Source organism: Crinia signifera, chromosome 2 (assembly GCF_055691185.1).
Source record: "Crinia signifera chromosome 2, ASM5569118v1, whole genome shotgun sequence".
Lineage (NCBI taxonomy): Eukaryota > Metazoa > Chordata > Amphibia > Anura > Myobatrachidae > Crinia > Crinia signifera.
Genome location: NC_139218.1, coordinates 182,048,460 through 182,120,548, shown reverse-complemented (window position 1 = coordinate 182,120,548; position 72,089 = coordinate 182,048,460). Strand labels below are relative to the sequence as shown.

Below are 72,089 nucleotides of genomic sequence, written 5' to 3'. Positions count from 1 at the left end.
AGATTAACCCGGTGGCATTTAGGTTGCAGCTTCCCAGAGCGCTGCGAATCAATAATGTCTTTCACTGTTCTCTTCTCAAACCAGTCTCGATGACTTCTCAATCAGGGCCCACTCAGAAGCGTAAACCAGTCCTCGTTCAAGGGCATAAGGAATTCATAGTGGAACAGATTTTAGACTCCAAGGTCGTTCGGGGTCAACTCAAATTTTTGGTCCACTGGAAGGGTTTCGGAGAAGAGGAAAGGTCTTGGGTACCTGAGCGATTTTTACATGCACCCAGGCTCAAAGCAGAGTTTTTTAAAACTTTCCCGTTCAAACCCGGGTCTAAGGGTTCGGTGACCCCTCCTCAAGGGGGGGGTACTGTTAGGAGCTGCACGGGCAGCACCTGCGCTCGCCCGGCAGCCTCCTCTGTAGTCCCGGCGGTTGCTGCGTTGCCAGGACGCCGTCGCGTCATCAGCCGGATACTTCCGGCAGACGGAGACGGGCGCCCGGCAACTAGGAGACAACCCCTTCCTCCCCTGCCGCAGCGGTTGCCTAGGCGACGGGGGACGCCTGGCGGCCGCAGGGAGGAAGGGGTGTACGTGACGCCGCACGCTACGTCAGGTTAGCGCTCTGGCGCGCTATTTAAACTGCTGCACCAGTACACTCAGATGCCGGCTATAGCTTTGGAGTTCGTGTCTCTGAGTGTTTCCGGTTCCAGGTCCTTGCACAGCGTTATTCCTGTCCCCAGTGGACTTGTCCTAGCTGCCTCCTGGATCCTTGTTCCCTTCTGGTCGCAGATCCCTCCGTTCTCAGATAAGTTGGGAGTCTTTTCCACTCCCTGTCTCTCTTTGCTTTTCATTCCATTATTGTACCATCATTCTGTGTATTGTTACACCTGTCAGCGTTTATAGTATTGTGTCATCATTCTGTGTATTGTTACACCGGTCAGCATTTATAGTATTGTGTCAGCATTCTGTGTATTGTTACACCTGTCAGCGTTTATAGTACTGTGTCATCATACTGTGTATTGTTACACCTGTCAGTATTTCTTATTTGGTCCATCCTGTGTATTGTTACACCTGGCAGTTTGGGTTATTGAATCAGCTATTGTGTATTGTTACACCTCTAGGCTACAGCATTTGCCTAGGGAGTTCCAGCTTAGAGTGTTATCCACTGAAACCCTCCTCCATAGGGCAGGGGTAGTTCTCGCCTCTGGTTTTCTTAGATAGCGTTCCCCTTGTTTTCCTCTGGCCTTGGCGGCTGCGTTGTCACTAGTAAGACCAGGTGGCATCGGGGTGGGAGCCTGACTAACGGGCTCCCACGAACGCGGCTATTATTGGTGAAGGTTAGCTTAGCACGCACCCGCCAACTCCAATAGGTGACAACGGAGTTAGGGTTGGCGAGATCTCCCGTGTCCCTAACATTATGGCACAAAGGTAAGTCCTTTAGACAATACAGACTCTTCTATGGCTGATAGTGGTCTGTCCGAAAGGTTAAATATTAGTTCTAGGGGTGGTGAGGAGGTTGGAATCGGACCTTTGTTCCGCGATCTTTTGTTCTGCCCCCCGCGCCGTGTGTATGGCCTGGGTCTTTTGGGGGTAGAGCATTGGATGAAGCTCCTAAAGGGAGCTCACCTTGGTTGTTAGGTGCCACATCTAGATCGCTGGCAGAAGATCTGTCATCTCTTGATGAGTTGCTATCTAAACCTCTGCTATTAAACAGTGCAAATTTGCGTCTTGTTGTGTAGCGGGGTCCTGTATCACCACCTGTTAGCCACGGATAGATTGCATGTTTGGTGTAGTCATCATTAACCTTTTATATTTTGTTCTATTTATACTGGATTAACTCTTTTTTGTATTTATCCATTTGGATATTCAGCTTTTCCAGCCAGTTGGTAGTAGTATCCGAGGTTAAGGTTTGTTGGTGTTGGGTCTCGAATAATGTGAGCTTCTCACGAATGATTTTTAACTCAAGGCTCAATTCTTCTATGACTGCCACCATAAGGTCTAGTGAACATTTTTTCAGTATAGACGTCCACGTTTTACAGAAGGGGATATTATATCTCCCTATTGTGGGCACGTTCTTGACCCGAAATCCACGTGGTATTTTACGTTCTCGCACAAATTCGGACAGCGTGACGCCATGGTAGTAGTAGTCCGTTTCTTTGCGCTTAAGCTTGGCCCATTCTTGGTACAGTTGTGAATGGTCAGGTGTATCGTTAACTGATGGGAAGGGTTCGGTAAAAAGTACTTGTTCATAATCCGAATCAGAGTAGCTGAAGAGTGATCCATGTGTCAGCTCCACTCTGGTATTAGACTGCATAGTTGCAGCTTGTGAGGTTTGGTCATCTGCGGCTTGGCTCATGCTGCTGATAAAGTGCTGGATGCAGTAGTTCCACAGTGATCGATGTCTGTGCAATTGCTGGATGCAAAAGTGCTAAGTGCTGTGAAAAACAGGGATTGCCTAACGACAGGCAAGAGCTGTGAGGGTATAGGGATAATTAAAACAGGTAACCTGTTTGTGTAGATATAAGCTCCACAGGTAACAGGTATCCAAGGTTCACCATATAGATTCAGGTAGCTGTTAAAGCGAGTGACTCCGGGTGCCTTCCAGACTGGGTCTTTTAGGGGGACTCAGCCAAATACAGAAGATAGCTTGTGGTGGCACTCCGTGCTGTCAAATGCAGGTATTGCTGCTCAAAGATGTTCTGGTGCCCTCCAATTAAAACAGGTAACAAACAGGTCCCCAAGAGACCCAGGCCGTACACACGGCGCAGGGGGCAGAACAAAAGATCGTGGAACAAAGGTCCGATTCCAACCTCCTCACCACCCCAAGAACTAATATTTAACCTTTCGGACAGACCACTTTCAGCCATAGAAGAGTCTGTATTGTCTAAAGGACTTACCTTTGTGCCATATAACAAAATGGACCCCTTTACTATGAAGATAGAACAGGTTCAAATCCACAGATGTCTCAAATTGAGAGAATTTTTTTCAAAACAGCCCTACAGAGAGACACCAACACTGCCAACATCATCGCCCAAGTTTCCATCAAGCCTACAAAAAAAGTCTAAATTCGAACCTACGTCATACAACCCCTCAATTAAGACATATTGCCGAATGGTGGAGCAGGATATTGCAGCATCAAAGGACCGGTGCATACCAATTTTTCTAAAACAGAATGGACAGCACTGCGAAACCTCAGCAAGGATCCTGCCATCTCCATCAGACCGGCCGACAAAGGAGGGGCGGTAGTTGTTCTGAACACGTCCGACTATGTAGCAGAGGCAGAGCGACAGCTCGCCGATGGTAGCACATATCAGAGGCTAGACAAAGACCCCACCCAAATTTATAAAAAGGAATTGGATGATATCCTGGCCCTTGCGGTTGCAGCACACACCATCGACAAACAGACCATGGAGACCCTCACTACAGAATTCCCGATAACTCCATTGTTATATCTTACACCTAAAATTCACAAAACTCTAGTGAAACCCCCGGGTTGGCCCATCATCTCCGACCAGGGTTCCCTATATCAAAAAATTTCTATTTATCTAAACTTCTTCCTGCAGCCCTGTGTCCAGAATGAGGCATCCTATCTAAAGGACACAACTACACTCCTTAAGAAACTAGCACAGTTAGGTGCAATATCTAATGAGTGCATCATGGGGACAATAGATGTGGTTAACCTATACACATCCATACCACACATTGACGGAATCAAAGCAGTACAGAAATTACTTGAGAACAATCCTCTGTACACAGGACCTCCAGTGACATTTTTTCTCCAACTATTGGAGCTGACTCTTAAAAGGAACTTTTTCCTATTTAATGGCAGGTACTACCTGCAGTTACAAGGATGCGCGATGGGGTCCTCAGTGGCCCCATCGTTTGCAAACGTGTTTATGTTTGCCATTGAAGAGAGTCTGTTTACCGACAACCCCAGGATTGGCCCCCAGCTTAAATTCTATACTCGCTATATAGATGACCTTTTGGTCATCTGGTCAGGCAATCCAACCACTTTCACCAATCATATTCAGCAGCATAATTCATCACAATCCCCTATCAAATTCACGTACAGCATGCACCCTAAACTAATCCACTATCTGGATGTTAATATAGGCATTAAAGAGGGTAGAATAGTCACCTCGCTGTATGTTAAACCAACCGATAGGAATACTATGTTACTGGCCTACAGCCACCATCCAGTTCCTCTCATTAAAGCATTACCCCACTCACAGTTATTGTGAGTGCACAGAGTCACCAGTGAAGCTGAAGATCTACAACCAGCCCTTGATCAGATGGCCGCCAAATTTGTACAAAGAGGGTACCCAAAACAGGAGATAGCACTTATTTAAGATAAAGTAGCATCTTTGAGCCGCCAGGAAGTGTTGACAGCCAAACCTAAAAGGTCAACAGCAGACAAAGTCATCTGGGTCAACACATACCATACCAACAGTTCAAAAATTAACTCCATTGCCAAACAACATTGGCCGATAGTTAAAACAGACCCCACACTAACTGCTCTCCAGCCTAAAACAATTATGAGTGCGTACAAGAGAGGCAAAAACCTCAAAGATCTGCTTGTACATAATAACATCAAGTACCCCCCTACAACATCTACTTTCCTCAGTGTACCCAAACTAGGTTGCTATCGCTGCTGTGGTTGCGCCACATGCAGCCATCTGAGACCAGGGGATACCTTTTACCACCCCTTCACTGGGAAGAAATATAAAATCCGCCATCGACTTGGATGTACGTCCAAATTCGTAATATACCTGATCAGCTGTCCGTGTGGCCGACATTATGTCGGCAAAACGGACCGACAATTTAAAGAGCGAGCCGCTGCAAATAGATCGGCCATCAAAGCAGCAATTACCACAGGAAAAAGCGAGCAACCTGTGGCTCGACACTTCAGTGAAGCTAGGCACTCAATCGCTACATTGCGATATAAAATCATAGATCATGTGCCACCACTCCCCAGAGGTGGCGACAGATCCTTGGCACTATTACAAAAAGAGTGCAGATGGATCTTTACATTGGGTACCGTAGCCCCACGAGGGCTCAATGAGAACCTGGGTCTGAGTTGTTTCCTTTGAAACTGCATAACACATTAGCCCAAATGCACAGTGACGATGTAATATCGACAGTAAAAGGTCGACATAGATAGCCTTAACATTATCAACTTAGCTGGTACAAATGTCGGCCTAGCTTACGATCTGCTATAGATATTGGTTTACCAAATATGAGAACCTTATAATGATATATTGCACACATAGGTTAACTCAGTGATCTGTCTGTGCATTGTTTTTAATATTTCAATACTGTAATTTCATGTATGTTTATATGTCTTATCTCTCACAGGTTAACAACAGCAGTCATAGTTTCGTTTCACATATGTATCCTATAATATTTTGGATACTCTTACTGTTTGTATTTTTGCACGTGTATATTGTTTATTTACTGCTGTCTCTCTAATTGGTTCACAGTGGTTAGGCCCCCCTCCGTGCGTCCTGCACGTCCTACGTGTGTGGGTGACGTCATTTTCCAGCAATACATTATCAGAAAGCATGTTACAGCGTAATGAATACAAAATGTCATGCATATTTAAAGAAAGGAATGCAGATCCAAATGTTCATTTAGGCCGCCTGGCGCAATCGTGTTTAAAGGAAAAATCCATTTGGACTCAGTTTGCAGAAGTTTGCGTGATCGGTTCCCATCACGTATGCTGGCGGGTACATGATCAATAATCATGTAGCGCAATGTGGACAGATTATGTCCCGCCAGCATAAAGTGCCGGGCCACCGGCTGGTCACTGTTTTTTGTGGCAATGGCCTCACGTATCGCATGGCGATGTGCGGCCATGCGAATGCTTAGATTACAGTCGGTCTTGCCGACGTAACTGAGGCCACACGGACAAGTTATTAAATACACAATGTGTGAAGTGGTACAAGTGACACAGTGTCTGATCAAGAAACGCTTTCCACTGTATGGATGCCGAAAACTGTCACCCACAACAAGTGAGCGGCAGGTAATGCAATTCAGACAGCGGAAGCATCCCTTTTTCAGAGCCAAAAACGATGTAGAAGAATTAGCATCATTGCCACTCATAGTAAGATCAGCATGCACTACCCAGTCACGAATATTGCGACCACGGGTATAACATGGCATGATCCTAGTGGCATGCAAACCAAGGTCAGTGTCAGTCTGAGCTATAGGCCACAATTGTTTACACCCCCCCCCCCCCCCGATGTCAGAACTGGCTGTGCTGAAGTGGTTAACCCAAGGTAGTTTAAGGGTGCCTATTTCTTTGGCTTTCTTATTTAACAGCTGATGCCTGGGGATGGCCAAAGCCCTGCGCTTGGCTGAATCTAAGAGCTCAGCAGCATAACCTCGTACTGAAAATTTCTCTGCCATTTTGTCAATTTGTATGACAGCTTCTCGGTCAGAGCTACAATTACGACGGGCCCTTAGATACTGAGAATAAGGTAGCCCGTTTTTTAGGGGTCTGGGATGAAAACTAGCTGCGTGCAGAATAGTATTTCTATCAGTCATTTTTTGAAATAAGGTGGTGTGGAACCCAACATGATCGCGGGTTACTGCAACATTAAGATAATTAACAGAATATTCATCAATACAGTACATGAGTTTTATAGGACTGGTGGATTTATTGTGGGAGTAGATAAACATCTCAAATGAACTCCTGCCACCGGACCATAGCAGGAACACATCATCGATATATCGTCCGAATAATTTTACATGACCAGCTGCTAGAGGGTTGAGAAAAAATATCTCCTTTTCTGTATGCATCATATAGGCATTGGCGTACGATGGGGCCACATTGGACCCCATTGCACAGCCCGATGTCTGCAGAAAAAAACATTTATCGAAGATAAAGTAGTTACAAGTCAGAATCATGCGTAGTAAGTCACAGATCAATGTCGCATCTGGCCCGTTGTACTTGGGGTGATGTGTAATCAACTGAGACACCGCACCAATACCATCATCATTTGGAATTACAGTGTATAAACTACTAATATCAATGCTGCATAACAAACAATCGGCAGGAATATCGTTGATGACTGCCAATTTGTTAAGAAAGGAAGTAGTATCAATAAGATGGTACTGATAATCAGTGATATATGGTTGTAAAAGGGTATCTATATAGACTGCACAATTCTGAAACAGAGACCCACGAGCAGCGATAATTGGGCGCCCAGGAGGGTGCTCCAAAATTTTGTGGACTTTGGGTAAAGTATATATAAGAGGTACCACCGGGCAATCGGGGACCAAGGCATCCGCCAGGTCCTGTTGGATAAGTCCTTCGGCTACCGCTGCTGTGAGTCTCTGCTGCAAAGAATTTTTAAACATAGTAGTGGGATCATAATGCAATTTATGATATACAGCAGGGTCTGATAACTGTCTCAATATCTCATCCCTATAGTCACCCACATCCTGTATAACGATCGCCCCGCCCTTATCGGCGGGGCGTATTACAATATCTGAATAAGAGGATAAATTACGTAATGCAGACATTTCTTTATTGGGTAAATTAGAATATGATCTATTATATGAACCAGCAGTCACTTTTTTATGAACCTCAGAGTCCAGCATGCGAGAAAAAGTTCTAATAGACATATTATTAGACATAGGCTCAAAAGTAGAGCGTTGTTGCAACTTACGAAGTTGAGGAGGAATAGCACTCTCCTGTTGGATGGAGGGGGAACGATGGAAGTGTTCATGAAGCCGCAATTGGCGATTAAGACGATATTTCTCCACTTCCCAGTCAAATGGTTTAAAGTGACAGGTAGGAACGAAAGAGAGTCCACGACCAAGGACTTTGGTTTCATCAGTGGTAAGTGTCCTCGATGATAAATTAATCACCGGTTCCTGGGTAGGGGCGGTCTCCCCCGTTTGCCACGTCCGCACCCGCGTTCATTGACCACCTCTTTGCGTGTAGCTCCTGCGGTGATGCCCCGTCTGGTGCGGGGACGGGCCCCTAAAGGGACAGCCAAGGAAGCAGTGGCCTGTGAAGCTGGAGCATCGTGGAAATCAGAGTCGCTGGTAGAAGTGGCATAGTGGGCTTTGTAGTTGTCGCGGCCCTGGCGGAGGACACGGGTGCCGGCTCGTTGAGAACCTCTGGATGGTTCACTCTTGCCACCGCTGGTCCACATGTAGACCTGATTACGTTCATAGTCGACATGAACCTTGGCCAATTTCTGCTTCTTAAAAGCCAGTAGATCATGCCGGTATGCGGTGACTTGTGTGTTGAGGCGAGTAAGCCAATCCACGGTCTCATCTTGTATAAATGCTGTTTTGTGCTCGGACTCCAGGGCTGTCAATTTCTCACGAATGACGACCAATTCCCTGGTAGCCTCCTCAATCACGAGGAGCATTAGATCATAACTGCACTTGTTCAGCACAGAGATCCACTTTCTACAAAAGTTAGTGTTGAACCGGCCAATTGTCGGGCAGTTTCTTACCCGAAACCCACGGGGAATTAACTTCTGTTTGTAATAGTCACTCAAGGTAACAGCATGCAGGTGAAAATCCACCTCGCGCTGCTTCAGTCGCAGCCAGTCACGATAGATCAAATCAAGTGACTTAGGTTCATCACTCCATGCTTCCTCATATAGTATGCCCTCGGCGTCAGTGTCAGAAAACGATAGGGCAAGGCCTTGGGTAGCCCGAGCCAAATTAACACAGTCCACCGGGCAATCGTCAATGACGCTGGTACCTTCTGCCATGATGAAGAACAAACTTATAAGCCGTGCAGGGTGTAGTTATAAGAAAATCAACGGGTGCTGATGTCCCCAGGTGCAGCGTCCTTGCAGATCACGACACACCTCAATGCAGATTCGGATGGGGTAGCACTCCAGTACAAGTGAAAGAAAAGGCGGTGCCTTCCAAATGGAGATCCCCGTGCAGGAGCTCCATAGGTATACCAGGACTGGCGGCACTCGAATAGAAGTCACAGTACAGTACAAGCAAGTAGTGCAACGTTTCAATGTCTTTATTGTAGATAAGATAAGATAAGAATACTTTATTGTTATTAACAATACATCACAACAATGCACTGTCAACAAAACTTAACACAAGAACCTACACAAAAGAAAAACATTTAGGGCAATTCCCATGTCACTTTACAGCATTTAGCATACGAACAGCAGTGGGAAAGAAACTATTTGTCATACGCTTTGTACGTGCCGAAATACTGCGATATCGTTTTTGTGATGGCAAAACTTCAAAAGCCTTATATTTTGGATGGCTAGGATCTGCTAAAATACAATTTGCCTTCTTTAGCAATCTATTTTTGTATAGATCATGGGCGCATGGTAAAGACACCCCGATAATTTTGCCTGCAAGTTTTATCACACAATCTAACGCGGTCCTCTCCGCCACGGTGCAGCTCCCGAACCAAACTACGATTCCATAAGTTAAGACACTCTCCACAATGCCCCTATAGAATCTAGTTAGTGTGTTAATGTCGGAGCATACAGCTTTATGTTTTCTCAAAAAGAAAAGCCGTTGCTGAGCCTTCTTAACCACCGTGGTAGAGTTTAAAGACCACGTAAGATCATTTGAAATGAGTAGCCCCAAAAATTTAAAAACCTGCACCTCCTCAATAGGCTTATTCTCAATAAAAATGGGAAGTATTGGCCTACCACAACCTCGCCTGAAATCTATTTTCATCTCTTTGGTCTTATTTGTGTTTAGGTGCAGACAATTTTGCCTACTCCATTCAAACAGTCTGCAAACCTCAGACCTATACGCTACCTCATCGTCATTTGTTATCAGGCCAACCACAGCGGTGTCGTCCGCAAACTTCACCATCTGCACGGATTCTGAAGTTGACAATCATGCGTGAACAAAGAATACAACGGGCTCAGGACACAACCCTGTGGCACGCCTGTACTAACCATGACCTCGCCAGAGATATGATTTCCGAGCTTAACTACCTGTGGTCTATTCACTAAAAATTGTAGGATCCAATTACACAGATACCCATTTAATCCCAAATTAAAAAGTTTGGAAACCAACGATGTTGGAATAATGGTATTAAAAGCAGAACTAAAATCCACAAATAAAATTCTAACATAGGAGTCCCTCCTTTCAAGATGGCCCAGCGTTTGGTGCAGAACCAGCAAAATCGCATCATCCGTTGACCTATTTTCTCTATAGGCAAACTGGAATGGGTCAAAATTTGCAGTAAAATGAGACTTAATGTGTCCCAAAACCAAACGCTCAAAGCATTTCATCACCAATGATGTTAAGGCGATGGGACGATAATCATCCAGACCCTTCGGGGGATTTTTCTTTGGTATTGGGATAATCGTCATAGCTTTGAGACATTTCGGGACAACACAAGTCTGTAACGAACAATTAAACAGCAATGTAAAGATCCATGCCAACTGCTCACTACACCCTCTAAGGACCTTTCCTGGTATCCCATCCGGGCCAGCTGCCTTCCCCAGGGCAACACCCTGCAGGCACTTCCTGACTTCCAGCTCATCTAGTACAATTTGTACTTCATCTGGTCTGTTTATAATCATGCTTGCAGTGGACATGTTATTTTTTTTTAAATCTGGTATAAAAATCATTTAGATCGTCCACCAGGATTCTATTTGCGTCTAAGGGCTCTGTTTTTTTCGGCTTATAGTTAGTAATTTCCTGTAACCCCTGCCACATATCTTTAGAATCGTGGCATTCCCTGAATCTGGCTTCCATCCTACCTGAAAATTCTCTCTTGGCCTGCCTGATCCCTATACTTAAGTTGGTCCTAGCAGTTTTATAAGCCTCACTATCACCCATTTTAAAGGCGTTATCTCTAATTTTTATTAGTGAACGCATCGTAGAATTCCACCAGGGCTTGTTATTTGCAAAAGTTCTAATCCTGCGTTTAACAGTGACACTCTCTATGCTACAATTTATGTAGCCCAGAACCATAGTTGCTAGTAGATCCACATCAATGTCCTCGCCTATCGTGGACTCCCTGATGAACAACTCCCAATCAGTAAAGGTTAAAATATCCTGTAACCTTTCTATTGCATTTTCCGGCCATATAGTAACACTTTTCCTACTTGGCCTGACTCGTTTAACCAGTGGTTTATACTTAGGTAGCATAAATAGGGAAACATGATCTGATCTTCCAATATGCGGGCAGACAACGGCCTCATATGCATGCTCCACATTTGTATAAACTTGATCCAAAATATTCCCGCCCCTTGTTGGGACAAAGATATTTTTGGAAAATTCCCTAAGCACCGATTTTAAGTCACATTGGTTAAAGTCGCCAGCAACAATAAAAACAGCATCCACATATTTAGCCTGCATATCAGCCAGGGTCTCATTTGGGGGGCCAAGTGCACATGCTACACCTGCCTGTGGACATATATAAACGGCCATAACTATTACCACAGAAAATTCCCTAGGCAAATAATAAGGTCTACATTTGACCATTAAATATTCCACATCCACCGAACAATAGGATCCAATAACAACAGAGTCCGAGCACCATTTTTTGTTAACATAAATGCAAACACCCCCTCCCTTACTTTTCCCCGACTCGCGGGTTCGATCAGCCCTAAACAACGCTCTGTCCATAAAGTCCAGCGCCGTATCGGGAATATTATTATTTAACCATGTCTCGGTAAAAACTGTAATAGAGCAGTTCCTCAGGTGTGACTTGCTAGCCACCTCCATTTCAATGTCATCCAATTTATTTGGCAGTGATTGAACATTTGCCATAAACAGGCTAGGCAGGGGGGATCTTAGTGGGCACAACTGAAGTCTACATCTCACTCCAGACCTCTTTCCACGCTTCTGCCGCCTCTCTCTCCGTGGGCATCGCTTCCAGCAACCTGCAAGATTTACAACCCTGCAGAGTTCCCTATATTGCTGGTCAGCAGATTTCCCATGCCATTTATATCTGCTACCATGCCTCCATCCATTTCCCCAACCCTTTTGTGCCTGCTCCTGCCTTTGCTGTCCTCCACCTCTGCTGCACGATACAAATGGTGCAAATGCTGATACAGGTGCTTCCAGGGACTCTGAGGACACAGTGGTGGCAGAGGGCTCATGCACCCCACTCCCAGCAGCAGTGAGCGCATCACCCCGCTCACCAAGCCGCCCTCCAATCACCTGTTCTCTGGCACCTCCAACAGAATTCACAGGGGGAGTACGTCCAGCGGAGGGAGCACATCCACTTGCTCCACTCGCTCCAGCCTCCCCGGCTCGTCCCCGCTGCGCGGCTCCGACCTCCCAGACTCGTCCCCGCTGCACAGCACCGCCGCGCCTCAGCTCCAGCAGCGCCTCCCGCGGGTACACGATTCGGGCCGCCCCACAGCCAATCCATGACAGCAGAAGCAGCCGGACAACCAGGCTAGGTAGGCTGCACAAATTATGCAGTTTTTTGGGCTCAGGTTTGGGGTAAGGTTTAGGTATTGCCCTGAACGCTCCATGTGCACAGGAGCTTGTAGCTGCTGCGTGTGCACGCGCCACTATCTTCCTCCGCCTCCGGGATTTTCTAACTCATCCTCAGGCTATAACAAATGTACAGTCAGCGGAACTCACCTATATACCCCCACCGTGATGTAAGCGCGTTCAGGTGTGCAGGCTCCAAATAGTGACGTCATTCCCTCACCTGCCGGCGCCATAGCAACCAAGAACGCTACAATACAATTTAAAAACTTTATTTAAAAACAGATGGCAGAAGGAAAATGGAACAAAGCATAATATAGCATAGTAGCAAAAATACAAAAATGGATACAAATAGGCAATACATTATCAGAAAGCATGTTACAGCGTAATGAATACAAAATGTCATGCATATTTAAAGAAAGGAATGCAGACCCAAATGTTCATTTAGGCCGCCTGGCGCAATCGTGTTTAAACGAAAAATCCATTTGGACTCAGTTTGCAGAAGTTTGCGTGATCGGTTCCCACCACGTATGCTGGCGGGTACATGATCAATAATCATGTAGCGCAATGTGGACATTATGTCCCGCCAGCATAAAGTGCCGGGCCACCGGCTGGTCAGTGTTTTTAGTGGCAATGGCCTCACGTATCGCATGGCGATGTGCGGCAATGCGAATGCGTAGATTACAGTCGGTCTTGCCGACGTAACTGAGGCAACACGGACAAGTTATTAAATACACAATGTGTGAAGTGGTACAAGTGACACGGTGTCTGATCAAGAAACGCTTTCCACTGTATGGATGCCGAAAACTGTCACCCACAACAAGTGAGCGGCAGGTAATGCAATTCAGACAGCGGAAGCATCCCTTTTTCAGAGCCAAAAACGATGTAGAAGAATTAGCATCATTGCCACTCATAGTAAGGTCAGCATGCACTACCCAGTCACGAATATTGCGACCACGGGTATAACATGGCATGATCCTAGTGGCATGCAAACCAAGGTCAGTGTCAGTCTGAGCTATAGGCCACAATTGTTTACACCACCCCCCCCCCCCCCGATGTCAGAACTGGCTGTGCTAAAGTGGTTAACCCAAGGTAGTTTAAGGGTGCCTATTTCTTTGGCTTTCTTATTTAACAGCTGATGCCTGGGGATGGCCAAAGCCCTGCGCTTGGCTGAATCTAATAGCTCAGCAGCGTAACCTCGTACTGAAAATTTCTCTGCCATTTTGTCCATTTGTATGACAGCTTCTCGGTCAGAGCTACAAATACGACGGGCCCTTAGATACTGAGAATAAGGTAGCCCGTTTTTTAGGGGTCTGGGATGAAAACTAGCTGCGTGCAGAATAGTATTTCTATCAGTCATTTTTTTAAATAAGGTGGTGTGGAACCCAACATGATCGCAGATTACTGCAACATCAAGATAATGGTGGGGGTATATAGGTGAGTTCCGCTGACTGTACATTTGTTATAGCCTGAGGATGATGTGAACAATAAAGACATCGAAACGTTGCACTACTTGCTTGTACTGTGACTTCTATTCGAGTGCCGCCTGTCCTGGTATACCTGTGGAGCTCCTGCACGGGGATCTCCGTTTGGAAGGCACCGCCTTTTCTTTCACTTGTACTGGAGTGCTACCCCATCCGAATCTGCATTGAGGTGTGTCGTGATCTGCAAGGACGCTGCACCTGGGGACATCAGCACCCGTTGATTTTCTTATACCTACGCCCTGCACTGCTTATAAGTTTGTTCTTCATCATGGCAGAAGGTACCAGCGTCATTGACGATTGCCCGGTGGACTGTGGTAATTTGGCTCGGGCTACCCAAGGCCTTGCCCTATCGTTTTCTGACATTGACGCCGAGGGCATACTATCTAAGGAAGCATGGAGTGATGAACCTAAGTCACTTGATTTGATCTATCGTGACTGGCTGCGACTGAAGCAGCGCGAGGTGGATTTTCACCTGCATGTTGTTACCTTGAGAGACTATTACAAACAGAAGTTAATTCCCCGTGGGTTTCGGGTGAGGAACTGCCCGACAATTGGCCGGTTCAACACTAACTTTTGTAGAAAGTGGATCTCTGTGCTGAACAAGTGCAGTTACGATCTAATGCTCCTCGTGATTGAGGAGGCTACCAGGGAATTGGTCGTCATTCGTGAGAAATTGACAGCCCTGGAGTCCGAGCACAAAACAGCATTTATACAAGATGAGACCGTCTATTGGCTTACTCGCCTCAACACACAAGTCACCGCATACCGGCATGATCTACTGGCTTTTAAGAAGCAGAAATTGGCCAAGGTTTGTGTCGACTATGAACGTAATCAGGTCTACATGTGGACCAGCGGTGGCAAGAGTGAACCATCCAGAGGTTCTCAACGAGCCGGCACCCGTGTCCGCCGCCAGGGCCGTGACAACTACAAAGCCCACTATGCCACTTCTACCAGCGACTCTGATTTCAACGATGCTCCAGCTTCACAGGCCACTGCTTCCTCGGCTGTCCCTTTAGGGGCCCGTCCCCGCACCAGATGGGGCATCGCCGCAGGCGCTACACGCGAAGAGGTGGTCAACGAACGCGGGCGCGGACGTGGCAAACGGGGGAGATTGCCCCTACCCAGGAACCGGTGATTAATTTATCATCGAGGACACTTACCACTGATGAAACCAAAGTCCTTGGTCGTGGACTCTCTTTTGTTCCTACCTGTCACTTTAAACCATTTGACTGGGAAGTGGAGAAATATCGTCTTAATCACCAATTGCGGCTTCATGAACACTTCCATCGTTCCCCCTCCATCCAACAGGAGAGTGCTATTCCTCCTCAACTTCGTAAGTTGCAACAACGCTCTACTTTTGAGCCTATGTCTAATAATATGTCTATTAGAACTTTTTCTCGCATGCTGGACTCTGAGGTTCATAAAAAAGTGACTGCTGGTTCATCTAATAGATCATATTCTAATTTACCCAACAAAGAAATGTCTGCATTACGTAATTTATCCTCATATTCAGATATTGTAATACGCCCCGCCGATAAGGGCGGGGCGATCGTTATACAGGATGTGGGTGACTATAGGGATGAGATATTGAGACAGTTATCAGACCCTGCTGTATATCGTAAATTGCATTATGATCCCACTACTATGTTTAAAAATTCTTTGCAGCAGAGACTCACAGCAGCGGTAGCCGAAGGACTTATCCAACAGGACCTGGCGGATGCCTTGGTCCCCGATTGCCCAGTGGTACCTCTTATATATACTTTACCCAAAGTCCACAAAAATTTGGAGCACCCTACTGGGCGCCCAATTATCGCTGCTCGTGGGTCTCTGTTTCAGAATTGTGCAGTCTATATAGATACCCTTTTACAACCATGTATCACTGATTATCCGTACCATCTTATTGATACTACTTCCTTCCTTAACAAATTGGCAGCCATCAACGATATTCCTGCCGATTGTTTGTTATGCAGCATTGATATTAGTAGTTTATACACTGTAATTCCAAATGATGATGGTATTGGTGCGGTGTTTCAGTTGATTACACATCACCCCAAGTACAACGGGCCAGATGTGACATTGATCTGTGACTTACTACGCATGATTCTGACTTGTAACTACTTTATCTTCGATAAATGTTTTTTTCTGCAGACATCGGGCTGTGCAATGGGGTCCAATGTGGCCCTATCGTACGCCAATGCCTATATGATGCATACAGAACAGGAGATATTTTTTCTCAACCCTCTAGCAGCTGGTCATGTAAAATTCTTCGTACGATATATCGATGATGTGTTCCTGCTATGGTCCGGTGGCAGGAGTTCATTTGAGATGTTTATCGACTCCCACAATAAATCCACCAGTCCTATAAAACTCATGTACTGTATTGATGAATATTCTGTTAATTATCTTGATGTTGCAGTAACCCGCGATCATGTTGGGTTCCACACCACCTTATTTAAAAAAATTACTGATAGAAATACTATTCTGCACGCAGCTAGTTTTCATCCCAGACCCCTAAAAAACGGGCTACCTTATTCTCAGTATCTAAGGGCCCATCGTATTTGTAGCTCTGACCGAGAAGCTGTCAAACAAATTGACAAAATGGCAGAGAAATTTTCAGTACGAGGTTATGCTGCTGAGCTATTAGATTCAGCCAAGCGCAGGGCTTTGGCCATCCCCAGGCATCAGCTGTTAAATAAGAAAGCCAAAGAAATAGGCACCCTTAAACTACCTTGGGTTAACCACTTCAGCACAGCCAGTTCTGACATCGGGGGGGGGGGGGGGGGGTAAACAATTGTGGCCTATAGTTCACACTGACCCTGATCTTGGTTTGCATGCCACTAGGATCATGCCATGTTATACCCGTGGTCGCAATATTCGTGACTGGGTAGTGCATGCTGACCTTACTATGCTAATTCTTCTACATCATTTTTGGCTCTGAAAAAGGGATGCTTCCGCTGTCTGAATTGCATTACCTGCCGCTCACTTGTTGTGGGTGACAGTTTTCGGCATCCATACAGTGGAAAGCGTTTCTTGATCAGACACGTGTCACTTGTACCACTTCACACATTGTGTATTTAATAACTTGTTCGTGTGGCCTCAGTTACGTCGGCAAGACCGACTGTAATCTAAGCAATCGCATGGCCGCACATCGACATGCGATACGTGAGGCCATTGCCACAAAAAACAGTGACCAGCCGGTGGCCCGGCACTTTATGCTGGCGGGACATAATCTGTCCACATTGCGCTACATGATTATTGATCATGTACCCGCCAGCATACGTGGTGGGAACCGATCACGCAAACTTCTGCAAACTGAGTCCAAATGGATTTGTCTTTTAAACACGATTGCGCCAGGCGGCCTAAATGAACATTTGGGTCTGCATTCCTTTCTTTAAATATGCATGACATTTTGTATTCATTACGCTGTAACATGCTTTCTGATAATGTATTGCCTATTTGTATCCATTTTTGTATTTTTGCTACTATGCTATATTATGCTTTGTTCCATTTTCCTTCTGCAATCTGTTTTTAAATAAAGTTTTTAAATTGTATTGTAGCGTTCTTGGTTGCTATGGCGCCGGCAGGTGAGGGAATGACGTCACTATTTGGGCGTCCTCCTCCCGCCGTGGAGCCTGCACACCTGAACGCGCTTACATCACGGTGGGGGTATATAGGTGAGTTCCGCTGACTGTACATTTGTTATAGCCTGAGGATGATGTGAACAATAAAGACATCGAAACGTTGCACTACTTGCTTGTACTGTGACTTCTATTCGAGTGCCGCCTGTCCTGGTATATATATATATATATATATATATATATATACAGCGATGCGGTCCGGCACTCACTCCTCTAAATCAGCTGCCCCGGTGCCCATCAGATGGTTGTGATATTGGAAGAAAGAGACTGGCACTTGAGGGTCTTGTAAAAAACCAGTGTATTCACAGCAAGTGAAAAGACATCCAGGATGTCTTTTCACTTGCTGTGAATACACTGTTTAAAAAAATGTCTTTTCACTTGCTGTGAATACACTTTAAAAAAATTACTGATAGAAATACTATTCTGCACGCAGCTAGTTTTCATCCCAGACCCCTAAAAAACGGGCTACCTTATTCTCAGTATCTAAGGGCCCATCGTATTTGTAGCTCTGACCGAGAAGCTGTCAAACAAATTGACAAAATGGCAGAGAAATTTTCAGTACGAGGTTATGCTGCTGAGCTATTAGATTCAGCCAAGCGCAGGGCTTTGGCCATCCCCAGGCATCAGCTGTTAAATAAGAAAGCCAAAGAAATAGGCACCCTTAAACTACCTTGGGTTAACCACTTCAGCACAGCCAGTTCTGACATCGGGGGGGGGGGGGGGGGTAAACAATTGTGGCCTATAGTTCACACTGACCCTGATCTTGGTTTGCATGCCACTAGGATCATGCCATGTTATACCCGTGGTCGCAATATTCGTGACTGGGTAGTGCATGCTGACCTTACTATGCTAATTCTTCTACATCATTTTTGGCTCTGAAAAAGGGATGCTTCCGCTGTCTGAATTGCATTACCTGCCGCTCACTTGTTGTGGGTGACAGTTTTCGGCATCCATACAGTGGAAAGCGTTTCTTGATCAGACACGTGTCACTTGTACCACTTCACACATTGTGTATTTAATAACTTGTTCGTGTGGCCTCAGTTACGTCGGCAAGACCGACTGTAATCTAAGCAATCGCATGGCCGCACAGTGCCAGTCTCTTTCTTCCAATATATATATATATATATATATATACATATAGATATAGGTTTGTCCCAGTGAGTAGTCTGTAAATAGTTTAATTAGAACAGGAGAACAAGAACGGGAGAGAACATGCTTTTGAAGCTGAAGCATACAGATATATATATATATATATATATATATATTTTATAAAGAAATACACTGTTATAAAGAAATACATTTATTTAATGTCTTCTAAAATCTTCAAGGTAAAAATGTGTAAAGAATATGGAATGTCATTCCAACTCAAATCTAATATTGCAAAATAATTTCTTATATATTTTTTTAGTTTGTATTAACCTTTTCAAGTCCAACGTCTAGTCAGGCTTAACTGATCCAATGGTGAGCCACTTTAAAATAAGAACATTAACATTGTTCAAAATTCAATGTAGACTATTTTTGAATAATAATAAAAAAAAACAGTTTGAACTGTTTACAGTTTGAATTGGAAAAAAAATCGGACTGAGAAAGGTTAATGATAGCAATTACTAAAGATTTCCCTGTATGGAAGAAAGCTTGATCTACACCCGTGTATTTTAAAAACAATATATATATATATATATATATATATATATATATATATATATATATATATATATATATATATATAGTCCTCCAATGAAAAGGCACTCCAATTGCAGATAAAATCTTTTAGTAAATGGATGTCACCGAATACATTGTATTTTCGGGGTCAGCGCCCCTACTTCAAGGTACAATCCAAAACTGGAAACAGCAGAGTAACTGTTACTCTGCTGTTTCCAGTTTTGGATTGTACCTTGAAGAAGGGGCGCTGACCCCGAAAATACAATGTATTCGGTGACATCCATTTACTAAAAGATTTTATCTGCAATTGGAGTGCCTTTTCATTGGAGGACTGTTTGTATGTATTTAAAGTGCACCCAAGCCAGTTGACCCTCCAGGCACCATGGGTGTTTTCTTACCTGATCTCCGTTGATTGCTAGTCTCTTTCACTGAAAAGTAAGACTTTGTTTTTTCACCAATTGTTTTCATTTGAATGATTTTTGTTAATTAGTGCTGTTTTCAATTGTTCACTGAATGCAATGTTATAAATGTTATAGGCTCCTTGCGAAAGGTCCGTCTACCCAGGACCGAAACGTCGGGGCATATTCTTTTACTTCATGAGACAAATATGACTATACTGGATAGTTGAAATAAAACTGCACAATCTTTGGATTTTATCTGACCCTTGGAATTGATTATTATTAGGCGAGTGCCTGACATTCCACACCTCAACAGGTGTGGATACACCTCGGACTATTACTGGGATACTCGTTCATTACGTTTATCTCTTGTCTGGCACCCCGCAGTTACATACAAATAATTAAGTGTGAGTATATATATATATAATTTCATCGAGATAAAGCGGCACTCAGTGAAGTCAGACTGTAGACAGATATGTTTATTTACATCTTCATCAGGCAAGTACAATACAAACAAAAAACTCTCACCTTATATCACCCATGAGTACACAAAAGCCCGCCCACCGAAACAGAGGACGGCGTCCAGACGCACAGCCGTGACGTCATCAGACCCGTCCCTGTTACCATGACAGCAGGGAAAAACAATACATATAAAAACATTTAAAAGCAGGAGATCAACGCATAAGGATAATATACAGAAGCATGAAGACATATAATGTAACATTGTCGAACAACACTATCTTAAAGCAATGTGAAACTATGTTGCTCTTTATAAGCATACCAATACATGGAAAAAGAGACATGCAGTCTATCACTGGAAACAAAACTATAAGCAAACGATCCAAGATGATTATAAGAATAAACGTATGCCCCCCGGGAACCGGAGATATCGCCTGGCAAAGCTGTAACATTTTTCCCCATAGGATAATATGGGACCCGTCAATTCCGACTCCCACCCGGTTCCGACGGCTGGCAGTTACCTCCTGGCACCACAGAAGCTTTTGGTTGATCTCATTCAATTCCAAATCGCTGGGCCTTCAATATGATACCAGGATGGTCCATATCGGTCAATCGGTTCCAGAGATATTGCATGTAAACCGATTTTTTTATTTTTTAAATGTAATTTTATTGCTGTTCATGTTCTTTGAGGGCAGATCACTCTGGAACCAAACATTCCAGTCTCACTGGACCAAAAGCCCATTCAAAAGTTCTTCAATATGATACTTTTCTCATGTAAATGGGTCAGTTGGTTCCGAAGATATAGCCTGTTAAAGGAGATAACTGTTTAAAGGGGGTGAGGGGGTGGGGGGGTGGGGTTCTCTCCTCCTCACACCAGAAAATGCAGGGACTAGGCTGGTGTAAAAGGGGCCAACCTGGGAATGCATTTTCTGGTGTGAAAGGGGTATTATTTCAAATAACCGGGACCTGCAGTGCTCTGAATACAGCCAGGCTCTGCCACTTTCAGTGGCTATCACGTCTGCCTGGCGGCGTCTGTCCCTATTTACCGCGAGCATATATACCCCCTTGGCAATGAGAATGTAATCCCACATGGCAACAAGCATGGAACCTCTGGCAATGAGCATGGAACCCTTGGCAATGAGCATGTAGATAAGCAGCACTTATGTAGCATAATTTTTAATAGGCATTATGGTGTCTGGCATAATACATAATGGACATAATGGCGTGTAACTCAACGTGTAATGGACATTATGGTGTAAATGTTTAATGCGCGCCTTTGGTGGACAATGTCCCTGTTTATGAAGCGTATTGTAAATTTTGGCTTAATCTGTGTGGCATTATGTAAATTTTGGCTCAATCCGTGTGGCATTATGTGAATTTTGGCTCTATCCATGTGGCATTATGTGAATTTTGTCTCAATCCGTGTGGCATTATGTGAATTTTGTCTCAATCCGTGTGGCATTATGTGAATTTTGTCTCAATCCGTGTGGCATTAGGTGAATTTTGGCTCAATCCATGTGGCATTATGTGAATTTTGGCTCCATCCGTGTGGCATTATGTGAATTTTTACACAATCCATGTGGCATTATGTGAATTTTGGCTCAATCCATGTGGCATTATGTGAATTTTGGCTCAATCCATGTGGCATTATGTGAATTTTGGCTCATTCCATTTGGCATCATGTGTAAGGGGCAAGTATAATGGGGTCTAGTATTTTGCTGCATAATGTGTAGAAGTTGTATATGTTGTTGTACACTACACTCAAGGACACGCCCCCTGTTGAGTGGCCACACCCCTCTTCCGGAGCGCGCCTTCGGCGCGCACACAACTGCGTCCTTCACTTTTGTCGCCATGGTGGGCCTGCGTGCTTTAAATACAAGAGCCTATTTTTAATCCCATTCTCACCCTCTCTCTGCCGCTCTCTTAGCATGTACACTGGCACCACTAACACCGCCCCTCCCCCACCTAAATCCTCTTTTATCATGGTGCCCCCCCTGTCATTTTATCCTGGATCCGTCCCTGGTTGGCAGTGAGTTAAACTACATCTCTTTCTCTCTCACACATGTATATAGACAAGGTAGCATAAAGACTAGGAAGCATTTGCATCAAGTGGGCTTACTAGTTTGTAATAAGAGGAAATAAATATGTGGTTGCATCTAAGTTTGCTGAGCAAAATCTATTGTGTTGCTCAGTAGCACTAAGCCATGAAGGAATGTCATTTTTTTATTCATATTTCTATTTTTTATTCTACATTAATACCAGATTTGTTACTCATTGCATAAATTGCCTTATACTTTTATGATACAGTTATCCTGCCAAGATTTGACAAACCTATACAGCGCATCCTACCAAAACCATGGCTTAAAAGAGGATGCTTCTAAAACAGAAATGCATTCTACATATACTGTAATGTTAATATAGGTTGAGTATCCCTTATCCAAAATGCTCGGGACCAGGAGAATTTTGGATAACGGATTATTCCGTATTTCAGAATATTTTAATATTTCACTGATGTATTTTGAAGTATCTTGCATTTATGCTGTATAAACACATCAAACACATGCAATACACACAAATATATTTTATTTGTGCATCAAACAAGGTTTCAAAACATGAAACAAAATGTGTGTGCTATCTCTGGCACTGAATTTGATTACCAAACAATCATTTTCTTGCACATATTTAGTGCCAGTTATGTATTATCATGTCCTCAGTAGTGTTGTTACAGATGTCCCCAGTAAGTTATTAGCAAAAAAAAAAAATATATATATATTTTCACTTTCTGGAATAAATGGTTTTTGGAATAAATCGGATAACAGATATTTAGATAAGGGATACTTAACCTGTATATCTTTATATAATGAAAAATGTCTCTTAGGGTGTATTCATTAAAACTTGGAAGGAGATAATATTGTGACTGACAAAGTACCTGTCAATCAGCTCAGCCTCTAAAATGTAAGGAATAACCTGATTAGCCAGTACTTTATCATTCTCAATTTTATCTCCATGCTTCCATAAAAAGCCCCCTCTAGTTCTTTCTAAACTCATGGATTACAACAGAATACCTTTGTTACATCATAAAATAACCTTAATTTCAAAGTTGTTAGTTTGAATTTGTAAAGGAAAATTATTTTATGCTGTTAAAAGTCCACCTGTTGTAAAAACAGGTTGTGATCATTGGGTCAACCTAATGAGGGTCGAAAGTCATTAGGTTGACACCGTTGAGTCGACATGGCACAATTTCGACAGGTGTCTAGGTCGACATGGGACAAGGTTGACAGGTGTCTAGGTCGACACAAGCGTTAGGTCGACGTGGGTTAGGTCAACAGTGAAAAGGTCGACATGGGATTTGTTACTGTTTTCTGACCCAAATGTCGGCACAGTCGACATGGACACAGTTTTAAGTGCAGTGCATCCCCTTGCATGCTTCAGGCACTATTTTTTTTCTCCTGCCACACTCTAGTGGATGGTAGGGCATGAAATACTGCCTGTCAGCACATGTCACCTCAAAAAACAGTGAAAACCTTTTGACTGTCGACCTAACCCAGGTCGACCTAACTCTTGTGTTGACCTAGACACCTGTTTACATTGTTCCATGTTGACTTGGACACCTATCGACCTTGTGCCATGTCAAACTAGACACCTGTGGACCTTGCAGTATGTCGACCCAATGGTGTCGACCTAATGACTGTCGACCATCATTAGGTCAACCAACCGACCGTATCCGGTAAAAACAATAATCAAAGTTGAGTTAGAAATGAGAGCAACCTTTTGGAAATCCACCCAGGACCACAATTTCCTCAGTAGTGATGGTTGTTTTATCAAAAGCAAATGTAATGTTGGAGCAAATGTTTCCAACGTTGCCATAGGTCTCTGTTACTGTGTTGATCTCAGCTGGTTTACTGCAGTAATTCTCTGGATAAAACTTTTCTGTGTTTGGACCTGTGGTTTCAGTTGTTGCAATCAGAGTGCCTGTTTGGTTAATAATAGATTCCTCACCACCAACATGGACTAGGATTGTAGTAGGAGAAATGGAGTTTGTAGATTTAATATATATTTCATTAGCACTGATAGACTTTATCTCAGAAGTAATAGTGTAGGTTTTATTTATTTCTATGATTTTTAACTCTTTGTTGTTTATTAATTGTGATAAAATTCGAACACTTAATATACTTCTACTTCGTACTGCTATGATGTTTAAGTTCTCTTTTGTACTGTTGTGTCTTGGTATCATAACTATATTTGTAGTTGTGTTAGTAATAGGTGTACTTGTGTTATAAGAGGAAGAGGTTGTAATGCCTGTAGGAAATGTGGTTGTTACAGAAGCAGTGCTAATTAGTGGGACTGAGATTGTATTAGCTGATATCGTAGAGAGTTCAGGGGTTTGGGTAATGTCCATACTAGTTTTCTGAGCAGCACTAGATTCAATGCTAGACAGAGGAGTGGTAATCATGGCTGAAAAAATGGTACTGCTGGAGGTGGTGGCTAGAGAATCCTTGCTTGTGTTCATTGCAGTGTTTGTAGCAGTTGGAGAAGCTGTGGTAGTGGTGACAGCTAGTGCACCTGTGGTGGTGGATTGAGCAGTGGTGGTTGTAGGAGCAGAAGTGCTGGTGAATGGAGAAGAGGTTGTGATCCTTTTCAGAGTAGTAGTGGTTGGAGTAGTGATGGAGCTTGTAGTGGGATTAGCAGGGGTTGTAACAGCTGCAGCAGTAGAGCTGGTGGATTGAGCAGTGTTCATGTTTGTTGTGGTGTGTAGTGGAACAATAGTGGTTTGAACAGTGGTGGTGGTGGCAGGATTGGTGGTGGTTGTGGTGGTAACAGCTAGAGCAACTGTTGTGGTTGATTGAGCAGTGGTGGTGGTTGGAGCAGATGTTCTGGTGGATGGAGTGTTTGTGGAAGTTGTTATGGTTATTGGAACATTAGTGGTTTTAACAGTGGTAATGGTGGCAGGATTACTGGTGGTTGTGTAAACCGCTGGAGCAACTGCTGTGGTTGATTGAGCAGTGGTGGTGGTTGTTGGAGCAGTTGTGGTGGTGGATGGAGTGTTTGTGGAAGTTGTTGTTGTGGTTATTGGAACAGTAGAGGTTTGAACAGTGGTGGTGGTGGTGGTAGGATTACTGGTGGTTGTGTAGACAGATGGAGTGACTGTTGTGGTTGATTGAGCAGTGGTGGTGGTTGTTGGAGCAGTTGTGGTGGTGGATGGAGTGTTTGTGGAAGTTGTTGTTGTGGTTATTGGAACAGTAGTGGTTTGAACAGTGGTGGTGGTGGTGGTGGTAGGATTACTAGTGGTGGTGAAGCCAGCTGCAGTGACTGTTGTGGTTGATTGGACACTGTGGGTGGTTGTTGGAGCAGTTGTGGTGGTGGATGGAGTGTTTGTGGAAGTTGTTGTTGTGGTTATTGGACCAGTAGTGGTTTGAACAGTGGTGGTGGTGGCAGGATTGCTGGTGGTGGTGGAAACAGCTGGAGCAACTGTTGTGGTTGAATAAGCAGTGGAGGTGGTTGTTGGAGCAGTAGTGGTGGTGGATGGAGTATTTGTGGAAGTTGATGTTGTTGGTATTGGAACAGTAGTTGTTTGAACAGTGGTGGTGGTGGCAGGATTATTAGTGGTTGTGGAAACAGCTGGATCAACTGTTGTGGTTGAATGAGCAGTGGATGTTGTTGGTGGTGTAGTTGTGGTGGTGGATGGAGTGTTTGTGGAAGTTGTTGTTGTGGTTATTGGAACAGAAGTGGTTTCAACAGTGGTGGTGGCAGGATTGCTTGTGGTGGTGTTAATAGCTGGAGAAACTGTTGTGGTTGACTGAGCAGTGGATGTGGTTGTTGGTGCAGTTGTGGTGGTGGATGGAGTGTTTGAGTAAATTGTTGTGGTTATTGGAACAGTAGTGGATTGAACATTATTGGTGGTGGCAGAAATACTGGTGGTTGTGGAGACAACTGGAGCAACTGTTGTGGTTGATTGAGCAGTGGAGGTGGTTGTTGGTGCAGTTGTGGTGGTGGATGGAGTGTTTGTGTAAGTTGTTGTTGTGGTTATTGGAACAGAAGTGGTTTCAACAGTGGTGGTGGCAGGATTGCTTGTGGTGGTGTTAACAGCTGGAGCAACTGTTGTGGTTGACTGAGCAGTGGATGTGGTTGTTGGTGCAGTTGTGGTGGTGGATGGAGTGTTTGTGGTAATTGTTGTGGTTATTGGAACAGTAGTGGATTGAACATTATTGGTGGTGGCAGAAATACTGGTGGTTGTGGATACAACTGGAGCAACTGTTGTGGTTGATTGAGCAGTGGAGGTGGTTGTTGGTGCAGTTGTGGTGGTGGATGGAGTATTTGTGGAAGTTGTTGTTGTGGGTATTGGAACAGTAGTGGTTTGAACAGTGGTGGTGGTGGCAGGATTGCTGGTGGTTGTGGTGGTAACAGCTAGAGCAACTGTTGTGGTTGATTGAGCAGTGGTGGTGGTTGGAGCAGATGTTCTGGTGGATGGAGTGTTTGTGGAAGTTGTTATGGTTATTGGAACATTAGTGGTTTAAACAGTGGTAATGGTGGCAGGATTACTGGTGGTTGTGTAAACCGCTGGAGCAACTGCTGTGGTTGATTGAGCAGTGGTGGTGGTTGTTGGAGCAGTTGTGGTGGTGGATGGAGTGTTTGTGGAAGTTGTTGTTGTGGTTATTGGAACAGTAGAGGTTTGAACAGTGGTGGTGGTGGTGGTAGGATTACTGGTGGTTGTGTAGACAGATGGAGTGACTGTTGTGGTTGATTGAGCAGTGGTGGTGGTTGTTGGAGCAGTTGTGGTGGTGGATGGAGTGTTTGTGGAAGTTGTTGTTGTGGTTATTGGACCAGTAGTGGTTTGAACAGTGGTGGTGGTGGCAGGATTGCTGGTGGTGGTGGAAACAGCTGGAGCAACTGTTGTGGTTGAATAAGCAGTGGAGGTGGTTGTTGGAGCAGTAGTGGTGGTGGATGGAGTATTTGTGGAAGTTGATGTTGTTGGTATTGGAACAGTAGTTGTTTGAACAGTGGTGGTGGTGGCAGGATTATTAGTGGTTGTGGAAACAGCTGGATCAACTGTTGTGGTTGAATGAGCAGTGGATGTTGTTGGTGGTGTAGTTGTGGTGGTGGATGGAGTGTTTGTGGAAGTTGTTGTTGTGGTTATTGGAACAGAAGTGGTTTCAACAGTGGTGGTGGCAGGATTGCTTGTGGTGGTGTTAATAGCTGGAGAAACTGTTGTGGTTGACTGAGCAGTGGATGTGGTTGTTGGTGCAGTTGTGGTGGTGGATGGAGTGTTTGAGTAAATTGTTGTGGTTATTGGAACAGTAGTGGATTGAACATTATTGGTGGTGGCAGAAATACTGGTGGTTGTGGAGACAACTGGAGCAACTGTTGTGGTTGATTGAGCAGTGGAGGTGGTTGTTGGTGCAGTTGTGGTGGTGGATGGAGTGTTTGTGTAAGTTGTTGTTGTGGTTATTGGAACAGAAGTGGTTTGAACAGTGGTGGTGGCAGGATTGCTTGTGGTGGTGGTAACAGCTGGAGCAACTGTTGTGGTTGACTGAGCAGTGGATGTGGTTGTTGGTGCAGTTGTGGTGGTGGATGGAGTGTTTGTGGTAATTGTTGTGGTTATTGGAACAGTAGTGGATTGAACATTATTGGTGGTGGCAGAAATACTGGTGGTTGTGGATACAACTGGAGCAACTGTTGTGGTTGATTGAGCAGTGGAGGTGGTTGTTGGTGCAGTTGTGGTGGTGGATGGAGTATTTGTGGAAGTTGTTGTTGTGGGTATTGGAACAGTAGTGGTTTGAACAGTGGTGGTGGTGGCAGGATTGCTGGTGGTGGTTGTGGAGACAGCTGGAGCAACTGTTGTGGTTGATTGAGTAGTTGAGGTGGTTGATGGAGCAGTTGTGGTGGTGGATGGAGTGTTTGTGGTAGTTGTGGTTATTGGAACAGTAGTGGTTTGAACAGTGGAGGTGGAAGGATTACTGGTGGTGGTGGAGACAGCTGGAGCAACTGTTGTGGTTGATTGAGCAGTGGTGGTGGTTGTTGGAGCAGTTGTGGTGGTGGATGGAGGGTTTGTGGAAGTTGTTGTTGTGGTTATTGGACCAGTAGTGGTTTGAACAGTGGTGGTTGTTGTGGCAGGATTGCTAGTGGTGGTAACAGCTGGAGCAACTGTTGTGGTTGAATGAGCAGTGGGGCTGGTTGTGGGAGCAGTTGTGGTGGTGGATGGAGTGTTTGTGGACGTTGTTGTTGTGGGTATTGGAACAGTAGTTGTTTGAACAGTGGTGGTGGTGGCAGGACTATTAGTGGTTGTGGTAACAGCTGGAGCAACTGTTGTGGTTGAATGAGCAGTGGATGTTGTTGTTGGTGTAGTTGTGGTGTTGAATGGAGTGTTTGTGGAAGTTGTTGTTGTTGTTATTGGAACAGAAGTGGTTTCAACAGTGGTGGTGGCAGGATTGCTTGTGGTGGTGTTAACAGCTGGAGCAATTGTTGTGGTTGACTGAGCAGTGGAGGTGGTTGTTGGTGCAGTTGTGGTGGTGGATGGAGTGTTTGTGGAAATTGTTGTGGTTATTGGAACAGTAGTGGATTGAACATTATTCGTGGTGGCAGAAATACTGGTGGTTGTGGAGACAACTGAAGCAACTGTTGTGGTTGATTGAGCAGTGGAGGTGGTTGTTGGTGCAGTTGTGGTGGTGGATGGAGTGTTTGTGTAAGTTGTTGTTGTGGGTATTGGAACAGAAGTGGTTTCAACAGTGGTAGTGGCAGGATTGCTTGTGGTGGTGTTAACAGCTGGAGCAACTGTTGTGGTTGACTGAGCAGTGGATGTGGTTGTTGGTGCAGTTGTGGTGGTGGATGGAGTGTTTGTGGAAATTGTTGTGGTTATTGGAACAGTAGTGGATTGAATATTATTGGTGGTGGCAGAAATACTGGTGGTTGTGGAGACAACTGGAGCAACTGTTGTGGTTGATTGAGTAGTTAAGGCGGTTGTTGGAGCAGTTGTGGTGGTGGATGGAGTGTTTGTGGTAGTTGTGGTTATTGGAACAGTAGTGGTTTGAACAGTGGTGGTGGAAGGATTACTAATGGAGGTGGAGACAGCTGGAGCAACTGTTGTGGTTGATTGGGCAGTGGTGATGGTTGTTGGTGCAGTTGTGGTGGTGGATGGAGTGTTTGTGGAAGTTGTTGTGGGTATTGGAACAGTAGTGGTTTGAACAGTGGTGGTTGTGGCAGGATTGCTGGTGGTGGTTGTGGAGACAGCTATAGCAAATGTTGTGGTTGATTGAGTAGTTGAGGTGGTTGTTGGAGCAGTTGTGGTGGTGGATGGAGTGTTTGTGGTAGTTGTGGTTATTGGAACAGTAGTGGTTTGAACAGTGGTGGTGGAAGGATTACTGGTGGTGGTGGAGACAGCTGGAGCAACTGTTGTGGTTGATCGGGCAGGGGTGGTGGTTCTTGGAGCAGTTGTGGTGGTGGATGGAGTGTTTGTGGAAGTTGTTGTTGAGGGTATTGGAACAGTAGTTGTTTCAACCGTGGTGGATGTAGCAGGATTGCTGGTGGTGGTTGTGGAGACAGCTGGAGCAACTGTTGTGGTTGATTGAGCAGTGGTGGTGGTCGTTGGAGCTGTTGTGGTGGTGGAAGGAGTGTTTGTGGAAGTTGGTGTTGTGGTTATTGGAACAGTAGTGGTTTCAACAGTGGTGGTGGTGGTAGGCTTACTGGTGGTTGTGGAGACAGCTGGAGCGACGGTTGTGGTTGATTGAGTGGTGGTGGTTGTTGGAGCAGTTGTGGTGGTGGATGGAGTGTTTGTGGAAGTTGTTGTTGTAGTTATTGGAACAGTAGTGGTTTGAACAGTGGTGGTGGTGGTGGTGGTAGGATTACTGGTGGTAGTGGAGACAGATGGAGCAACTGTTGTGGTTGATTGAGTAGTTGAGGTGGTTCTTGGAACAGTTGTGGTGGTGGATGGAGTGTTTGTGGAAGTTGTTGTTGTGGTTATTGGAACAGTAGTGGTTTGAACAGTGGTGGTGGTAGGATTACTGGTGGTTGTGGAGCCAGCTGGAGCGACTGTTGTGGTTGATTGGGCAGTGGTGGTGGTTGTTAGAGAAGTTGTGGTGGTGGATGGAGTGTTTGTAGAAGTTGTTGTTGTGGGTATTGGACCAGTGGTTGTTTGAACAGTGGTGGTTGTGGTAGGATTACTTGTGGTGGTTGTGGAGACATCTGCAGCAACTTCTGTGGTTGATTGAGCAGTGGTGGTGGTTGTTGGAGCTGTTGTGGTGGTGGATGGAGTGTTTGTGGAAGTTGTTGTTGTGGTTATTGGAACAGTGGTTGTTTGAACAGTGGTGGTTGTGGCAGGACTGCTGGTGGTGGTTATGGAGGCAGCTGCAGCAACTGTTTTGGTTGCTGGAGCAGTAGTGGTGGTGGTTGTTTGAGCAGTTGTGGTGGTGGAAGGAGTGTTTGTGAAAGTTGCTTTTGTGGTTATTGGAACAGTAGTGGTTTGAACAGTGGTGGTGGTGGTAAGATTACTGGTGGTTGTGGGGACAGCGGGAGCAAATGTTGTGGTTGATTGAGTAGTTGAGGTGGTTGTTGGAGCAGTTGTGGTGGTGGATGGAGTGTTTGTGGTAGTTGTTGTGGTTATTGGAACAGTAGTGGTTTGAACAGTGGTGGTGGAAGGAATAGTGGTGGTGGTGGAGACAGCTGGAGCAACTGTTGTGGTTGATTGGGCAGAGGTGGTGGTTGTTGGAGCAGTTGTGGTGGTGGATGGAGTGTTTGTGGAAGTTGTTGTTGTGGGTATTGGAACAGTGGTTGTTTGAACAGTGGTGGTTGTGGCAGGATTGTTTGTGGTGGTTGTGGAGACAGATGCAGCAAATGTTGTGGTTGATTGAGCAGTGGTGGTTGTTGTTGGAGCTGTTGTGGTGGTTGGAGTGTTTGTGGAAGTTGTTGTTGTGGTTATTGGAACAGTAGTGGATTGAGCAGTGGTGGTGGTGGTAGGATTACTAGTGGTTGTGGAGACAGCTAGAGCAACTGTTGTGGTTGATTGAGTAGTGGTGCTTTTTGTTGGAGCAGTTGTGGTGGTGGATGGAGTGTTTGTGGTAGTTGTTGTGGTTATTGGAACAGTAGTGGTTTCAACAGTGGTGGTGGTGGTGGAAGGATTACTGGTGGTGGTTGTGGAGACAGATGGAGCAACTGTTGTGGTTGAATGAGCAGTGGTGGTGGTTGTTGGAGCTGTTGTGGTGGTGGAGGGAGTGTTTTTGGAAGTTGTTGTGGTTATTGGAACAGTAGTGGTTTGAACAGTGGTGGTGGTGGAAGGATTACTGGTGGTGGTGGAGACAGCTGGAGCAACCGTTGTGGTTGATTGGGCAGTGGTGGTGGTTGTTGGAGCAGTTGTGGTGGTGGATGGAGTGTTTCTGGAAGTTGTTGTTGTGGTTATTGGACCAGTAGTGGTTTGAACAGTGGTGGTGGTGGCAGGATTGCTGGTGGTGGTGGAAACAGCTGGAGCAACTGTTGTGGTTGAATAAGCAGTGGAGGTGGTTGTTGGAGCAGTAGTGGTGGTGGATGGAGTATTTGTGGAAGTTGATGTTGTTGGTATTGGAACAGTAGTTGTTTGAACAGTGGTGGTGGTGGCTGGATTATAAGTGGTTGTGGTAACAGCTGGATCAACTGTTGTGGTTGAATGAGCAGTGGATGTTGTTGGTGGTGTAGTTGTGGTGGTGGATGGAGTGTTTGTGGAAGTTGTTGTGGTTATTGGAACAGAAGTGATTTCAACAGTGGTGGTGGCAGGATTGCTTGTGGTGGTGTTAATAGCTGGAGCAACTGTTGTGGTTGACTGAGCAGTGGATGTGGTTGTTGGTGCAGTTGTGGTGGTGGATGGAGTGTTTGAGGAAATTGTTGTGGTTATTGGAACAGTAGTGGATTGAACATTATTGGTGGTGGCAGAAATACTGGTGGTTGTGGAGACAACTGGAGCAACTGTTGTGGTTGATTGAGCAGTGGAGGTGGTTGTTGGTGCAGTTGTGGTGGTGGATGGAGTGTTTGTGGAAGTTGTTTTTGTGGGTATTGGAACAGTAGTGGTTTGAACAGTGGTGGTGGTGGCAGGATTGCTGGTGGTGGTCGTGGAGACAGCTGGAGCAACTGTTGTGGTTGATTGAGTAGTTGAGGTGGTTGTTGGAGCAGTTGTGGTGGTGGATGGAGTGTTTGTGGTAGTTGTTGTGGTTATTGGAACAGTAGTGGTTTGAACAGTGGTGGTGGAAGGAATACTGGTGGTGGTGGAGAAAGCTGGAGCAACTGTTGTGGTTGATTGGGCAGAGGTGGTGGTTGTTGGAGCAGTTGTGGTGGTGGATGGAGGGTTTGTGGAAGTTGTTGTTGTGGGTATTGGAACAGTGGTTGTTTGAACAGTGGTGGTTGTGGCAGGATTGCTTGTGGTGGTTGTGGAGACAGCTGCAGCAACTGTTGTGGTTGATTGAGCAGTGGTGGTTGTTGTTGGAGCTGTTGTGGTGGTTGGAGTGTTTGTGGAAGTTGTTGTTGTGGTTATTGGAACAGTAGTGGATTGAGCAGTGGTGGTGGTGGTAGGATTACTAGTGGTTGTGGAGACAGCTGGAGCAACTGTTGTGGTTGATTGGATAGTGGTGCTTTTTGTTGGAGCAGTTGTGGTGGTGGATGGAGTGTTTGTGGTAGTTGTTGTGGTTATTGGAACAGTAGTGGTTTCAACAGTGGTGGTGGTGGTGGAAGGATTACTGGTGGTGGTTGTGGAGACAGATGGAGCAACTGTTGTGGTTGATTGAGCAGTGGTGGTGGTTGTTGGAGCTGTTGTGGTGGTGGATGGAGTGTTTTTGGAAGTTGTTGTGGTTTTTGGAACAGTAGTGGTTTGAACAGTGGTGGTGGTGGAAGGATTACTGGTGGTGGTGGAGACAGCTGGAGCAACCGTTGTGGTTGATTGGGCAGTGGTGGTGGTTGTTGGAGCAGTTGTGGTGGTGGATGGAGTGTTTGTGGAAGTTGTTGTTGTGGTTATTGGAACTGTAGTGGTTTGAACAGTGGTGCTGGAAGGATTACTGGTGGTGGTGGAGACAGCTGGAGCAACTGTTGTGGTTGATTGGGCAGAGGTGGTGGTGGTGGTTGTTGGAGCAGTTGTGGTGGTGGATGGAGTGTTTGTGGAAGTTGTTGTTGTGGTTATTGGAACAGTAGTGGTTTGAACAGTGGTGGTGGTGGTGGTGGTAGGATTACTAGTGGTGGTGAAGCCAGCTGCAGTGACTGTTGTGGTTGATTGGACACTGTGGGTGGTTGTTGGAGCAGTTGTGGTGGTGGATGGAGTGTTTGTGGTAGTTGTTGTGGTTATTGGAACAGTAGTGGTTTGAACAGTGGTGGTGGTGGAAGGATTACTGGTGGTGGTTGTGGAGACAGATGGAGCAACTGTTGTGGTTGATTGAGCAGTGGTGGTGGTTGTTGGAGCTGTTGTGGTGGTGGATGGAGTGTTTGTGGAAGTTGTTGTGGTTATTGGAACAGTAGTGGTTTGAACAGTGGTGGTGGTGGAAGGATAACTGGTGGTGGTGGAGACAGCGGGAGCAACCGTTGTGGTTGATTGGGCAGTGGTGGTGGTTGTTGGAGCAGTTGTGGTGGTGGATGGAGTGTTTGTGGAAGTTGTTGTTGTGGTTATTGGAACAGTAGTGGTTTGAACAGTGGTGCTGGAAGGATTACTGGTGGTGGTGGAAACAGCTGGAGCAACTGTTGTGGTTGATTGGGCAGAGGTGGTGGTTGTTGGAGCAGTTGTGGTGGTGGATGGAGTGTTTGTAGAAGTTGTTGTTGTGGGTATTGGAACAGTAGTGGTTTGAACAGTGGTGGTTGTGGCAGGATTGCTGGTGGTGGTTGTGGAGACACCTGGAGCAACTGTTGTGGTTGATTGAGCAGTGGTGGTGGTTGTTGGAGCTGTTGTGGTGGTGGATGGAGTGTTTGTGGTAGTTGTTGTTGTGGTTATTGGAACAGTAGTGGTTTGAGCAGTGGTGGTGGTGGAAGGATTACTGGTGGTTGTGGAGACAGCTGGAGCAACTGTTGTAGTTGAATGAGCAGTGGAGGTGGTTGTTGGAGAAGTTGTGGTGGTGGATGGAGTGTTTGTGGAAGTTGTTGTTGTGGGTATTGGAACAGTAGTGGTTTGAACAGTGGTGGTGGTGGACGGATTGCTGTTGGTGGTTGTGGAGACAGCTGGAGCAACTGTTGTGGTTGATTGAGCAGTGGTGGTGGTTGTTGGAGCTGTTGTGGTGGTGGATGGAGTGTTTGTGGAAGTTGTTGTTGTGGTTGTTGGAACAGTAGTGGTTTGAACAGTGGTGGTGGTGGTGGTGGTGGTGGTAGGATTACTAGTGGTGGTGAAGCCAGCTGCAGCGACTGTTGTGGTTGATTGGGCACTGGGGGTGGTTGTTGGAGCAGTTGTGGTGGTGGATGGAGTGTTTGTGGAAGTTGTTGTTGTGGGTATGGGAACAGTTGTTGTTTCAACAGTGGCGGTTGTGGTAGGATTTCTGGTGGTGGTTGTGGAGACAGCTGGAGCAAATGTTGTGGTTGATTGAGCAGTGGTGGTGGTGGTGGTTGGAGCTGTTGTGGTGGTGGGTGGAGTGTTTGTGGAAGATGTTGTTGTGGTTATTGGAACAGTAGTGGTTTGAACAGTGGTGGTGGTGGCAGGATTGCTGGTGGTGGTTGTGGAGATAGCGGGAGCAACTGTTGTGGTTGATTGAGTAGTTGAGGTGGTTGTTGGAGCAGTTGTGGTGGTGGATGGAGTGTTTGTGGAAGTTGTTGTTGTGGTTATTGGAACAGTAGTGGTTTGAACAGTGGTGGTGGTGGTGGTGGAAGGATTACTGGTGGTGGTGGAGACAGCTGGAGCAACTGTTGTGGTTGATTGGGCAGAGGTGGTGTTTGTTGAAACAGTTGTGGTGGTGGATGGAGTGTTTGTGGAAGATGTTGTTGTGGGTATGGGAACAGTGGTTGTTTCAACAGTGGTGGTTGTGGCAGGATTGCTGGTGGTGGTTGCGGAGACAGCTGGAGCAACTGTTGTGGTTGATTGAGCAGTGGTGGTGGTGGTGGTTGGAGCTGTTGTGGTGGTGGGTGGAGTGTTTGTGGAAGATGTTGTTGTGGTTATTGGAACAGTAGTGGTTTGAACAGTGGTGGTGGTGGCAGGATTGCTGGTGGTGGTTGTGGAGACAGCTGGAGCAATTGTTGTGGTTGATTGAGTAGTTGAGGTGGTTGTTGGAGCTGTTGTGGTGGTGGATGGAGTGTTTGTGGAAGTTGTTGTTGTGGTTATTGGAACAGTAGTGGTTTGCACAGTGGTGGTGGTGGTGGTGGAAGGATTACTGGTGGTGGTGGAGACAGCTGGAGCAACCGTTGTGGTTGATTGAGCAGTGGTGGTGGTTGTTGGAGCTGTTGTGGTGGTGGATGGAGTGTTTGTGGAAGTTGTTGTTGTGGTTATTGGAACAGTAGTGGTTTGAACAGTGGTGGTGGTGGAAGGATTACTGGTGGTGGTGGAGACAGCTGGAGCAACCGTTGTGGTTGATTGGGCAGTGGTGGTGGTTGTTTGAGCAGTTGTGGTGGTGGATGGAGTGTTTGTGGAAGTTGTTGTTGTGGTTATTGGAACAGTAGTGGTTTGAACAGTGGTGCTGGAAGGATTACTGGTGGTGGTGGAGAAAGCTGGAGCAACCGTTGTGGTTGATTGGGCACTGGGGGTGGTTGTTGGAGCAGTTGTGGTGGTGGATGGAGTGTTTGTGGAAGTTGTTGTTGTGGGTATGTGAACAGTGGATGTTTCAACAGTGGTGGTTGTGGCAGGATTGCTGGTGGTGGTTGTGGAGACAGCTGGAGCAACTGTTGTGGTTGATTGAGCAGTGGTGGTGGTGGTGGTTGGAGCTGTTGTGGTGGTTGGTGGAGTGTTTGTGGAAGATGTTGTTGTGGTTATTGGAACAGTAGTGGTTTGAACAGTGGTGGTGGTGGCAGGATTGCTGGTGGTGGTTGTGGAGACAGCTGGAGCAACTGTTGTGGTTGATTGAGTAGTTGAGGTGGTTGTTGGAGCTGTTGTGGTGGTGAATGGAGTGTTTGTGGAAGTTGTTGTTGTGGTTATTGGAACAGTAGTGGTTTGAACAGTGGTGGTGGTGGAAGGATTACTGGTGGTGGTGGAGACAGCTGGAGCAACCGTTGTGGTTGATTGAGCAGTGGTGGTGGTTGTTGGAGCTGTTGTGGTGGTGGATGGAGTGTTTGTGGAAGTTGTTGTTGTGGTTATTGGAACAGTTGTTGTTTGAACAGTGGTGGTGGTGGAAGGATTACTGGTGGTGGTGGAGACAGCTGGAGCAACCGTTGTGGTTGATTGGGCAGTGGTAGTGGTTGTTGTAGCAGTTGTGGTGGTGGATGGAGTGTTTGTGGAAGTTGTTGTTGTGGTTATTGGAACCGTAGTGGTTTGAACAGTGGTGCTGGAAGGATAACTGATGGTGGTGGAGACAGCTGAAGCAACCGTTGTGGTTGATTGGGCACTGGGGGTGGTTGTTTGAGCAGTTGTGGTGGTGGATGGAGTGTTTGTGGAAGTTGTTGTTGTGGGTATGGGAACAGTGGATGTTTCAACAGTGGTGGTTGTGGCAGGATTGCTGGTGGTGGTTGTGGAGACAGCTGGAGCAACTGTTGTGGTTGATTGAGCAGTGGTGGTGGTGGTGGTTGGAGCTGTTGTGGTAGTGGGTGGAGTGTTTGTGGAAGATGTTGTTGTAGTTATTGGAACAGTAGTGGTTTGAACAGTGGTGGTGGTGGCAGGATTGCTGGTGGTGGTTGTGGAGACAGCTGGAGCAACTGTTGTGGTTGATTGAGTAGTTGAGGTGGTTGTTGGAGCAGTTGTGGTGGTGGATGGAGTGTTTGTGGTAGTTGTTGTGGTTATTGGAACAGTAGTGGTTTGAACAGTGGTGGTGGTGGTGGTGGAAGGATTACTGAAAGTGGTGGAGACAGCTGGAGCAACTGTTGTGGTTGATTGGGCAGAGGTGGTGTTTGTTGGAGCAGTTGTGGTGGTGGATGGAGTGTTTGTGGAAGTTGTTGTTGTGGGTATTGGAACAGTAGTGGTATGAGCAGTGGTGGTGGTGGTACGATTACTGGTGGTTGTGAAGACAGCTGGAGCAACTGTTGTGGTTGAATGAGCAGTGGAGGTGGTTGTTGGAGCTGTTGTGGTGGTGGATGGAGTGTTTGTGGAAGTTGTTGTTGTGGATATTGGAACAGTAGTGGTTTGAACAGTGGTGGTGGTGGTAGGATTACTAGTGGTGGTGAAGCCAGCTGCAGCGACTGTTGTGGTTGATTGGGCACTGAGGGTGGTTGTTGGAGCAGTTGTGGTGGTGGATGGAGTGTTTGTGGTAGTTGTTGTGGTTATTGGAACAGTAGTGGTTTGAACAGTGGTGGTGGTGGAAGGATTACTGGTGGTGGTGGTGGTGGAGAGAGCTGCAGCAACCGTTGTGGTTGATTGGGCAGTGGTGGTGGTTGTTGGAGCAGTTGTGGTGGTGGATGGAATGTTTGTGGAAGTTGTTGTTGTGGGTATTGGAACAGTAGTGGTTTGAACAGTGGTGGTTGTGGCAGGATTGCTGGTGGTGGTTGTGGAGACACCTGGAGCAACTGTTGTGGTTGATTGAGCAGTGGTGGTGGTTGTTGGAGCTGTTGTGGTGGTGGATGGAGTGTTTGTGGTAGTTGTTGTTGTGGTTATTGGAACAGTAGTGGTTTGAGCAGTGGTGGTGGTGGTAGGATTACTGGTGGTTGTGGAGACAGCTGGAGCAACTGTTGTGGTTGAATCAGCAGTGGAGGTGGTTGTTGGAGAAGTTGTGGTGGTGGATGGAGTGTTTGTGGAAGTTGTTGTTGTGGGTATTGGAACAGTAGTGGTTTGAACAATGGTGGTGGTGGACGGATTGCTGGTGGTGGTTGTGGAGACAGCTGGAGCAACTGTTTTGGTTGATTGAGCAGTGGTGGTGGTTGTTGGAGCTGTTGTGGTGGTGGATGGAGTGTTTGTGGAAGTTGTTGTTGTGGTTATTGGAACAGTAGCGGTTTGAACAGTGGTGGTGGTGGTGGTAGGATTACTAGTGGTGGTGAAGCCAGCTGCAGCGACTGTTGTGGTTGATTGGGCACTGGGGGTGGTTGTTGGAGCAGTTGTGGTGGTGGATGGGGTGTTTGTGGAAGTTGTTGTTGTGGGTATGGGAACAGTGGTTGTTTCAACAGTGGTGGTTGTGGCAGGATTGCTGGTGGTGGTTGTGGAGACAGCTGAAGCAACTGTTGTGGATGATTGAGCAGTGGTGGTGGTGGTGGTTGGAGCTGTTGTGGTGGTGGGTGGAGTGTTTGTGGAAGATGTTGTTGTGGTTATTGGAACAGTAGTGGTTTGAACAGTGGTGGTGGTGGCAGGATTGCTGGTGGTGGTTGTGGAGACAGCTGGAGCAACTGTTGTGGTTGATTGAGTAGTTGAGGTGGTGGTTGGAGCAGTTGTGGTGGTGGATGGAGTGTTTGTGGTAGTTGTTGTGGTTATTGGAACAGTAGTGGTTTGAACAGTGGTGGTGGTGGTGGAAGGATTACTGGTGGTGGTGGAGACAGCTGGAGCAACTGTTGTGGTTGATTGGGCAGAGGTGGTGTTTGTTGGAGCAGTTGTGGTGGTGGATGGAGTGTTTGTGGAAGTTGTTGTTGTGGGTAATGGAACAGTAGTGGCTTGAACAGTAGTGGTTGTGGCAGGATTGCTGGTGGTGGTTGTGGAGACAGCTGGAGCAACTGTTGTGGTTGATTGAGCAGTGGTGGTGGTGGTGGTTGTTGAAGCTGTTGGGGTGGTGGATGGAGTGCTTGTGGTAGTTGTTGTTGTGGTTATTGGAACAGTAGTGGTTTGAGCAGTGGTGGTTGTGGTAGGATTACTGGTGGTTGTGGAGACAGCTGGAGCGACTGTTGTGGTTGATTGAGCAGTGGAGGTGGTTGTTGGAGCAGTTGTAGTGGTGGATGGAGTGTTTGTGGAAGTTGTTGTTGTGGGTATTGGAACAGTAGTGGTTTGAACAGTGGCGGTGGTGGCAGGATTGCTTGTGGTGGTTGTGGAGACAGAAGGAGCAACTGTTGTGGTTGATTGAGCAGTGGTGGTGGTTGTTGGAGCTGTTGTGGTGGTGGATGGAGTGTTTGTGGAAGTTGTTGTTGTTGTGGTTATTGGAACAGTAGTGGTTTGAACAGTGGTGGTGGTAGTGGTGGCAGGGTTACTGGTGGTGGTGAAGCCAGCTGCAGCGACTGTTGTGGTTGATTGGGCACTGGGGGTGGTTGTTGGAGCAGTTGTGGTGGTGGATGGAGTGTTTGTGGAAGTTGTTGTTGTGGGTATGGGAACAGTGGTTGTTTCAACAGTGGTGGTTGTGGCAGGATTGCTGGTGGTGGTTGTGGAGACAGCTGGAGCAACTGTTGTGGTTGATTGAGCAGTGGTGGTGGTGGTTGGAACTGTTGTGGTGGTGGGTGGAGTGATTGTGGAAGATGTTGTTGTGGTTATTGGAACAGTAGTGGTTTGAACAGTGGTGGTGGTGGTAGGATTACTGGTGGTTGTGGAGACAGCTGGAGCGACTGTTGTGGTTGATTGAGTAGTTGAGGTGGTTGTTGGAGCAGTTGTGGTGGTGGATGGAGTGTTTGTGGTTGTTGTTGTGGTTATTGGAACAGTAGTGGTTTGAACAGTGGTGGTGGTGGTGGTGGAAGGATTACTGGAGGTGGTGGAGACAGCTGGAGCAACTGTTGTGGTTGATTGGGCAGAGGTGGTGTTTGTTGGAGCAGTTGTGGGGGAGGATGGAGTGTTTGTGGAAGTTGTTGTTGTGGGTATTGGAACAGTAGTCGTATGAGCAGTGGTGGTGGTGGTAGGATTACTGGTGGTTGTGAAGACAGCTGGAGCAACTGTTGTGGTTGAATGAGCAGTGGAGGTGGTTGTTGGAGCAGTTGTGGTGGTGGATGGAGTGTTTGTGGAAGTTGTTGTTGTGGGTATTGGAACAGTAGTGGTTTGAACAGTGGTGGTGGTGGCAGGATTGCTGGTGGTGGTTGTGGAGACAGCTGGAGCAACTGTTGTGGTTGATTGAGCAGTGGTGGTGGTTGTTGGAGCTGTTGTGGTGGTGGATGGAGTGTTTGAGGAAGTTGTTGTTGTGGTTATTGGAACAGTAGTGGTTTGAACAGTGGTGGTGGTGGTAGGATTACTAGTGGTGGTGAAGCCAGCTGCAGCGACTGTTGTGGTTGATTGGGCACTGAGGGTGGTTGTTGGAGCAGTTGTGGTGGTGGATGGAGTGTTTGTGGTAGTTGTTGTGGTTATTGGAACAGTAGTGGTTTGAACAGTGGTGGTGGTGGAAGGATTACTGGTGGTGGTTGTGGAGACAGATGGAGCAACTGTTGTGGTTGATTGAGCAGTGGTGGTGGTTGTTGGAGCTGTTGTGGTGGTGGGTGAAGTGTTTGTGGAAGTTGTTGTGGTTATTGGAATAGTAGTGGTTTGAACAGTGGTGGTGGTGGAAGGATTACTGGTGGTGGTGGTGGAGACAGCTGGAGCAACCGTTGTGGTTGATTGGGCAGTGGTGGTGGTTGTTGGAGCAGTTGTGGTGGTGGATGGAGTGTTTGTAGAAGTTGTTGTTGTGGGTATTGGAACAGTAGTGGTTTGAACAGTGGTGGTTGTGGCAGGATTGCTGGTGGTGGTTGTGGAGACACCTGGAGCAACTGTTGTGGTTGATTGAGCAGTGGTGGTGGTTGTTGGAGCTGTTGTGGTGGTGGATGGAGTGTTTGTGGAAGTTGTTGTTGTGGTTATTGGAACAGTAGTGGTTTGAACAGTGGTGGTGGTGGTGGTGATGGTAGGATTACTAGTGGTGGTGAAGCCAGCTGCAGCGACTGTTGTGGTTGATTGGGCACTGGGGGTGGTTGTTGGAGCAGTTGTGGTGGTGGATGGGGTGTTTATGGAAGTTGTTGTTGTGGGTTTGGGAACAGTGGTTGTTTCAACAGTGGTGGTTGTGGCAGGATTGCTGGTGGTGGTTGTGGAGATAGCTGGAGCAACTGTTGTGGTTGATTGAGCAGTGGTGGTGGTGGTGGTTGGAGCTGTTGTGGTGGTGAGTGGAGTGTTTGTGGAAGATGTTGTTGTGGTTATTGAACAGTAGTGGTTTGAACAGTGGTGGTGGTGGCAGGATTGCTGGTGGTGGTTGTGGAGACAGCTGAAGCAACTGTTGTGGTTGATTGAGTAGTTGAGGTGGTTGTTGGAGCAGTTGTGGTGGTGGATGGAGTGTTTGTGGTAGTTGTTGTGGTTATTGGAACAGTAGTGGTTTGAACAGTGGTGGTGGTGGTGGAAGGATTACTGGTGGTGGTGGAGACAGCTGGAGCAACTGTTGTGGTTGATTGGGCAGAGGTGGTGTTTGTTGGAGCAGTTGTGGTGGTGGATGGAGTGTTTGTGGAAGTTGTTGTTGTGGGTAATGGAACAGTAGTGGTTTGAACAGTAGTGGTTGTGGCAGGATTGCTGGTGGTGGTTGTGGAGACAGCTGGAGCAACTGTTGTGGTTGATTGAGCAGTGGTGGTGGTGGTGGTTGTTGAAACTGTTGGGGTGGTGGATGGAGTGTTTGTGGTAGTTGTTGTTGTGGTTATTGGAACAGTAGTGGTTTGAGCAGTGGTGGTGGTGGTAGGATTACTGGTGGTTGTGGAGACAGCTGGAGCAGCTGTTGTGGTTGAATGAGCAGTGGAGGTGGTTGTTGGAGCAGTTGTGGTGGTGGATGGAGTGTTTGTGGAAGTTGTTGTTGTGGGTATTGGAACAGTAGTGGTTTGAACATTGGCGGTGGTGGCAGGATTGCTGGTGGTGGTTGTGGAGACAGCTGGAGCAACTGTTGTGGTTGATTGAGCAGTGGTGGTGGTTGTTGGAGCTGTTGTGGTGGTGGATGGAGTGTTTGTGGAAGTTGTTGTTGTGGTTATTGGAACAGTAGTGGTTTGAACAGTGGTGGTGGTGGTGGTGGCAGGATTACTGGTGGTGGTGAAGCCAGCTGCAGCGACTGTTGTGGTTGATTGGGCACTGGGGGTGGTTGTTGGAGCAGTTGTGGTGGTGGATGGAGTGTTTGTGGAAGTTGTTGTTGTGGGTATGGGAACAGTGGTTGTTTCAACAGTGGTGGTTGTGGCAGGATTGCTGGTGGTGGTTGTGGAGACAGCTGGAGCAACTGTTGTGGTTGATTGAGCAGTGGTGGTGGTGGTGGTGGTGGTTGGAGCTGTTGTGGTGGTGGGTGGAGTGTTTGTGGAAGATGTTGTTGTGGTTATTGGAACAGTAGTGGTTTGAACAGTGGTGGTGGTGGTAGGATTACTGGTGGTTGTGGAGACAGCTGGAGCGACTGTTGTGGTTGATTGAGTAGTGGTGGTGGTTGTTGGAGCAGTTGTGGTGGTGGACGGTGCAGTTGTGGAAGTTGTTGTGGTTATTGGAACAGTAGTGGTTTGAACAGTGGTGGAGGTTGCAGGATTGCTGGTGGTGGTGGTAACAGCTGGAGCAACTGTTGTGGTTGAATGAGCAGTGGAGGTGGTTGTTGGAGCAGTTGTAATGCTGGATGGAGTGTTTGTGGAGGTTGTTGTGGTTATTGGAACAGTAGTGGTTTGAACAGTGGTGGTGATGGCCGCAGGATTACTGGTCATTTTGGAGACAGCTGAAGCAACTGTTGTGGTTGATTGAGCAGTGGAGGTGGTTTCAACAGTGGTGGTGGTGGTTGCAGGATTGCTGGTGGTGGTGGAAACAGCTGGAGCAGTGCTGAGCAGTGATTGAGCAGTGCTGGTTGTTGTTGGAGCTGTTATGGTGGTGGATGGACTGTTTGTGGAAGTTGTTGTGGTTAATGGAACAGTAGTGCTTTGAACAATGGTGGTGGTGGTGGAATTGCTGGTGGTTGTGAAGACAGCTGGAGCGACTTTTGTGGTTGAATGAGCAGTGGAGGTGGTTGTTGGAGCAGTTGTGGTGGTGAATGGAGAGTTCGTGGAAGTTGTTCTGGTTGTCCTGTTTGTTGTGGTGGCTGTTGGTGCAGCTGTGGTTGGAGCAGCTGTGGTGGTAGAAGCAACAGTACTGGTTGAAGGAGTGGCGGCAGTAGTTGTTGGAGCAGCAGTGCTGCTAATGGCTGGAGCAGTTGTGCTGGAGGTGACGGCTGGAGTAGCATTGCTGTTGGATGGAGCAGTCATGGTGGTGGTGGTCATTGAAGCAGCAGTGTTGATGGTTGTTGGATCAATGGTAGTGGATGAAGTAGCTGTGGTAGTGATCAGGGTAGCAGTTGAAAATGGAGGCGTTATGCCTGCAAAAAAAAAGAAAAACATCAATTGAAAGACAAATTGGGGCATATGTAATAGGGTCCAAGGGCCTGATTCAGACCTGAATCAGACCCACCCATTGTCATACGAATCCCCACATTTGCATGCATGGGTAAGTGTAGGCTTACACTTCCTCTTGCATGTTGCCACACAAAGGAAAAATAATTTGATAGTGTGTGTATGCATGCTATTATTATATGTTTGTAGGTATGCTGCATGTGTATTTATGCTGTATTTATGTATGTTGTGTGTCTGTGTATATATGTATGCTGTGTGTATGCCTTTATGTTGTATGTATATGTATGTATGTATGTATGTATGCATGCTCTGTATATGTATGTATGTATATATCCTGTGTATGTATGCTATGTGTGTGTATGTGTATGCATACATGCTATTTGTGTTTGTGTGTATGTAAGACAAGGGGGGCCCCTCAGTAGCGCATGCAGGGGGGGGGGGGGTTTCTGAGTACCCAGAACCACACCCCCCCCAGAAGTCTAAGGGCTCTAGGCTGAAAGCTGAGGGCCCCCTCTTTCCATGAGTACAAGAATTTTAAAAATCGGCCCTTGGGAACCGGAGATATCGGACTTCAAAGCAGTGGTCCCAGCAGTAGCCTGTTAATTGCTCTTCCCAGTCAGATATTTCAGGTTTCATCCTACTTTAGGTTTTTCTGAGGGTTTATTCCAAAAGCTGGGACTATCATCCTTTGATGGACACTAGAAGTATCTTGTCTCTACTGTGTCCAGAACCAGAGATATCAGCCTTCCTGGATCTGGTTACTGCTCCAGCTCCACACACCTGGTATGTCATTTTATATTCTCCTTGGCAGATTGCTCTGCCTCCTGAACTCTGATCCCCTAGTCCCCAATACCATTTGGTAGGTGGGATTCTCTAGTTTTTAATTCTATTAAAATCTAATAAATCTATTACTTGAAACTGGAGATATCTGCAGTCAAGCAAGCTGTCCTCCCACCAGAAAATTATGAATAATAAGCCCACTCCACTATACACCCCCATACAAGTTATGTATCAGGGCCCCTTCATTCAGCCCAATGCCCCCTTCTCCCACCCCATCTCCCACCATCTGTGCAGTAAAGGGGTAATTAGTGGAAATTACTGATCCAGGCCCTACATGCTGAGCGCTTGATATAATATCCCCTACCACCCACGGGACATCAAAGCTTCCCCCACGAATACCGCTGGAGAATCGGTAGGGGCCCCAATACATTGCTATGCCCAGGGGTCTACACTGCTGTTGACGCCCCTGTATATGTGTGTGTCTGTGTATATATATATATATATATATATATATATATATATATTTTTTTTTTTTTTTTATTATAATTATTCATATCTATGATACTTTAACTGACCCGGCATATACTGGGTCACCTAAGTGTCCATCTCCGTGCTTTTCTCCGCCCCTCTGGAAACCCCCTTCTGAAAATCCTGCATTTGCCACTGCCCCTAAAAAATTACTATGGGGCGGATGTAATAACGTCTCAGTTAAACGGGGTAATCATAGGCAAAACTGTGCCTTGTAAATGATAGGCCCTTGAAAAAAAGTGTGACTGTATCAGCCTTTTGCTAGCCCCCCTCCCTTGTCTTAAGTACTTTGGGCCCCATGGTGCCTTTATCTGGCTCTGCTGTGAGCCATGGCAGGCAACGCAGGAGTCAGGACACACTCCCTCCAGGCTGGCTCAGGCTGGCAGGCAAAACAAATAATAAACATTGGGCAATAATGTAATACTTGATTATAGGAAAGTGGGGAGGCCTGCTAAAAATCAGGTGGGGCCGGGAGGGGGGGACATACCCTTGCTCCGGGCACCATGTCACCTATCTACACCGCTGGCTGTTGGCCATTCCCCCAGCCCCTCTCTCCTAGTGAATAGATGCTAGTTGCAGGAGGCACTCCCAACGGGTGTGGTATGGGACTCCGACAGTCGGGTTCCCGATAGTCATTATCCCGACGTCGGGATCCCGACTGCCTGGAGTCAGACAGCATGGCGAGCGCAAAAAAAGCCCCTTGCGGGAAAATAGCGGGTGTCCGTCGGGCACCCGGCTGTCGGCATTTTGACAGTTGGGATCCCGACGTCGGGTAAATGACTCCCCCCCCACACACACACACCATGGGACACTGCCGGTCCTGGGTGGGAGTCGGGACAGTCCCAAAAAAAAAACAGCGGGACAGTTGGGAGGTATGGATAAAGCACCAGCCAATCAACTTCTAAATGTAATTTTTCAAACACAGCTGACAGGCTGGTGCATTATCACTTTATCACCACTTATTCTACATTGTATCACTTTGCCAGGCATAACCCCTTCAGTGGCAATCCCGAGAATTTTCCAGGCTGTGCCTCAGTGTCCAGTCTGGCAAGCCCTGAAAATTCTCGGGATTGCCACTTCTTAGAGCTGGGCACCACTGCTGAGTTCAATCACTGAACTCAGGCAGCTTCAGCTCTGCCCGACTCCCTCCCCTCTGCCGTGCCTCCTCCTCCCCCCTCCCCCCCCCCTCCTTTCCCCTCCCCTCCGGGTTTTCTATTGAAGTCCCCGGCGACTGCTTATGACAAGCCAGCTGCCGTGGACAGGGACAGGATGCGCAGGTCCGCTGAGTGACAGTTCAGCAGCGCTGCCCAGACCCAGGGAGGCAGTGGTGTTTTTTTAAAGGGAGCGCTCCCCATAAAAAACTAACCCAGTGGGGAGCGCTCCCAAAAAAAAACACCACTGAAGGGGTTAACACCTTTGCCCCAATATACTGCATATCAGCCCAAACAAGAACATGTTGTAGAGTAAGTAGTAACACTAATGCCAAGTACAGACAAAACAATTGTAAAATCATCTTGTGTATACCAACTAGACTGCTAGAGAAATGTGGATTGCTAGTGAAATCCCTCATTATCTGTACATGCAGCTCAATCATGGGATGTCACCAGAGGAGGTTTTAACCAGTGCTATTGTTCAGCAGGAACCAGCAGGAACTCAGTTCCTGAACCTCAAATTAAATACGGCATCATCACGAACTGAAAATGTACTTTTCATAAGATAAGTTTTATTTTAAAGTCACCTGTGAGTGCCTTTTTTTTAAATACAATATATTCATCTATCTCTCCCTCCCTTTCTATATTATATATGCTTTTTTATTTTTTTATTTAATTGATCCACACCCAGACCTGGAGTTCCTGAACCTATTTTTCCAGAAAAATAGTACTGGTTTTAACCATCATGGGGTCCTAGGCAAGATACCAATCCATAGTACTATATTTTCTTTCCTGATTCATGCCACTTACATTACTGTATTTATTTCAAACATGGTGTAATGGTTAGCATTACTGCCTCACAGAACTGAGAACATTGCTTTAATTCCCACTATGGCACTAAGTATGACTGCATCATCCTCAGATAATGGGGGATAGTGGTGTAGTGGCTGTGTGTGTTGCTGCTTCTCTATGGGGTACAGTCAATGCCCATGACGGTGAGCTATCGATAGTCAGCTTGACATCAGTATTGAACTCCCTCCCCTTCACTCGCTGTTTCCACCTTGCCTGTTCCCTCAGGCAAGGTAGAAACAGCCAGTGTGGCCATTAAAAGGGCGGGCACACAAAATACAGCAAATCACTTTGCCGTTTAAGGGGGTGCTCACCATCCACATGCAAGGATTCTGGCCAAACATTGAAAATGGCGAGGGGGTTTGACGGCGAGGATGGCTTGTTTTCAGCAAGGAAAATCAATCCTCACCGTACAAACCCCCTTGCAGGCCGCATTAAATCCTATGCATGTGCAATGCAATGTTATGACATCAGACCACCACTTATAAACACAAAATTCCCTAACTTTACCAACTGCTGTTACAGTACATCTGAAATTGCACATATATACAGTATAGAAGCAGCCACCAAATCTACCAGTCCCTATAAACATCATAAGGGATTTATATTTTAGATGATGCTGTGGGCAGCCAATGGTGCTAAATAAATAATTAAATAAACCAATTCTGATTGGTTGCACCTAGCAGTATTCAATCTAATATAGAACTCCCACTTGTCACATTTGTGCTGAGTATTATCCATTGATACTAGGGATGTGCACCTGCCACTTTTCGGGTTTAGGGTCAGGATTTCCTTCGGGTTTTGGGTTCTAATTTTGCCAAAAACACCCTTCCGTGTTTTGGGTCTGGAAAAACCGCTAAAATAGCAGAATTTGTTTCTTTTTTTTTTTTTTTTTTTTTTTTTGCCCCTGCGCTATTATTAACCTCAATAACATTAATTTCCAGTCTATTCTGAACATCTCACAATTTTTGTTTTTAGGCCAAAAGGTTGCACAGAGGTAGCTGGATGACTATGATAAGCGGCACAAGTGGGTGGCACAAACACTTGGCCCATCTAGGAGTAGCACTGCAGCAGCAGACATTATTTCATTTTGAAAACTAGGCCCCAAAGAGCACATAATGATGGAGCGCCTCTCAGCCAGCACCGAGGCTCACTAGAATGCCCCCACTGGTGAAATGGGGCTCCATCTGACTGAGACGTGTGAGCGTCCCACACGCACGAGCATATTAGTTTCGGGGCAGCGTGGTATGCAAACCTTGCCTGTCTCCACTTCAGGGAGATGGGCAGGGTTAGGGGGGAGCGGGGCTGTGGGGTCCAACCATCAGACCCCGCTGGTTGGCGATCTGACCACCATAATCCTGCTGGATGGTAAGCGCTCCATCTGTAATGCAAAGAAAAAAAGAGGTGCAAGATGGATTTGTCCTTGGGCCCTCCCACCCAACCTTATGTTATAAACAGGACATGCATGGTTTAACAAACCAATCATTTCAGCACCAGCGTGTGCCACATGAATGTGGCTGAAATGATTGGTTTGTTTGGACACCCACAAAATAAGCTGGCAATGCTCCAAAGAGCATATAATGCAAAGAAAAGAGGTGCAAGATGGAACTGATCTTGGGCCCTCCCACCCACCCTTATGTTGTGTAAATATGACATGCATACTTTAACGAACTGATCATTTCAGACCCATGGTCTGTCACATGACTGTGGCTGAAATGATTGGTTCATTTGAGCCCCAACAAAATAAGCTGGCAATTAATCTGCAAAACTGGCTCTACTGAGGCAAAATGTCATCGTCTTCCTCCTCATCCACTGATTCCTAACCCCCTTCAGTGTTGTGTACATCCTCCTCCTCACATAGGGGGTTATTTTGGTTCACTCTTTCTGACAAATTCCTTCTTAGATGGACAAAACCATGTGCTCTGTAGGGGGGCAGATGTAAAATGTGCAGAGAGAATTCAATTTGGGTGAGTTATTTTGTTTCTGTGCAGGGAAAATACTGACTGCTTTATTTTTACACTGCAATATAGATCTCACTTTGAAGTTAAACCCCACCCAAATCTAATTCTCTGTGCACAAGTTACATCTGCCCCCTGCAGTGCACATGGTTTTGTCCATCTAAGAAGGAACTTGTCAGAAAGAGTGAACCAAAATAACCCCCATAGTATTAAACTGTCCCTGCTGAAATCTACCACCACAGTTCTCTGTGTGCTTTGTGGATGCTGGTCTTCCTGTAAGAATTGATAGTTCATTTTGATGATCATCTTCTTCAAATTTTGTTGAAGCAACCTCCTATGCCGAACGCTGACAAGGTTCCCGGCTTCACAAAATACTCTTTCACTGTACACACTGGAGGGGGGACAACTTAGGTAAAATAAAGACGGTTTCTAAAGGGGTCTCCAAATTGCCTCTTTTTTCCTTCCAGTACAGATATGTACTGTCTCACATGACTACTTGGATGCTGTCAGCAATGTAATCCTTCACCATTTTTTCAATGGTAACAGTATCGTATGCAGTAACAGTAGACATGTCAGAAATTGTTGGCAGGTCCTTTAGTCCAGAACTGATCTCCAAACTCACTCTTGACTGTCCTGCATCACCGCAGGTATTTGCAATGTCTGCCAGAAATAGTGACACAACATGGGTTTTAAACCGAGGATCGAGCATTTGTTGCCAAAATATAGTGGTCTGATTTCATTTCATTTCAACTGACCACCCTTGTATACTGGCAAAGTGAATGAAGAGCTTCATCCACAAATCCCACATACTTAGAGGAATTGCTCATTTTTAACTCCTCCTTCTGTTTCTCCAGCTGCTTCTGCAAAAGCCTGATGACTTGAATGACCTGACGCAAGCTGGCAGTGTCTGAACTGACTTCACGTGTTCCAAGTTCAAAGGTTTGGAGAACCTTGCACAACAAACACGGAAATCATTCCCCTCATTTGCCTATGTCATAGGTTGATGTTTAGGCTTGAATGGCCTTTTGCTGTTCCTCCATCCTCTAAAGCATATAGAGGGTTGAGTTCCACTGTAACACTACCTCTTAAGGTGATTGCAGGGTAGGTTCAAGAGGATTTGCTGGTGCTCCAGTCTTTAGCAGGTAGTCGCTGAACCACCGTAAGCATCTCCTGCACACCCCTGTAATTTCTTAAAAAATGCCTATGTTAAGAATGTGACAACTGATATATTACATGTGTTATATAAAGTGCACGGAATGTCTCAATAAAAAAGTTTATAAAAAAAAAAATGCCTCACCACGAAATTTATTGTGTGAGCAAAACATGGGACATGCTGAAATTTGTGCAGGTGTAAGACACCACAAATCCCCAGGAGAGTCTAAGTGGGGTAAGCCATTGTGCGATGATTTCCCTCAGTTTCTCTAAGAGTTTTTTTAGCATTGTACCTCTGAGTAATACTGGTGATACTGTACAAAGCGTAGCTTGCCTTGTACAAGCTGGCATTTCTTACATGCTGCTACTGGTGCTGCTGCTGTTGTTGCTGCGGAAGGCGATACATCTACCCAGTGGGCTGTCACAGTCATATAGTCCTTAGTTTGCCCTGGACCACTTGTCTACATGTTAGTTATTAAGTGGACAGTGGGTACAACTGCATTTTTAGGCCACTGAGGACACTTTTCCTGATGTCTCAGTACATTCTGGGTACTACAGGGCTATAGTCAGATCTTCTATCCTCATTGGCCCAAACAGGACCAACTGGCAGCACCTGAAGCACCAATTTCTGAATTAAGAAGACATTTTTTAGAGGTCCACCAAGAAATCAACAAGGACCTGGGAAGCCTAATCCTAGTTTTAAACAGCAAAGATTTCCTAGTGTTGGTGCCATAAACAATTCTATTGGACCAGTCACGCGCCGGAGAGCTGCTGCATCGCTGAATGGTGTGAGTCCCCTCAATCGGCTAAGTGTAAGAACATTGATATTGCTGGTGATAATACACATGAGGAGAAGATTTGTGAAATATCTGAAAAACCTGGGATCAGGAATATTTGTTGTGACAAGCTCAAATAACAGTGGTGGGTGGGATACCACTGTATATGGTACTGCTCTATTTGTGGGGTGCCGTCACATTCTATAGTGGTGGTGGGAGCCGCTATTTACTAAAATACTACACTAGTAGGCACTCTTCTCACCCTCTCTCTCTCTCTCTCTCTCTCTCTCTCTCTCTGTGTATATATATATATATATATATATATATATATATATATAGGGACAAGGAGATCCGGCACTCCAATAATAGTAATGGCCCCGGTGCCTTCCGAAGAAAGAAGATACAGCGTAGGAGATGGTGCTGGCGGCACTCGGTGGGGACTTGGTACGAAAGAATCAAAGAGCTGACACCACACACAGCTTAGGTGCTTACTAGTTTCGGATTTAATAATCCTTCGTCAGAGTACAAAGAAAGAACATGAATGACTTACCTATATAAGTTTCCCACCCCCGTCTACAGATGGACGGCAGGTACTCCATAGTCGGGCGCCGTCGGCCGGTGATGACGTCATCATGACGCTCACCTACACGGGGTAGACGCGTCGCCATGGTAACCTGTTAAAACATGTATATACAGTGAAAAAACCCAAATGAAATACAACATGATGAGGCGCATATATAATGTACGAGGTGCTCCACGGATAAAGGGAGGGGGGGAAAAGCCACAGAGAAGGTACATGGCACAACTGAAATTGAGCATAACTACGGTGTTCACGAAAAACAATAATAAGCGAATGAAAAGCCTTAAAGGAGATATGGCAGTGTATAATCGCAAAATAGAGGTGTGTACACAGACAAGGGAGCGGGATGTATCCGGACAGGGGTACAGTCAAAAATGGGAGCAAAACTGCAGCAAAATGACCCAAAAGACATGCAAGTATAAATGTCGATAAAAAATTGTAATCACGGTGGGCTGGACACGATGACAGGCAAGGGGTCGGGGTAAAGACAGATAAGGATGCGGGCAGAACAATATAACAAACACATGACCAACGGTGTTGGCAGTCGACATGTAATGACAATCGACATGTGCGTCGATAAGAAAGTCAAGAAAAGCGTATGAATCGCTGTAAGGCAGGAGGCTTCCGTTAAGGTTGCAGTTACCGAGTCACGGTAGTGACAAATCCAAGGGACCAGGGAATCAAAGGAAGCAGGTAAGGGAAAGGTATTCGTTGAGCCCGGCCGGGGCTATAGTTTCGAGCCTGAAAATCCATGCCGCTTCTCGCTGGAGAAGCGCTTTCCCGTGATCACCACCCCTGGGAGATGGAGCGACCTGGTCTACCATCCAATAACGTAACGATGGCAGGGAATGTCTTGAGTCTTTGAAGTGACGTGCCACTGGTTGATCCGACACGGCTCCTTCCAGGGCAAGTTTAATAGATGAACGATGTGCTGCCATACGCTCCTTGAAGGAGTGGGTGGTCTTGCCGACGTAGATGAGACCGCACGGACAGCGGATTGCATAGACGACGTACCTGCTCGTGCAGGTGAGTACATGATGTACTTTGATGGAACAGCCGGAATGAGGGTGTTTGAACGAAGGGCCAGTTTCCAGGAATTTGCATGTTATGCATCCAGTGCATTTGTAATTGCCTGGTTTGCGTGTAAGAAAGTGGGGGTTTATTGAAGGGCTCATCAGTGCGACATCATTTTTAACGAGCATGTCTCTGAGGTTGCGACCCCTCTTGTAGCAAGGCAATATGCTGGAATTTTTTAAGGATGGAAGATGCGGGTCCATGGTGATGATCGGCCAGAACTGTTTGGCAGTATATACCAGTTCTTTCGTGGCTGTGGAAAAGGTGTTAATGAAAGGCAGTCTTCCCTGTGGCAATTTCTCCTTGGGTCTGACAGTCAGAGTATCCTCTCTTGGAATTGATAGGGCTTTCATTTTAGCTTGGATTAATTGTGCCCAGTTATATCCACGATCAGCAAACTTAAGGATCATTAATTCCATTTGAATGAGCGCTTCTTCGTCCGAGCTGCAGATTCGTCTTACCCGGAGCAGTTGGGAATACGGTAAGCCTTTTTTCAATGACGAGGGGTGATGGCTGGCTGCGGCCAGAAGCGTGTTACGGTCTGTGGGCTTGTGGTATAGATTGGTTGCTAGACCAACATCCGTGATTGTTACAACCACATCAAGATAATTGATGGAGGTGGTACTGCTGCAGGAGGTAAATTTGATGTTGGGGTCAAGCTCGTTCAGGTGATTGATGGTGGATGCTAATAGATGAGCTGGACCTGTCCAAATTAGGAAGACGTCATCTATGTAGCGGAGGTAGATGGCAAGGTGCTCCGCGATGAGGGGCTGTGATAAGATCAGGTTTCTTTCAATGTCAAACATGAACGCGTTAGCGTATGTCGGCGCCACACAACTCCCCATAGCACAGCCTTTGAGCTGCAGGAAGAACTCCCCGTTAAATAGAACATAGTTTCGCGTGAGGGTAAGCTCCAAAAGTTGTAGGTAGAAGTTGACATCAGGGCCCATGTATTTATCGCTGTTGCCGATTAGTTTGCGTGTGGCTGCCAACCCTCGATCGTGGGGAATGTTGGTGTATAAGCTCACCACGTCGAGGGTGCAGAGGCTGCTGTTCGGGGGTAGAGGAGGTAACGCCTGGAGCTGCAGGATGAAGCTGGTTGTGTCCTTTAGGTATGCTGCCTGTTCTTGTACCACTGGTTGCAAAAAGACATCCAAGTATTGGGAAATGGAATGGTATAGCGATCCCCGGGCCGAGATGATCGGTCTGCCTGGCGGGGAGGTCGCATTTTTTTTTGTACAGCAGCGGGATGACAGGTGTTGCTACTTGTAAGGCATCTTTGCAGCGTTGCGGTATTATATTGTTGGAAACTGCGTCTGCAAGGATTCCATCAAGTTCTTTCTTGAATAGTGGAGTGGGGTCTCTGTCCAATTTGCGGTAAACGCTGGCATCGGCCAATTGCGTGTATATGTCCTGTTTATAAAAGTCCAGGTCAAGGACAACCACCGCTCCACCTTTGTCCGCCGGACGTATTATGATATCATTGTATGTGGTGAGTGCTTTTAAAGCATTCCGTTCAATTTTAGAAAGGTTTGTATGTCCAGTAGCCATGGTGGGAGGATTAGCACACGCCTTTGTGTCTAGTAGGTTGCTGTAGCTTTTGATTGCATGATTGCTAGATGGTGGATCAAAGACAGACGCTGTCCGAAGTCCTGCTGGTAACATGGGAGAGATAGAAATGGTATCGCCAAAGTGTTCCTTTAAACGGAGAGAACGCCCGAATTTGTACATTTCCACTTTGCTGCCAAACCGATTGTGCTGGTTGGTGGGAACGAAGGAAAGTCCACGATTGAGAACTGCTATTTCAGCTTCGGACAGTTCCCTTTTAGACAGATTGAATACTAGGTTCTGGGATTTTGTTTCCCTCTTCCGTATATTTTGCCACTGTAGACCCCGTCTGGTACGACGCTTGCTGCACCAGTGCGGGTCCTGGTGGCTGCCCCTAAAGGGGGTCTCTGTGAACTGGAGGTGGATGTGGAAGGGTGTGCAGCCCGGTCGGAGTCACTCGCTGACGATGTGCCAGACTGTTCAGGATCGGCTCCACGGCGTCTCCACGGTCTGCCCCTCGGTCTGTCCCTGGAGGAGCGTGAACTGTTGGACGGGTTATTAACCCACTCGTAGACGCGGTTTTCGGCGTAATCGTTATTTACAATGGCTACTTTATCTCTTTTGAATTTCACCAGATCTGCTTGATATTTAGCAATTTGAGCTTGTAATTTTGCGTTCCAATCCTCAGTAGTGCTACTGGCAATAGTTATGAGGTGTGTAGTCTCAAAGGCCGTAATTTTTTCTTTGGTGATCTTTAGCTCCCTCGCTGATTCCTCGATAATGAGGAGCATGAGGTCAAAGGAGGCCTTATTAAGAATAGCAGCCCACTTTCTGCAGAAGTCGATGTTATGTCTGCCTATAGTGGGTATATTCTTTATGCGAAATCCCCGAGGGATTTTCCTGTCACGATAATAGTCGGAAAGTGAGATGCCATGAAGTAGAAAGTCAATTTCCCGTTTTTTCAATTTCTGTAGTTGTGAGATCAACCTTTCTGGAGCTTCAACACCACCGGTGGAGGCTAGGTTTTGGGTGAACAGGATATTGTCCGCCTCAGATTCGGAGAATGAGTGCAGGTGTCCTGGTGCTAGGGTAACCCTAGAGAAGCCGCTGGCATCATGAGATTCCATTCACCCAGAAATTGGTGCAGTGCAGATAGATGTGCAAACAAGAGGTGGTAACTCCGAATGATGTAGATGGGTGCCTTGAAAAGTTCTTGTGTCCAAGGGCTGGTACACAGGAATATGTAGGGACAAGGAGATCCGGCACTCCAATAATAGTAATGGCCCCGGTGCCTTCCGAAGGAAGAAGATACAGCGTAGGAGATGGTGCTGGCGGCACTCGGTGGGGACTTGGTACGAAAGAATCAAAGAGCTGACACCACACACAGCTTAGGTGCTTACTAGTTTCGGATTTAATAATCCTTCGTCAGAGTACAAAGAAAGAACATGAATGACTTACCTATATAAGTTTCCCACCCCCGTGCACAGATGGATGACAGGTACTCCATAGTCGGGCGCCGTCGGCCGGCGATGACGTCATCATGACGCTCACCTACACGGGGTAGACGCGTCGCCATGGTAACCTGTTAAAACATGTATATACAGTGAAAAAACCCAAATGAAATACAACATGATGAGGCGCATATATAATGTACGAGGTGCTCCACGGATAAAGGGAGGGGGGGTTCCCGGCTTCACAAAATACTCTTTCACTGTACACATTGGAGGGGGGACAACTTAGGTAAAATAAAGACGGTTTCTAAAGGGGTCTCCAAATTGCCTCTTTTTTCCTTTCAGTACAGATATGTACTGTCTCACATGACTACTTGGATGCTGTCAGCAATGTAATCCTCCACCATTTTTTCAATGGTAACAGCATCGAATGTAGTAACAGTAGACATGTCAGAAATTGTTGGCAGGTCCTTTAGTCCAGAACTGATCTCCAAACTCACCCTTGACTGTCCTGCATCACCGCAGGTATTTGCAATGTCTGCCAGAAATAGTGACACAACATGGGTTTTAAACCGAGGATCGAGCATTTGTTGCCAAAATATAGTGGTCTGATTTCATTTCATTTCAACTGACCACCCTTGTATACTGGCAAAGTGAATGAAGAGCTTCATCCACAAATCCCACATACTTAGAGGAATTGCTCATTTTTAACTCCTCCTTCTATTTCTCCAGCTGCTTCTGCAAAAGCCTGATGACTTGAATGACCTGACACAAGCTGGCAGTGTCTGAACTGACTTCACGTGTTCCAAGTTCAAAGGTTTGGAGAACCTTGCACAACAAACACGGAAATCATTCCCCTCATTTGCCTATGTCATAGGTTGATGTTTAGGCTTGAATGGCCTTTTGCTGTTCCTCCATCCTCTAAAGCATATAGAGGGTTGAGTTCCACTGTAACACTACCTCTTAAGGTGATTGCAGGGTAGGTTCAAGAGGATTTGCTGGTGCTCCAGTCTTTAGCAGGTAGTCGCTGAACCACCGTAAGCATCTCCTGTACACCCCTGTAATTTCTTAAAAAATGCCTATGTTAAGAATGTGACTACTGATATATTACATGTGTTATATAAAGTGCACGGAATGTCTCAATAAAAAAGTTTATAAAAAAAAAATGCCTCACCACAAAATTTATTGTGTGAGCAAAACATGGGACATGCTGAAATTTGTGCAGGTGTAAGACACCACAAATCCCCAGGAGAGTCTAAGTGGGGTAAGCCATTGTGCGATGATTTCCCTCAGTTTCTCTAAGAGTTTTTTTAGCATTGTACCTCTGAGTGAAACTGGTGATACTGTACAAAGCATAGCTTGCCTTGTACAAGCTGGCATTTCTTACATGCTGCTACTGGTGCTGCTGCAGTGGGCTGTCACAGTCATTAAGTCCTTAGTTTGCCCTGGACCACTTGTCTACATGTTAGTTATTAAGTGGACAGTGCGTACAACTGCATTTTTAGGCCACTGAGGACATTTATCCTGATGTCTCAGTACATTCTGGGTACTACAGGGCTACAGTCAGATCTTCTATCCTCATTGGCCCAAACAGGACCAACTGGCAGCACCTGAAGCACCAATTTCTGAATTAAGAAGACATTTTTTAGTGGTCCACCAAGAAATCAACAAGGACCTGGGAAGCCTAATCCTAGTTTTAAACAGCAAAGATTTCCTAGTGTTGGTGCCATAAACAATTCTATTGGACCAGTCACGCGCCGGAGAGCTGCTGCATCACTGAATGGTGTGAGTCCCCTCAATCGGCTAAGTGTAAGAACATTGATATTGCTGGTGATAATACACATGAGGAGAAGATTTGTGAAATATCTGAAAAACCTGGGATCAGGAATATTTGTTGTGACAAGCTCAAATAACAGTGGTGGGTGGGATACCACTGTATACGGTACTGCTCTATTTGTGGGGTGCCGTCACATTCTATAGTGGTGGTGGGAGCCGCTATTTACTAAAATACTACACTAGTAGGCACTCTTCTCACCCTTTCTCTCTCTCTCTGTATATATATATATATATATATATATATATATATATGTTAAAATAAAGAACAGGAGGGGCGCTCCATAGGGTATCACACAAGGGTATCACACAAAGTTTCAATAAAGAGGTAGTATAAAACACATCCAGATGAGGCAACAGTGTACTCGTACCAAAGGTAAATCTGCTGTGGGCTGGGTACCACAAGTTTCAAACTGAAAATGCCAGGCAACCTCCTACCGCTGATCCGGGGCACTGCTGGAAACCACGATCTCCCGCTGAAGCAAGCAGCGTGTCGGGACAACCACGCAGGAGCAGACACGGTGGGGGAGCTGGACAAGGTGAGAGATGCCGTCACAAGCCCCGCCCTAACGTGTTTCGTAATGCAACTTCGTCAGAGGGCGTGGCTTGTGACTGACGGCTCTCCATACTTAACACACCGATCCCCCAATATGTATCCTTATATCATTGATGTCTTATTTATAACTATTAGTCTAGGCAGGTGCACTTCCACCTTTGGCATGCGTTCCACGTCAGCAAGTGAAACTACATCTCTTTCTCTTTCACACATGCATAAAAACAGAGGCAATCACAAGGTAGCAGACTAACTTTGAAAGCATTTGATATATATATATATATATATATATATATATATATATATATATATATATATAGATTTATATATATATATATAGCACTTACCCTAACCTCCAAGAAGGAAAGGAATGGACCAGCACTCACAGTTTGATGTAAAGAAGAATTGTATTTGCAGTTACAGCATAATGTACATGCAGGCTGACCCAACAGCCGTTTCAACTGGATGCCTCTCCAGTTTTCATCAGGGGTGCATCACTGTAACACCAGACACGTTTAAATAGCATGAATATAGGGCGCCAAACCCGCCCAGCTCAATTCAAACGGGGAGCTGTCAATCAGCACCACGCTACAGAGCATTCAGCGCCTGTCAGATGACGCTGTTGAGGGGGTGTGTAGTGCGCGTCATGGGGAATCCCTGTGAGGTGTGTCAGTGAAACAGGATTGCCCGGATGTACAAGTGTACACTATGTAACTTGCGCTGCAAAGTGTGTAAAAATCTGAGACACCGTGATATAGTAAAGACACCAAATCCGCACCATAGATAGAAGGAGTGGTTGAAGAGGGAGTCCGCAATGTGAAAGCAGTACATACAGAAATAGGTGCCGTGGGCGGCGATAAGGTAAAGCCGTATTATAGCACCACAACATAATAAAGCCTGCACGGAACAGATAATGCACGGTGACATTAATCACAAACAGCCAGTGGACAAGGTCATATACAAAGCTGCACGGCGGCAGTCTGTGCAAGATCTATGCAATGGATATGAAGCACGGCGGCCGCATATCATATCATCATATTGTGATATATTGTGATATTTTTTCTGCTGCCTCAGCACCCTCTTCTCCGCCATAGAATCCACGTTTTATCCCTTGGGGTGAATCTAGACGAATGTATAGTATGTCTTCCTTCTGCAGGTATGAGTTCTACCTCTCCCCTAAAAAATGAAGGTGTGACGATGGTCTTTCTTGGGAGGGTGTTCTGTATCTTCTCGTTCTTTCTCTGTATGAAGGTATTCTATTTCTATGTCTGATATTGATTGTTCTCATATTCTTGCGGGATTCTGCTGCGGTATGAGTTGTTTCTATGATTTGGATAATTACCACGATAATATTTGACAGGGGAACGATTAGCCCTTTCATTGTTGAACACAGGCTGCGTTCAACAATGAAAGGACTAATCGTTCTCCTGTCAAATATCATATATATATATATATATATATATATATATATATATATATATATATATATATATATATATATATATAGACTGCTTGGTGCCGGGCACACCACCAAATTAATATTGCTTGTCGGGTGCCTTCGTCAGGGATGCATATAGACGGGAGAAGGACGCAGCACTCCAGACGATTTCTTCAAACAGCAAATAGTTTTATTGTGCTCAGCAACGTTTCAATACAGGTATGTATTATCTTCAGGCTCAATACAACAGTGAACAAGGACATCTATATATATCAAACCAAAGTGACGTTTTGCGTAGGAGGAGGTACGCGCATCCCGCCCCCCAACGCATCAGTGTACCGGCTGGGTATATCACACAGCTGAATCCATTGAATAGGATCGGCTGATGACGTCCCTGCCTGACCACTGTCTCCAACACATATAAAATAACAAAATTGCAAAAAATAACAATGTAGAAATAGTGAAATAAGAATGTATCAAAATACATATATATACAATTAGTGACCGGTCTATAAAAAGATATATAGTGCAATATAAATATATTGCACCATACTATAAGAACAAGGTGAAATCAAACATTATAAAGCTCCTAACAGCATGAACATACGGAGGGCCCAAATAGTAGCGGAAATGTATAGTAAATAATTAAACGATACATAACTAAATAGACATCGTTTTTAAAGGATATTACAGTAATACATTAGAACCCGAATATTCATTGAGGCCCGCAGGGGATACTGTGTTGAGCCTAGCGATCCAACGAGCCTCACATTTGAGCAGAAGACCCCGATTACCCCCCTAATCGAAGGGGGAATGTGGTCTATCATCCTATATCTCAAAGTAGATAGCCCGTGTTTGGCCAACAGAAAATGTCTAGAGACAGGTTGGTCGCTAGACCCTTTACTTATGGCATTGCGTATTGATGACCGATGCGCTGCCATGCATTCTTTGAAAGGACGTTCTGTCTTTCCAATATATGTTAATCCACATGGACAAATAATTTGGTATACAGTAAAAGGTGTATTGCAGGTAAGTAGATGACGTATGGGGATGGATTTCCCCGTATGGGGATGATTAAATGATGCCCCTGGTATGAGGAAACTGCATGTAGTGCAGGTACATCTAATACATCCTACTTTACTACTAATGTTTTTGGCACAGGCAGGTGAAGCATCAGATTTTACCAGTATATCCCGTAAATTTTTAGATCTCTTGAAACTAGGTAGCAGAGAAGTTTTAGACAAGCCTACATCCGGGTCTGCTTGTATTACTGGCCAATGATTTCTTACGATTTTAACCGTCTCAGGACTCTGATGATTATAAGTCGTAACCCATGGCAATTTTTCATCCATGGTTTTCAATTGCGGTCTTGTCTGTAATAATTTCATGCGATCCATTGCCATGACTTTATTTTTAGTAGCAATCAGTTGTGGCAGAGGGTACCCTCTAAGTCTAAAACGCTCTATCATAGTGTCCATTTGTTTGGATGCGACAAGAGAGTCAGATACAATGCGCCTGATTCTCAGGAGCTGAGAATAAGGGAGACCTCTAACTGTGGCCCTGGGGTGACAGCTATCGAATGCCAATAAATTGTTTCTGTCTGTGTGCTTTGAAAACAGGCAGGTAGACACTTTACCATCCACCAATTGGATAGATACATCAAGGAAATGAATCTCATTACTACTATGCGTGTAAGTAAATTTAATTGGACAATCCCCAGTATTGTGTGTATCGATGTAAAAGGACAGGTCTTCAGGGGGACCCTGCCAAAATATCAAGAGGTCATCAATGTACCGGTGATAACTGATGATTCTGCTAGAGATGTCCGGATTATCAAAAAACATCGATTGTTCGAACTCGAACATGAAGACGTTGGCATATGAGGGGGCCACCGCCGCCCCCATAGCCACGCCCACAAGTTGTAAGAAAAATTTGTTACCGTAGACAAAAAAGTTCTTAGTAAGAACCATCGACATCAATTGCAGAATCAGGTTAACATTAGGACCTACATAAGTCTCATTCTCGCTTAAAAATCCTTTAAGTGCTGCCAAACCAAGAGAGTGTGGGATAGACGTATAAAGTGCACTGACATCGATGGTAAACATCGACGTGTCAGGGCCTAATACAGGTATCTCCAGTAGCTTTTTAAGTAAATTAGTGGTGTCCAATAGATATCGCGGGTGTGCCCTGATGTAGAGTTGTAGCACACTATCGATAAAAATGGACACAGGTTGCATTAAGGATCCCCTGGCAGCCACAATGGGTCTGCCATACATATATATATATACTGGATATCGCGGAGTCTGTCTTTTGTTCCTGGATCACAATCTGGTACGGTGGCACAAGCGAGAATGACAAACAAAAACTACAGAGGGTAGTGAAGACTGCGGAAAGGATCATAGGGACGACCTCCCCCCTGATAAGGGATCTGTTCTCATCCAGGGTAAGGAAACGCGCTGAGAAGATTGCGAAGGACAAGCTGCATCCCGGTCACAACCTGTTCGACATCCTACCATCTGGAAGACGGTTCAGGTCCATCCCCGTCAAAACGTCCAGATCCGCAAGAAGCTTCTTTCCGTTAGCCATCCATCACATGAACAATCCAATCAAAGCAAATGCAATCCCAATATCAACAGCTAAACAATGTGTCCCTACTTGGCGACCTGGCCACCATAGTCGTAGCTAGAAATGAAATGCTTGTAATGTCTTTATGTAATATATGTAATGCCCCCCCTTTTCATCCCTGCTTGATGCTGCACTGTAATCCACAAAAAACTCCTAGTGTGTGCAAGCATACATGGCCAATAAAGTTGATTATATTCTAACAAGCCTCAGATGTCATGGTTCCAACTACTTCTTAATGTCAGAGATAGCCAGGTGAGAAATAGGGTAACAATTCAATATTCGCTGGTCAATCACTGGGCAGAATTAGTAAACCACAGACGGTAGCACAACCAGCATCTTAATGACACAGCGATCAAGTCACAGTAACAGCAGTGACTTAGTAATCATGGGCCATAAATGGTCTACAGAAACTGGATGTATACAGCAAGGGTCCACCAGCCAGAATTGAATTGTTATCCTATTTCTGACCTGGATATCTCTGACATTAGGAAGTAGTTTTAACCATGACATCTGAGGCTTGTTAGAACAACCTGTGATTTTTCACGTCATTTTTGAAATCTAATGTTAAGATTCCACTCAATCTGAAGGAGACCATTTTTAGTTAACCTTGATGTATGAAGCTCAGGAGGGCTCACATACATACGTCGCTGATTGACTAAGAGAGATCTCTCAGCCAATCAGCGGCCACCCTTTCATTTGTAAGGGAGTTTTCAAATCTACCACCTGCCGCCCATCACCCACCACCGAGGGGTGGATTATAATGGGGGCACAAGCGCTCAGTACCCCTGGGCCCCCCTCTAGCAAGGGGCCCCCTGTGGTTGGCATTTTTTTTTTTTTAGCTAAAGATTGGGAGTGGGGTAGTGCTGCAGCTTTACCTATCTGCCAATGTGACACTGATTAATGGTGCTGAGCATCGGGAGCGAAGGCACACTGACTGCACAAGTGTGCAGTGCATTACTGGGAGTTGACTAAGTCCCATGACACAAAGGACAGAGGCTGGGATGTTTGTGCTGAGCTCTGATTGGTGGAGCTCATTACATGCTTCTCAGGCCCATGGAGAACAGCAGTAGCAGCCTAGTCATGGGAGGGTTTTTAATCAGAGGCAGCACTGGGACTACTGTGAGATCTCCTACAGAGTAAGGTGCTGAGGGACAAACGCAGTCTTTTCATGTGGTATGTATCTATGTGTATGTGTGTGTATATATATATATATATATGTATATTTTCGATTGGCTACCTGCAGTTCTGTCGATGTACATGGCTGCCTTTGCATAAATAATGTATGAGCACTGAGTGTAGTTAACACGCTAGGGTGAATTACTCGCACGGCACATCCAGGATTTGTGATGAAAGAAAAATGGCAATTTATTCGTGCAACAGTTTCGGGGGGTGAGCCCCTTCTTCAGGTAGACAGCATAACAAAAGTCAATACATTAGGGTCATACCTTTAAAGTGCATGCAATCATGGAAGGCACCTCCCTGTTCTGGAGACCTGTGGCCGTCTGAGTCCAGCCGGAAGCGGCCGCTGGCAGGAAGCTTGCTGACGCACTTCCGGTGTCTGGCGTCACCTAGGTAACCTCCGAGTTCACTATGAACCCATTGCCAAGCATACTGGCTAGCGTCCCTGTGTGTGGGGCTAAAATTAGGGGCCGGGCTTTCTCCATACAGAACAAGCGGGAGGTGCTTGTGAAAAGTGCTAAACAGTGCTGTGAGAAATATATAAACATAAAAGAACATACACTTTAAAATATGCCGCAGGAATTGTCTAATATTGTATTAAATAACCTTATGATACAAAGTGTGGTTTAACTAAGTGTTGACACAATTTCGTGTAGACCACCAGTGATTTACACATATTACCACCGCACTCATTATATTAAATAGACGTTACCTACATGTAAACACTATGATGCTACTGAAAGAGTATAGCATATATGGAAAGAATTTTAAAGGTATGGAATATTGTAACTGAATGTGCATCTTAATATAAGGTATTCCACATTATTAACTTATTCAGTCCATTCGGTGCCACAGTGTCCAGATGGTGTATCCACCTTGCTTCTAAGCCTAATAGCTACTTTTGTCTGTCCCCTCCTCTGGGCTTAGGAGGTATATGGTCTATAATAAAGTATTTCAACGAAGACAATGGATGACCCTGTTGTTTAAAATGAACAGCCACTGGCTGGTCCATTGGTTTGTTGTCCAGAGCTGCCTTGGCTGATCGGTGTGCCGCCATCCGTTCCTTGAACTGGCGTGTTGACATACCGACATAATAGTGTCCACACGGGCATGTTATAACGTAGACAATGTACTTGGTACTGCACGTAAGAACATGTCTTATGTGGTATACTTTGGAGGTATGCGGTTGTTTAAATGAGGTACACTGGATCATGAACTGGCAGGTTGCACATTTGATGCACCTGTAGCATCCTGGTGATTTCATCTGTCTTCTGGACCCTGTTATATCTGTTATATCTGTGTGGACCAATGCATCCCTCATATTTTGACCACGTTTATAGCAGGTCATGGGGCAAATTTCAGCAAAGCCGGGTAGATTTTCATCTGTGGCCAAGATTGGCCATAATGCCTTGCTAGCCGTAAGTATAAGGCTGCTGTTTACATCATAGGTGGTCGTCCAAGGGAAAACCTGCTTGGAAGATGGTTTATTACTGGTGGAGTTCAGGAGATGGTCGCGTTGTTGGCGTAATACTTTCTCCTTGGCTGCTAGTAGAGAGGACAGGGTATAGCCACGTTCGTGAAATTTCTGAATGATTATGTTGAGCTGGGCAGGTAGTGTGTGGACTTCGCTGCATATATCTGTGCAGCCCTCAGCATCTGGGAGTACGCTAGTCCTTTTTTAAGAGGAGGTGGATGGTGACTACTTGAAAGTAATAGCGTATTCCGATCTGTGTTTTTATAATAGATTGTGGTATTGATAATACCGTTTTTGAGAAGAACTGTAACGTCCATGAAATTTATACTGTCACGACTCCATATGTACGTAAATTATATGGGCCCCGGCATTTCATTGATGGTGGTCATGAGATTGATGAAGTCTTCGGGGTATCCGTTCCACAACATAAATAGGTCGTCAATATATAGACACAGCAATACAATTTTCTGATTGTTTATTTGTTCTGAAAAGAATATGTGCTCCTGTTCGACCATGTACACGTTGGCGTACGCTGGGGCCACTGCCGACCCCATTGCGCAGCCTTGGGGTCGGCAGTGGCCCCAGTTGCCCATCAAAACGGAAATAATTTCTGGTAAGTACCAGTTCTAACAGTTGTAGGTACTGAGTTATGTTAAATGTGAAATTAGCGCCCAGACCATTCAGAAACGTACTCATGGCTAATAGACATTGGTCATGTGGAATTGACGTGTACAGGGATGTCACATCCATTGTACACATAATGACTGACGTGGATAACTCAGGTAGATCCCGGAGCCGGTTTAAGAAGCTGGTGGTGTCTTTTAAATGTGTTGACTGCAATACTACGTGAGGTTGTATAAGGACGTTGAGAAGTTGGGAAATGGGTTGGTAAAGGCTGCCTTGGGCCGAAATGATCGGACGTCCGGGGGGCTGGAGAGGGTCTTTATGTATCTTAGGGACACTATATAGCAGCGGTAGTACCGGGTGAGCGGTGTACAGGGCTTGCTGTAATTTAGCTTCTATGATGTTATTGTCGACTGCTGCTTTAAGAAGCTGTGTCAGTTCTTTTTGATACTTGTCGGTGGGGTCCGAATGTAGTTTTTTATAGGTCCTGTTGTTTGACAGCTGCCTCATTATCTCAGCCTTGTAGGTGCTGAGATTTTGTATCACTTTTTCCCCGCCTTTATCTGCGGGGCGAATAGTGATACTGCGGTCATCACTGAGCGATTTTTAGTGTTTCGCCTGATGTCAAGTTTGAATGGAATTTTGTGGGTGCTGCCTTGTAGCGGTCCATGGAGGCATTGAGCAATCTGGCATAGGTTTTTATAGAAGAATTGTGCAAGATGGGGTCGAATGTTGAACGACTTCTAGCCTTAATAAACTGGTTGATTGGCGTGTTTTCAGTTGTATTTGTGGATTGCTGGAAATGTTCTTGAAGCCTGAGCTTGCGGCTCATTTTATGTATATCCAGTTGTCAATTAAAGGAATCGTGGTGGTTAGTGTGAATGAAGTACAATCCTTTGTTTAAAATCTTTTCTTCATCAGGAGTAAGTGTGAGATCGGAGAGGTTGAATACCACTTTTACTTGCGGCAGGTTGCTTTTGTATAGCCTCTCTATTTGGCCGCCACGGCGCGTTCTTTTGGAGCGTTCCCCCTGCAGGTTGTGACTCCTAAAGGGGGTTTACGATGAGAGGAGGCATCGTCAGATTCCATGGGCATAAAGACACTGGCTGATTGAGATGAACCTTGCTGCTGGCTCTGCTCTGTTCTTTTTGAGCGCCAGTTCCTTCTATTTTGTGGTCTGAAGCTGCGTTGTTGAGGTTCGCTGCCCGTGAGCCAGCGGTAGACCTGGTTGGTCTCGTAATCTGCTTGCACCGTTGTTAACTTCGTCCATTTAAAATGGACTAATTCACGGCGATAGTTGTCACATTGTTGTTTCAATTTCAGAGACCAGGTGTCAAATTCTGGTGTAGACAATAATGCTTCATGTTCCACTCTGAAGGCTTCAATTTTATCACGGGTACTCTGAAATTCCTTACCCGCCTCCTTGACCACCAGCAGCATCAAGTCCAGGCTGCATTTGTTGAGAATAGCGACCCAACGCCTGCAGAACTCCGGTGGTAATATGTGTAAATCACTGGTGGTCGACACTAAATCGTGTCGACACTTAGTTAAACCACACTTTGTACCATCAGGTTATTTAATACAATATTATACAATTCCTGCAGCATATTTTAAAGTGTATGTTCTTTTATGTTTATATATTTCTCACAGCACTGTTTAGCACTTTTCACAAGCACCTCCCGCTTGTTCCGTATGGAGAAAGCACGGCCCTAACTACAGCTCCCCACACAGGGACGCTAGCCTTTATGCTTGGCAATGGGTTCATAGCATTCTCGGAGGTTACCTAGGTGATGCCAGTCACCAGAAGTGCGTCAGCAAGCTTCCTGCCAGTGGCCGCTTCCGGCTGGACTCAGATGGCCACAGGTCTCCGGAACAGAGAGGTGCCTTCCATGATTGCATGCACTTTAAAGGTAGGACCCTAATGTATTGACTTTTGTTATGCTTTCTGCCTGAAGAAGGGGCTCTCTAGCCATTTTTTTTTTTCATCACAAATCCTGGATGTGCCATGCGAGTGATTCACCCTAGGGTGTTAACTACACTCAGTGCTCATACATTATTTATGCAAAGGCATCCAGGTACATTGACAGAACTGCAGGGAGTGCCAGGTCACCAATCGAATATATGTGCAGCCCCCACCGGGACTGCTAAGGACCGCGGCACCCACCATCGATTACTGAGGCATTAGGATATTCAACCTGTTTGCTGCAGGTTCTACAGTGATCCCATCTACCACTACACTACCGCCATCCAACATGGATACCACAAGCCACGCAGCAGGATTTCGGGGCATCGTGGTTACACCAGTGGGAGAAATCCTAACCATCTCGGAGGAAGAGGCATCTAACATCTTGTTTGCTGAAGAACCGCAACCATTGCTGGAAGCAGAGGAGATCTACAACAAACTCTTCAAACTTAAACGCAAAGAAACCACAACTATTTGATTTATTTGTCGAGTTAAATAGGTATACTATGCTAGAGACCTCTGTAGAAAACAGTATTTCCTTAATCAGGAATCTGCTAGACAAGATGAGCCTCATAATGAAATTAGACTGGAAGCTTCAGATAATCAGATGTTAACTATTTTAGAGGATTTAGGAAGAAAAAAACAACACAAATTTGCTCCCTGTTTATGACTCTGACAATTCAACAAGAAACAAAATATTAAAAAGAAAGTCAGAATTTTAACCAATGCAACATAAAAGTGGCTGTATAGAGGCATTCTACGCATTAACATTGAAGGATTTTAATGAATTCTGCGAGAAATTAGATCAAGGACAAAATAAAAAGAAGAGTAACCTACAGTACATCCAAACAAGTATAAGGCCCTTAAGAATTTGAAGGAGGAAAATTCAATTACAATTAAAGCTGCCGATAAAGGCGGCAGTGTAGCAATGCAAAACACCTCAGACTACATCATAGAAGCTTACCGTCAGCTTAATAACAAAAAATTCTACTCTGTTTTAAGCATTGACCCCACAATTGATTTTTGTAAATAACTGAAGTGGTGGTTAAATAAGGCAGTAGAAGAGGGAGCTATCTCCAAGAAAGAGTATCACTATATATATACAATCCCTATCCAGTCGTAGCCACCTATTATCGCTTACCAAAAATTCACAAGTCCCTCATTTCACCCCCCGGTCGTCCAATTATTTCAGGTGTTGGGTCCCTCACCACTAATTTGTCTGCTTTGTTGATTCACATTTACAAGATTTCGTTTTTTCACTACCGTCACATATTAATGATACTACCCAGTTTCTAAAACTTATTATGGATATTAATTGGCAATCTGATTATTTGCTTATGACATGCAATGTTGAGTCACTGTACTCAAATATCCCACATGAAAAGGGCATTTTAGCCCTACAGCACTATTTAGATACAGATATGAATCTGAGTGAAGAAAGGAAAGCATTCATGTTACAATCTGTTCACTTCATACTCACGCACAATTATTTCACGTTTAACGGTGTTTTTTATTTACAGTCACTAGGCACTGCCATGAGCACCAGGTTCGCCCCTAGCTTTGCAAACCTCTATATGGGATTATTTGAAGAACAACATGTGTGGCAAAGTCCACACAGGGCGAACCTGGTGTGCTAATGCAGGTACATTGACAATCTATTTTTCATTTGGCAGGGGGATCACAATTCAGCACAAGTTTTTTTAGATTAACTTAATTTAAACACTTTTGGTCTTATATTCACTTTCACTTATGATAAAAATCACATACATTTCTTGGACATAGCTATCTCTATTGAAATCAATAAAATCAATACTTCCACATATAAAAAAGAGGTGGATAATGGAGGTTACTTAAATTACCACAGCTGCCACTTTAAACCATGGATACAAAATATTCCAAAAAAAACAGTATTGTAGAATAAAAAGGAATTGTTCGGATAAAAAACAATTCGAACATCAGGTCAAGGAGATTACTGATACTTTCATAGAACAGGGATAATTGAGATGGCTTTTAGATAAAGCTGAAAGGGATACCATGAAGATAGAAAGATGTAACCTATTGAGACCTAAAACCACCTCTAAACCTGCTTTTTTAGATAAACCAATGTTCATATCGAAATATAACACACATTCAGATCAGCTAAGAGAAATAATAAAAAATAATTATAGAGTCTTGAAATGTGACAATCTTTTGGCTCCACATTTGGATGTCTTCAAGAAAAACAAAACTCTGAAAGTTATCCTATCTCCGAGTCATTTTAGAGAAAACAATAAAAAAGGGAATTAAGGGATGTTATAAGTGCAAGAAAAATAAATGTATGACTTGTGAATATATAAAAGAACCTAACATCTCCTTCCAATCCACTTATTCAGTCTCATCTTTTTCTATCAAAAGTTATATTAACTGTCAAACTTCTTACGTATTATATTTAATTACATGTATTTGTGGGTCACAGTGTGTGGGTCGCACCATACGAACATTGAACACCAGATTTCTTGAACATAGAAGAAATGTAATAAAAGGATGTTTAAAACATTCTTTATCAAAACATATAAAGAATAAACATAATGGTGATCACCGAGCACTAAGAATACAGGACATTGAACATATAGAACAGATCGATATGAGCGACTATGTGCCCGCGAAGCATATTGGATATTCTCACTGGGAACATTGTTCCCAGCGGGTTTGAATGACAATATAGAATTAAATAACATCTAAACCAATTTATGACGAGCAGTGTTCGTTGTGGTGTGATCCTAATACTTTTTCTTTTATTTTTTTCTTCCCCCTTCTTTTCCCCTCCCATTCCTTTTCTCCTGCTGTTTTCTGCGGGCTACATATGTTAACAATAGACCTCATTGGAATTGTGTCCTTTTAGTAGGAACATTCTTCTTGAGCTATATATATATATAGAACAAAGTTAAACAGGGCGGCACTTCCACAAAAGGCAATTGGTGCAGGGTCCATAGGTTATGAAAATAGAAAGCACTAACCCCCCACACTCCTGGTGAAGGATCCAGACCAGCACACAAACGTAGATGAAGAAAAAAAAAAAAAAAGTTTTTATTCCATGCTGTGCAGTAACATTAACAGCTTACTTGGCCCGACGGCCGTTTCAACTGCACTCAGGCAGTCTTCGTCACGTTTCGAGGCTTCTATGCCTCTTTTTCAAGGTGTGAACCTTGTTCACACCTTGAAAAAGAGGCATAGAAGCCTCGAAACGTCGGTTCTATGTGAAACCTGCACTAAAGTTTGCTTTTTGGATTTAAACCCGTGAGTGCCGCCCGTTCTTTCTTCACTCTTATTCCTCTTAATAAATAAATATAATTGTTTTATTTAAGTCATGGATTTTTCCTCTTTTCTATCTTGAATACTCACAATTATGAATTATAAATATATCTGTCATCTTTCACGATATTTAGATATAGTAATTAGGCCAACAGTTTGTGTATTTCTTATGTCTTCTTTATACCTCCTCTAATAAACAAAGATCCTTATTCCTCTCAAGTTTCTATTTTGATCAGAAACCCAGTGCTATTGGTAATGGATTAGATAATTGTTAATAATAATATATGGGTAAATAAAGTCCTTCTCGCTACCCTTACTTCTTTCGGTACTCTTTACCTAGCACGGCGCCCATCGCGGGCATCGCGGCCATCAAATGCACTAAAAAATGGGTGCGACGCGATGCCCGCGATTGCTGCGAGTTCCCATAGGGAACAATGTTAAAAGTGTGATTGGACGCGATTTTAGTGTTCAATGCCTCAATGCCCGTGATTTTTCCATAGGAAACAATGTTAAATGGGCCACAGAGCCCTAATAGTCCCCCTGAAGTCTTAAATGGCGCCCACAATTGTTAATCCCACCCCACGATCAACGTGAACCCGAAGCGTGGCGAGCGCAGCGAGCCCGCGAGGGGCGGCGGTACGCGTCCTCCGACCTTTTCATACCCCCACTATCCACGTCGGCGTGGAGAATAGAATAGTGTGGCGAGACGCGGATACCTTCACACGTAAACGCGTCCCTTCGCGGGCTTCACAGGTATCCGCGGCCCCTCGCGGGGCTCGCTGCGCTCGCCACGCTTCGGGCTCGGTGGCTCGCTGCGCTCGCCACACTATTGTATTCTCAACTCCACGCCAACGTGGATAGTGGGGGTATGAAAAGGTCGGAGGACGCGTACCGCCGCCCCTCGCAGGCTCGCTGCGCTCGCCACGCTTCGGGTTCATGTTGATCGTGGGGTGGCGTTAACAATTGTGGGGGCCATTTAAGACTTCAGGGGGACTATTAGGGCTCTGTGGCCCATTTAACATTGTTTCCTATGGAAAAATCACGGGCATTGAGGCATTGAACACTAAAATCGCGTCCAATCACACTTTTAACATTGATCCCTATGGGAAATCGTGGGCATCGCGTCGCACCCGTTTTTTTAGTGCATGCGATGGCCGCGATGCCCGCGATTTTTTACCCCCGATGACCGCGATGGACATCGTGGGCGCCGTGCTAGGTAAAGAGTACCCTTCTTTCAAAGAAAACCTAAAGCTGAAATTGCTTTCATTCTAAATCCTTATGTTTGGATCTATAGGCTAGTTAGCTTTTTGTTTTTAAGATAGCTAATTAAGTCAGATCAGTGGCGTAAGTTCGTCCCAGGCACCCGGAGGCAAGCTGAATGTTGGTGTGCCCCCCCCCCCCCCACACACACACACAAGAAGAATAGAATTGACCCTGAAAAGGGAGGGCAAGTGAAAGAGGGTGTAGGTGGATAAGGAGTGAGGGAGGGTGTCAGGGGAGGTGGTGAGAGAGGACAGGCAAGGGGGGGGGAGGTGGTGAGAGAGGACAGGCAAGGGGGGGGTGAGAGAGGACAGGCAAAGGGGGGGGGGAGTGCAGTGAAGAGAGGGAAAGTAGGGGTGCACTGGCATCACATTTGTTCCCTTCTCTCCCAAGTACAAGCGGCGATGTGGACTGGAAGCTCTTGTTCTCACCTGCAGTGAGTAGGGAATCTCCTGTGGGTCCTGTGCCCCAGCTACAGCCTACAGCAGTGGCAAGGTAGCTAGGCTGCTGTGTCCCCGAGATTCTGGTGTCCGAGTACCTGCTGCAGCTGCAGGGGGAAGGGGGGGGGCAGCTTCGGGAGGCTCCTGCGGGTGGACTGCTGGGAACTGCGCATGCTGCCATCGCCGCTGCTGCCTGTCAATCAGCAGTGGCCGGCAGCAGCACTCAGAAGAGCAGGTAGAGAGCCTCGCCTGTCTGGGGCCTCCCCTGCTTTGGGATCCGCCAGTTCC

General features: G+C 45.5%; 1 protein-coding gene across 1 annotated transcript; it reads right to left on the bottom strand.

The window, feature by feature from the left end:
• Positions 1-23,790: 23,790 nt before the first annotated feature.
• On the bottom strand, positions 23,791-54,797 carry LOC146058465 (uncharacterized). The gene is made up of 11 exons (XM_083170754.1): positions 54,041-54,797; positions 51,870-53,257; positions 49,351-49,490; positions 47,902-47,963; positions 41,294-43,240; positions 40,317-41,039; positions 33,372-40,187; positions 30,563-32,480; positions 26,580-30,337; positions 25,323-26,453; positions 23,791-25,184 (listed from the first exon to the last, which is right to left on the bottom strand). The coding sequence occupies exons 1-11, from the start codon at positions 54,795-54,797 to the stop codon at positions 23,791-23,793; spliced, it is 20,034 nt and encodes a 6,677-aa protein (XP_083026880.1).
• Positions 54,798-72,089: the final 17,292 nt, after the last annotated feature.

Excerpts from the sequence above, each read along its gene's own strand:
- LOC146058465 (XM_083170754.1), bottom strand. The coding sequence starts at position 54,797 with ATGGAATCTCATGATGCCAGCGGCTTCTCTAGGGTTACCCTAGCACCA. Across the intron at positions 47,964-49,350 it reads AAAATGAGCAATTCCTCTAA|ATGGAGCGCTTACCATCCAG; the intron begins GTATGTGGGATT and ends TTTGCATTACAG. Across the intron at positions 32,481-33,371 it reads TGTCTCCACAACCACCACCA|CTCCAACAACAACCACCACT; the intron begins GTAATCCTTCCA and ends CCACCACAACAG.